Source organism: Chenopodium quinoa, unplaced genomic scaffold (assembly GCF_001683475.1).
Source record: "Chenopodium quinoa cultivar QQ74 unplaced genomic scaffold, ASM168347v1, whole genome shotgun sequence".
NCBI lineage: Eukaryota > Viridiplantae > Streptophyta > Magnoliopsida > Caryophyllales > Amaranthaceae > Chenopodium > Chenopodium quinoa.
The window spans coordinates 81,043-153,131 of NW_018745067.1; the positions used below are offsets into that span (position 1 = coordinate 81,043).

A 72,089-nucleotide genomic window follows, 5' to 3' on the forward strand; every position below is an offset into this window, starting at 1 on the left:
TATTTTTATGTATAGGCCTTTAAATAATCTTTCCAATCATATATCATAATCCCAATTCCGAGCTATAACGAAAAAGATATGAGCAAAACACTAAACTTGGCCTAAAACCGACACCCTTCCACTAAAACGGCCATATCTTAAAATCTGAAAATCATTTTGACCTTATTCTAATTGAATTGGAAATTATACTTGATAAGCTTTCCAATGATATATTATATGCCTTATTCCGAGTTACGGATCAAAAGTTCTGATTATTTTAAAAACGGGTAAAAAATTGAAATTACCGCGCAGCAGTTAAAATGCCGCGACGCGGCAAATGCTGACGTGTCACGGTGCCCTTTTTGTGTAATTCTGCACATTTAATCCACCGTGTCATGGGATTTTGCACCTTGTCACGGGATTTTGCACCGCGTCACGGTGCAATTTCTCGTGTCACGGTGCCCATTCCGTGACACGTGGATATTCCGTGTAATTTCCGCGTACTTTTTACACCGTGACACGGCATAATGTATTGTGACACGGTGGACAATGTCTTGTCACGACATTTCTTCCCGTGTCATGGTGCACATCCCGTGACACGGGATTGCTCCGTGTTTTCTCCGCGTAATCCCTAAACGCATTTTCACTTCCCGTAACCTAATTATTTCCCGCGTCACGGGATCTTCCCCCGTCTGACGGTGCCTAGAACCGTGTCATGTTGCTCTTTGCCGTGACACTGATGTGTCTATTTTATATAGTAATTTACCCCCGTCCCTTGGTCGTAATTAGTAGTGTTTTTGGCTCTTTAGAGTCACTTTTATTACTAATTGGTGTTTTCTAGTGTTTTCGTAGATTTGGTTGACTTTTGCAGGGATTTGCACTTTTGGAGCATTTTCCCGAGATATTATGGAGCAATCACGAGCATTGGAGAAGCACGACCAGATTCTATAGCCCAGGGCCGGTTAGAGCCATCGAACCGGTGATTAAGGGCTCGGTATAGGTGATACCGGGGCATTTGGACCGAGTATTCAAGACCCGAAGAGGAAACCCAGATTGGCCCGAAGAATTGGAGCCCAATTGTAGTCCAATTAGTGGCCCAAGATAGCCGCCCGCCCAAAAAGGCTGGCGCCCGGAGGCGCGCCCGGCCAGGCGAGAGAAGTAAAGGTCGGCGCCTGGTGACGCGCCCGTCCGGGTGCGAGATTCATACCTTATGAGAAAAAAGGCGCGCCCGATCGGGCGGTGCCTCGCCTGATCGGGCACGTGTTATTATTAGGAGTTAATTTTGTCGTTTAAGTTTGTTTTAGTTTAGGATTTGTACGGAGTATAAATACTTCTCCGTAAAACGATTTTAGGCTCTCTTTCTTCTTTTACTCTCTCTTAGTTATTTCTTAGATTTTCTCTCTCTACTTAGCTTTTAGATTAGTTTTCTCTCCCTTATACTTTGTTCTCTACTGTATTCTTAATTCCAGATTTATTTTGGTAACTGTTTCTCTTCTCTTAATCTTAGTTGTTTATTTTATTCCTTTGATTATGTCTTGCTTTATTGCTTTGATTAGTTTAGTTTTTATTATGTGTGAGTAGCTCTATTTCTAGGGTTTATGGGGATCCATAGATTATATGAAGGGGTAATTTATTGTTGTTGATTGTCAATGCTAGATTAATTTCCTATTGATTGATTTAATGCTCTGTGACTAGATTAGGCCTGATCTTTTATGCATGAGTTTGACAATATTGATTCGAGATTCGACAGATGAGAATTGATGTTTAGGTCTAGTTTCAATAGGTAGGTTAATTTATAAATGGTTAAGTCGAGATTCGAAAGATGAGATTTAATGCCGGTAAATTAATTATGTGATTATAATACGTAGCGAAAGCCCTTTATAATCTGATTAATGTATGCATTGATGAATGATTATTATATTCTACCCTGGAATATTATTTATTGGTGAACCTATACCCTAGATCCTTTTATTCATTGTTTTCTCCCTACCCTTAATCTTCGTAGTTTAGTTTCATATTCAAATTCATATATTGGTTACTTTATAATTTAGATTACATTAGTTAATTAGGAATAGAAAGACTCGTTTCTTTGTGGATACGACCCTACTTCCCTATCTACATTAGTTAGAGGATTTAGGAAATTACTTTTGATTTGGGGATACGACTCTACCCTGTCAGACACGGTGTTATTTTTTAAGGTTTTTATCTTTTTAGGGTTCCACGTGTTCCCTCTGCTCATATCCCTTATAAATAAGACCCCCCCCCTTTCTGCAGTTCGGGGCACCAATAATCATTCTCTCTCACCTTACACCAAAAATCATTCTCTTCTCCCTCTTTAACCTAATTTCTAGCCTCCTTATTCTTCCATAATAATTCCCCTAAGCGCTCCAAGGAGTCCATACTTAACCCGAGGTTCCGTCCTTAAACCAAGGCGTGAAAGGTACAAATAACTGAGGGTTTGGACCAAATCAACTCTACTTTTTATTTAATTTAATTTAATTTTCATTTACTTTATATATTTTTATTGAAGTTACTAACAGTTTATTCATGATGTAGCAATTTAAAGGAACGTGCGGAATGTGAGTAATTAATTAATTTAATTACTCTTATTTTATTTTAATATTGCTAGTATCATGATTAGGGTTATTTTATATTTGATTTGACTAACGCTATTATTGTTAAATTGCTTCCAATATTAATGTTTATTCTATTGTTATTATGATCACTATATTGCATGTTTAAAGGGAATATGTAATTGAAAATCACGCCTAATAAGATAATTTGGACGACCGGTTTAGGTTCCTTTTTCATCTTGTTATTAATTAAAGTGATCACTAATATTTTAGAATTATATGTTGCATTAATATTCAACCAATTTAGCCTAATAATAGTTTGGAGCAAATTGAATATTTTATTTGCATGCCTTTGAGATCGCAGGAATCAATTTTCACTATAAGAATCGAGTAGAGCCCAATACGGGCGAATGTGACTCCATGACTCACTTCGTACCATCATCCCTGATCCTCCTTTCGTGGTTCCGAACCATATGGAGTTAGTAATCTCATGGATTATGAATGGGGTGTAACCTTCACGGGTCAATCATTGTTGCCTTCGTTGTCCCTTATTCGTGGTTGCCTTAAATGATCCGTGAACGGTTTACAAGTTCCTTAAAAAACTTGTTGGCGGCTCCCTACTTTCCTTGTCCCTAATCGTATTATGTCACTTCCCACTTCCTATGAGTGCCAAGCATATTCACACATGCTTTAACGTAGGCGCACTTCGAACGACGCCTACAGGTAATGTTTGGCATTTGGTTGCTTTTTGTTTGTCTTGACTAGTTTGACTAGCTATGGATTGTTGGTTGTTTGTCTTGACTAGTTTGACTAGCTGTTTATATTGGTTTTTTAGGTTGGTTGTTTGACTGTGAGCTTTTAAAATATGTTTGGTCAAATTAGATGTTGGTTGCTAAATGCTTTATATAATGACCTTTAAGGGCATTAGTATATTTTATTATCTTTGTAACAAACATAATTTTTATAATTCATAATACTAAGGAAATTTTGCATTTAACCACCTTTTAAATCCTTTTTTTTTTTTTTTTGCAAATAACCACCTTATAAAAAAAATGTTGCAAAAGACCACCATTTTTGAAAAATATCTTGCCACTTACCACCTATTGTCGAAAAGTGGATAGTTGACTAACGTCTCTGGCGTTGACCCAGTCATGTGCGTGGCACATGATCCCCCCTTTTTTTCCTTTCCTTTTCTCCTTTGATTTCTCCTTGCTCCTTCCGTGGTTCCTCTTTCTTTCTCTTCTATGTTCCTCTTGTTTCCTTGCCTCTTTATTCCTCTCCATGATAGGTTGCTAGTTGCTACTTCTTAACAATTCAAGTAAGTTTATTTTCCTCTCTTTTTCTTCTTTGTTCATCGATCTTCTTCTCCGTCTCTTATCTGGTAATTGAATTCATTTACTTGAATTCAATTTTCCCCTTAATGAACCCTAATCCTCCCCCAATGACAATTTATCTTTTGTTAAGTCTTAATGAACTCTAATCCTTCAATTCTTCTTCGTCTCTTCCTTTGTTTCCCTTCCCTCCTTTGTTAAGTCATCACCCCTATTCTCCCTTATCGATTCACCACTTAGATCTGGGGTTTTTGAAGGGAATTGGGTTATAATGGGTGAGTTGTTCTTGGATGGTTTTTGCGGTTGGGTTGGTTTTATGTTTGGGTGGGTTTTGCTATGTAGGCAGGGTAAGTGGGTGGTAGGCGACCTGTGAGAGGAGATTGTGGGTAGTGGGTGCTCGTGGATGGTGGAAGAATTGAAGTAGCAATAATTAACAATAATTAGGGTTCCTAGCATTAAGAATTGAAGTTGCAGCAACAACAACAACAATCAACAATGAAGGAATAGAAAGAATAAGAAAGAAAGAGAAATAGAGGATAAGAGGAATCAAAAGAATAGAGGGAAAGAAAGAAAAAAGGGAAATTAAAGTTAATTAATAGTCATGTGCCACACACGTGACAAGGTCAATGCCGGAAAAAGTGGTCAACAACCACTTTCCGGTAGTTGGTGGTAAGTGGCAACAAATTTTTAAAAAATGGTGGTCTTTTGCAACATTTTTTTTATAAGGTTGTTATTTGCAAAAAAATAGGATTTAACAGGTGGCTGAATGCAAAATTTCCTAATACTAATTATTAATTTATAAGGTAAAATCCAAAAGTCAATAACAAATATTGTAGCTAGTAAGAGTAGCTTTTTATTTTTGGCGAAAAAGCCAACTCGTAAAAAAAGTTATTTACCATTTTTTTTTTGTTATTTGACCAAGTAATAAGGCTAAAAGCTATACTAATGAAAAAGCCATCAAATAGTCATTTACCAAACATCCCCTTTATGCGATTTAGGTTGTGAGAATGGTTATTACTCATAAGTTGACCGTCGAACTCAAGCGTTGACCATCGCGTGTTTGGGTTGTGAGAAGGAATTGTGCTCAATTTTAAAGATTGACCACTAGATTCTACCGTTGACCATCACATGTTAGGAACATGATGTTAAATGAAAAATTAAAAATAAAAAACTTCCTATAATTTATAGATTTTTTTAACCAAAAAAGTGCTCTATAATGACTTTATGGTCGTTTTGGCCCATAAGAATCCAGTTTAAGGATGATGGCAAAACCTTAGTAGTTGTTTGGTGGGAAGTTGGAGAGATGGTGGATTGGTGGTGATGGTGGCTATGAAGTGTTTCTGAAAGGAACATGGAGGATGCAATAATGTTGTGATTGGTTTATGGTAGTTTTTACATTTTTTCAGAAGAAAAAACAAAAATATTGCAATTGATTACATATTTGCCCACTTGATAGGGTTATTGTTGGGGGCTTCATCATTAATGACCAATCTTAGAGCACTCTTAATGGTGAAGGAAAAAAACCACCAACAAAGTAAATTAAAAGTTCTCTTACCAATAATTCTCTTACTATTTCCTCATACCTATATTTTCACGAGAAAGTCTGGTTTCTCAATTGAGAAATGGTGGTTGTTTCTCAAATGGCAGTTTCGTAAATATTTGGACATTGTAATGAACCCCTTTGCCGACTGTGTGTGAGAAGGTAGCATGTGACTCATGTGCAATTAATTAACGTTGTGAGTCTGTTGTCTCCTTCCCCTTCCTCCCTTCCTTCCTCAACAAACAACAATGGCGGATTTCGCTTAACACAACGACAAGAAGCATCCTCAATACTACGAACACCACAGCAAACCCCTAATCCCAACACCACCATTTTTAGTGGCAATCCCAAAGGGTAAGTGTTTTGTCGTTTGCTTGTGAATTTTTACTTCTCCATTGAATTCCTTGATGTCCATTGTTGCAGAACTTTTCAAGTTCATTGTTTGTATAGAGGGAGTGGTGAGTTTATTCTAGTAGTTTTATTAATGGCATATAACAGTTGCAATCCATCGTTTTCATCCAAATTTGTTGATGGACAAATACAACTTTTTTTTATGCAAAAGGACAAGCGTGACATTTTGAGAAACGTACAAGTTTTTCATGTTGAGAAACTTGTATTTTCTCATATTTCACTCTCTTATATAATTATAAAAATTACCTCGTAGGTTTAGGATGTTTTAAAAAATTATACCTTTTAAAAAACTTATTTACGATTTTGCATTGGATTAAAACTTATTTACGAAAATATAGTCCACATAGTTTGGGAATACATTTGTAGTAATTTTTAATTTAGAGACAAACCACTTACCTTACGCAGCGGTTTAGACTAAAACCACTACTTAAGGTAGCAGCTTGTGTTTAGTACTACAAGTAAAGATATGGAGTTGCAATTTACTCTGAAAAATAAAAGACACTTAATATTTTGTAAGTGTTTTCAATACTTGTGTAGTATAACATAAATTTGTGTGCAAGATTGTAACATAAATGGTCATTACTTAGATGGTTAAACAATTTTTTTTAAAAGTTAAGTGTATCCACTTTTTTTAAAAAATTTAATTGTTGGTTGCATGGGTGACATGAGGGATTGAAAAAATGTTGGAGTGATAAATGTACCGATATGGGTAAGTACTAGTAGGTAACTAGTTAAACTTGTGAAAAATCCCAATCTAAATTTGGTTTCACCAAAATTAATGAAATAATCAATTTGACAGTTAAGTGGACCTTGGCTCCACGACGAGAAGAGCTTGTGACTTCTCTGTATCAACAAGAGAACACAACACCAAAATCTGGTCTTCTCTGAAACCAAAGACAAGATTCAGAAAAAAATGGATCTAAATTCACTTCTTCACTCTCTCATTCCTTCTTTCACCTCTGTAAGTTCATTCTTAATTATTGATTTGAACCTTCAATTCACTCGATTTTGCGGCTGTATAAATTAATTTTGATCTTTTTCGATAATTTCATGGAAATTATAGGTGGGTTTATTGTTGTCGTATTTTGGGTACTTAGCTATATTCGGGTCTGTTCTACCCGGCAAGATTGTTCCTGGCGCTACTTTAAGCGACGGCACTCGTCTCCATTATCGTTGCAATGGTTTTTCCCTCTTTTTATTTCATAATTTTAATCACATTTTTCTATATTTTTGTTTTTTTAATGAAATTAAATTGGGGTTTTCTGCGTTGATTAAATTGATTTTTTGGTTGGGTTTTAGGTTTGTTGTCATTGACTTTGTTGGTGTTGCTTCTTGGAGGTGGGGTTGCTGTTGGATTCGTATCACCTACAGTATGTAATCTCTGTTGCTGTGGCATTATGCATTTTCTAGTATGTTACTCGGATTTTGGTACTCATGTCTGACATTGGTGCATACATGTTCAAGTGTTTCATTTGGTTGTGTTAATTAATTTATTAATTTTCGTTATTTGGCATCAAACGAAGTGTTGAAGTGTTCATGCCGATGTGAAGGGTCAAGGTTATGACATCACATAGGTACTTGAGGTGAAATGATTAAAGCGAATAATATGGATAATTTGTGTTTTTGTAAATTTGTTATTGCACTTGTAAGAGTAATTTTCTGCCGGAGAGCTTCATGCATTGCTGAACTAAAAATTTATGAGCTCTGGTTGGTGTTTGGAAGTATAACCTGCTGCTCTTGTCATAGCTGGCACCATCATGAGACGAGGAATTATAGTCATTGTATTGGACAGAATTATACTTCGTATTTGTTTAGTCATGATTATTTAAGTGTAGATGATTACCCATGTAACAAGGAAAAGTAACACAGAAAATTAAAAATGAACACACTTGTACTCTGTAGGTATTTGATTTTGTCTGCATTTATTGTTGCTTCTTTGGTTTCGTGGTTCTGTTTTAGCTTGCAGTAACTGGACCAATTTGTTCATACGCAGGTCATTGTGGATAGGGGACTTGAGCTTTTATCTGCGACCTTTATATTCTGCTTTGTTGTAAGTGCTGCCTTTCTCTTGACAAATTAAATAAAATTGTATTGAGGGCCTCTGTATATGTGTACGTGTACTTATACACCTTTCCTTGTGCTGATTCTCAAACATATCGACCGAGTAATCGTTTGTTACCCCTTCTATCTTGCTATATAATATGTATGCTCTTTCATCAACTAAAATTTCTTTCTCTGTGGCTCTAGTCTCTGCATTTGTTCGTTGCATTTTATTTCATGTTTCATGGAGTTAAGAGCTGTCTTATGCTAGAAGACATTTGGCTATTATGCAATCTTTGATATAATGTAGTGTATAGGTGGTCCTAAGAGTCCTAACTCAACTTCTTACCTACTAAGGGCCTGTTCTCTTACGTTGAAATTCAATTCAGCTCGGCTCAGCTCCTAATTTCCTTCTCTTATAAAATATTCATTTCAGTTCAGTCAGTTCAGCTGAGTTCAGTCAATGAGAACAAGCCCTAAATAATGAAAATTAGATAGTTTTAAGTGTTTCTTTAAGGATTGCTGAAAGCGTTATAATGGGCTATGTTAGGCCAAATAAGGTGATATGGGCTTCTTACTAAGGAGACAAGCTAAGGACGCATGAGGCATGTAGGAGAAATTGCAGGTCCTTATGGGGTGCCCTTAGTAAATAACCTTCTAGAATAGAGAATTCTAGAAAAGCATGGTATCTTATCTAATTAAATATCTAGAAAATTTTAGATAGCTAGCTAAATGGCATAATCCCAACCACATACATAAGGAGGTTAGAAAACTCCATAATTAAGGGGCTTACCTATATATAGGCGTGGTGTATAGCATTAATTTGAATGTAGCTCATCACGTTATAACACATTATTCTCATAAAAAATAAGCTCTCATTTTCCACGTCTCTCTAGATACACTTGTTAGAATACTTGCGTTCTCACTTAGACTTCCACAATTTTTTAATAAGACTAAATTAAGTGGTTATATCTTAGTTTTAAAAGACGCGAGGACTAAATTAAGTGGTTGTATCTTAGCCTAGCCTTATCGTATATGAGGCACACATTATATAACTTTTTTTATTATATATATTTATATGTGGCACTTGATAATTTCAAATAAATAGTCTAAATAAATTAAAGTGATGTCAACAATTTATTAGTTTAAATTAGTAGATTAAAAAGAATGAATCAAAAAATTTGTTAAAAAAATGAATTGAATAGTATTATATAATTTCATTAGCGAACTACCTTTATTAACCCTATAAACAGTATCACATGCCGCTTGAACCATAAATTGTTGTGGAAAATTAAGCATAACCCAAGCTTCTCTCCAAATGCGTATTGGCATAATTCATGATAACAATCGAAACGCTTTTCACACACTGCCGCAATTCGATCATTTGCCATAAGGTATATAATGTTATAACCCATGATACTAACAATAACGTCATATTCGGACGCGTGAAATATTCAATGATTTATAATTAAAATAAATCAAATGACTTGTATATGTGGATTAAGAAGAATGAATCAAAAAATTTGTAAAAAAATGAATAGATTATTGTAAAAACATGAAAAAAAGAAAAGAGAGAAATTGGAAGAGTCAAAGTCACAAGAGAGATTCATATGCTAAATCTATTGAAATTTTTTTGCTATTAATGGTTGATAAAATAAAGCATCTAACCTTTTGCTACAATTTTATAAATTTACAATTGCTAATCTTGCTTTCCGAATTAATCCACAACACACTAATCCAATCTATAAACTAATACTAAAACAGAACATGTTTATATCATTTTTGACACATGTCAAACTATCTAATTTTCATTTTTGACACATGTCAAACTATCATTAAACTATCATTTTTGACATATGATGTCATTGTTTTTTTTTATTTATTTATTTATTTTTTATTTTTGTTACTCCGTATTATAATGTATAATACTTTTAAATATTTTCAACACAACTGATCAACAAATTTTTTTTTTCTCAATTTAATTTTAATAATTTGGCCTTATTATTTCAATTTTCTTATACACATTGCATTTGTATATTTCATATGAATTGCCTCATTTTTTTTAAATATTATATCACAATTTAATTATGGAAAAAATTGTTACTATCGTGCGAAGCACATGCATTAATCTAGTTAGAAATAAATTTGGACAATATAAATCATATATTTCCTCCGTTCTTTTATTATTGCACCACTTGCCTTTTTAGGAAGTTCCACAAATATTGCATCATTTCCTCTTTAGGAAAAAAATTATTTGTGTTCACACTAAAAATACCCAAAATACCCTTGTTTTTTCACACTTACCTTTTCATTTATCAATATGTTACATGGACAATTTTGTATTTTTACCTTTCTCTCTCTTATTTTTTCCCACTACTAAAATATTTTTACTTAACCCCGTGCAATAATAAAAAAACGGAGGAAGTATGTGATTTCCAAAAAAAAAAAAAAAAAAATAAAATAAAATTGTCATCAGACTAAAATCTTACATTATTGTTTTGAAATCAATGGAATATCCTATAGATTTAAATAATTTATCATCTCCACTAGTTGGCTTGAACATCATTATCAACACTCTCAACTTAAGATTTCTTATACTTAGTAATTCTATTGCTGAACTTTATAGAATTTCATTATTTATTTATAATGATAACATGTCTTACAAGTGTTTGTAATATACTCACAAGTCACAGTAAGCTTAATTACTATGTATGGTTATTTACTCCGATATAAAATCCAAAAGACTGAAATTGATAACCTGTAAGTGTGAGACCAATTAGGTGTGTATGAAAATTTTAACATGGAACAGAAAATTTTATGCTAGCAATCTTATTTGTAGATGTGAAGATTTGAGTGTAGTAAATGTAGTGTTAATTACTGAAGTATAAGGAATCACAACGAAAATTAACTTTTAGTAATACACCTTCGTGATGAAGCGAAAGAACAAATCGTATTGGTTGTGAAACTCCTATTTGTAGTTCATTCAATAAATAGGAGAAATGATGTAATGTAACTTTAGTTTTAGGAAAAAATGTATATAACCACTCCTCAAATAACCTAAAGTTGATTTACCACCCATTTTTTGTTTATTTTAAATAACCATCCCTTAAAGTTAAAAAAAACTAGAAATCACCACCTCTTAACTAAAAGTTATCAATTTTCATACCCAAATTTGGTCTATTAAGGTTTTCAGGGCCGCTTTGGTCCTATGGATCTGGTTTGAGGTCCAAACACCCAAAAAAAAGTATCAGATTTGCTTCTTTTTAAGAGTTTCACACAAATCGAGGTAATTTTTTATATGCAAAATGAGGCATTTCCAATATTTTTTTTTTCAATTCTGAGTTTAAATTGAACTCAAAGGGCCAAAGTGTCCCCAAAACATTAATAGACCAAGTAGTGGCACGAAATCATTGTATTTATTTTTAAAAATTGAACTTTTAGTTCAGAGGTGGTGATTTCTAATTTTTTTTTTTAACTTTAAGGGGTGGTTATTTAAAATAAACAAAAAAAAGGGTAATAAAACCAATTTTAGGTGATTTGAGAGGAAGTTATTTGCAATTTATCCTTAGTTTTATTAAGATTTTGTATTACATTTGAATTGAATTTTGTCATTTCATTGTATTATTAATAAATATAAAAAATTCGAATTTATATTTTGAAATGAATATTTGTTTTTTTGGTTTACTTGCATTTTCATGAAATCTAGTATACATTTTTTACTTAATATCTTTGATTGCATGATAATAGAACTTTTAAAAAGTTAAAATTATGAAAGTGCACATTGAAATGAATCTAAGAGAACCTTACATGATTTTTTTTTTTTAATTCTATTTTTTTAATACAAATCACATGTTGAGGTAATATTTATCTAAGTTTGACCAAATGAATAGTACATGATGGTGAACATAATCGATAACTTTCCAAATTAGGTCAGAATCAGAATGGATTAAATCGTTCCCTTAAATTTTGGGTACCAATTCCTATTGTCAAAAAATACATTTTTAATTTTTGAGTAACTTTTTTGGTCTTTAATTTTTTAAGTTTGTAATAATTGTTTCAATTTTAAAATTTTTTAGGCTTTAAAAAAGCTTTGTTTTTATACATTGAACTTTAAAATTTTTTATACATTGAACTTTAAAAAAATGCCTGAACTTTCAGGTTTCGAAAAATTAGGAATTGGTAGATGCAAATCCAATTTTTGACGCCAAATATTCAGTTTATACTCGTTAATGTCATTCGGTATAATATTAAAAAATAATATTCAATTTAAGGCTTTATGCATGAGAAAATAATGATATAAAATCGAACATAGAAATTTTCCTATTAAATTAGATATATTTATTTTTTCATCTGTTATGTGCTAATTGTTATTCCCTCTCTATTTTCATTTCAATGCTCTGGTTTTGATTGTGCACACATTTTCAAATGCAAATCGTTAGTGCTACAAAAAATCCGAGTCGAGCCGAGTTTTAGTCTCTTGAACGAGCTTTTAAAAATCCTGTTTGAGTTTGGCTTGTTAAGGATTTAGCTTGTTTGAACTTTGTTCATGAACGTGCTCGTTTTTTATTTCGAATTTAAGCTCGTGCTTGAACAAACTTAATACTAGCTTAATTAATAAACAAGCCCTAATTTATAATTAAAAATGATTTCTTTTGACTTTTAATGCATCCATTTAATTTTTTATAAAAAGTTTCCATTCAATCTATAGAAATAAATAAAGTAAGGGTTTTCCCGCCTATATAGGGTGAAATAATTTATAATTCTTTCATATATGTCTTCAGTAAAAGATATATAAATTTACTAAAGTAGATTTAATATTTTTCGAGCTTGAACATGAACCGAGCTATAATCGGTCGTGAACAAATTTATAAATGAACTTAAACGAGTTGTTCGCGAATATTATTGAGTCGAACATGAAATTGTTCGAGCTTTGTTCATTTATTTGACAAGCTTAAGATAATTTTTCAAGCTTGTTTATTACTTAATAAATGAGTTTGTAAAATTGATAATTTTGAAGCACTATTTGAGAATAATCAAATAAGACCCTACATAACTTTGTTTCTTCTTTTATACTTCCTCCGTTCTATTAATATTGCAACAAGGAGGAAATTACACATCCCAAAGCACATTTTATATGCTAAATATCTATAATTATGTAAGAGTAAAAATTATAAAAAGTTAATATTGTGAAAGTATTTTATGAGACAAATCCAACGAGATCCCACATGCCTATATTTTACTTAATGTATAAATCATACTATATGGTCAAACAAGAGTGATGAATAGTGCAAAAAGTCCATTGTTGAAATATTAATAGAACAAAGGAAGTATATTTTGGGAATGATTTAGAAAATTTTCTAAAATTGTTAAAGAACGACAAGGAGTATTATTTTCTAACATTTAACTTTTGTTTTTGTTTTTGTTTTTTAGAATGAAGATTGTTAAAATTGTGAATGTATCTTTGTAAAGAGTTATCTTATGTTCATTTATGCTTTAATAATTAATTTATTTTATTGATTTTCGTAAATGAATTAATTGTGGAATAAAAAAAAAACCCTTAATAATGTGCAAGTATATATATATAAACAAAGATACTAATGATATTAAATATTATTTAAATTGTTGATTATTAGGTTTGTTCTACATTTGATATCACACATCTTGATTTTCCAAAGTTGCAATGTCTATTTGATTCTTCGATGGTTATTGATTTGTATTTTGTGGTTGACATTTAACTTGTACACGTTATAGCTTGAAAACATTCTGAACTAATATTTTGTAATTTTTAATGTCAGGTAACCTTGTTACTTTGTGTTGCCGGTAGCATTTCACATGACAAAGGTTCATCGCTGAAGCCTCATGTATCTGGAAATTGGATTCATGACTGGTAATGTTTTCCCATTAGCCTGAATGAACAAAATTAAGTAAATTTTTAAAATTTGATGTACTGCACAGTGCATACCATAGTAGATTATGGTCTTGAAAAATAGTTATAAGATATGGTAGGATATAAATTTATAATCTTGAGCAAACAATGGTTTGTTTTGTTTACGAGTTGCCTATGAATTACTAAATAAATAAACTTTTTACATGCTAATTAACCTCCAATTTGCCATGATTTTTACTTTTGTTGTGGCAATGCACCTTGAAGATCTTTGAGAAAAAAACTGCACTCCAATCACATATGCAAGGAAGAATTATCAAGGGTGATAAAACCTCAAGGATTAATCATTTGTGCTTTGTCAACAGCTTTTATAAGAGTTTGTTAGAATTGAAGGGAAACATTGAGAATAATTGTAGAGAAATATTGTAGAGACTCTAGAGAGAAGTTGCTTTGGAGAGATTCCACCTCCTGAAAGTAGACAAAGATTTTATCTACCTAATTTTATGTGATTAACTTATTCAATCTATGAGTTTGCATAATTCTTTGCAAGTTTAGATAAGTTTTAGATTAGTTAAGTAACTTAAGTTCAAGGAAATAAGTTCAAATTTGGAAAAATAAATTCTAATAAGGGTTACTCAAGTTCAAATTACAACTAAAATAAGTTTTAATAGGTTCAGATAAGTTAAGTTAAATTTAGATTCAATTAAGTTTGGATAGGTTCAGATAAGTAAGTAAAAATCAAGTGAATTGAACACATCCAATTATATAACCCCGAATTATGTTGCTTACCTGCTATAACTAGTGGGTTGAAACGCTTGAAGAATAGGTTTCCGGCTTGAAGGAACAGGTGGCATCACTATATACTACCTTTGCCGAACAAGTGACAATGACCATTCACATTACAACGAATTTACGATTTTATCCTTACATATAGACCCAAGAGCTACTCATAATTTCATTTGGAGAGAAATTATATCTAGCTTGGTGGGGAGTAATGCATGAATCATCCAACCCCCCCCCCCCCCCCTCCCCCCACTCCTCCAATCAAGATATTTGAGCTTTATAAACAATTGTCATAAGAGTTTGTTAGAATTGTAGGGAAATATTGTGTATAATGAGTAGTATATATTGTGAGAGAGTTCACCTCTTACAAGGGAAATATTGTATCTTGCTTAGTTCCTTGATTAACATTAACATTAACTAATATGATCTATTTGATTGCCTATTTCCCTTTGCTTAACTTATTCTAAAAACCATAATACTATGTTGCATACATGTTTACAAGATAGTCATAGCAAAACCATATGCTTTCAACTTGAGCTTTTTGTCGGTAGCATAAACTTATACTCCCTCCCTCCCATAATATAGTTCATGTTTTCCTATTTTGGAGATCCAAAATGTTGTTCCTGTTTGTATTTTTGAATAGTATGTAAATACTATTATATCGTCACTTTTTTTTAACTTTATTCATTGTATTTCCTAATTTACCTTTGAATTTTGCACATGCCTTGTACTTTTTTCCACTCTCTCTCTAACTTTTGTCTATGATTGTACTTTTCACTTTTATTAATGTACTCCATCCATTTTCTCCTCTTATTTCTTAAATACTGTGAAAAACACAAACAATTACTATATTATGAGACACAGGGAATACAATATTGTACTTACTATGGAGAAGAGTTAAAAAAAAAAAACGAAAAATAAGGTGCCTTGTTACCAAAAATATTAATGGCCTTTTCAACCTAAACCAAGGGTTTTCCCCTATATTTATACATATAGCATTAATTGATGTAGACGGTCGTTCTACCATTGCTACATAAATTATTACCTACTACGTTGAGCATTAGAAAGTCATTACTTCCTCCATTTATTTAGTCATACCTTAATGACTTTCACATTTGCAAATGCACAACTTTAACCATTAAATTTCAAAGTATCTATTAGTAGATACTATAGGATGTAAATTGTTATGTATCGTACAAGATCTCACATGACTATGTTTTTTCAAAAAATAAAGTAAAACTTGGGAATTTTTTGTTGTCAAAGCCATCTTTTGTGTGTGTGTGTTTCCAAAGATGTGGTGTGAAGTCATATACGTGTTAAGAATGTTGCCCAGTACCTTTTAATAGTTCTTGCCTTGGATGATGTGGGTAAAAGGGTTAGCATATCCAACTTTGGACTTGCAACAATAAGAAAACATTTAAGTAGACCTGTATCATAGTGATAATTGTATGCTAATCTTACAACAAACGAAAATGGTGCACATATTAATGAAACATTTTAATTTAGCTCACTGTAACTGAAAGCCAGTGAATAGTGAGCCTTTTCTCCATTTGAAATGGACAGAGATTTGTGGCCAACAAGTCAATGTATGCATCTTTGTCTCACACATTTGCGTCTTGAATTTGAGTACCCTTTGTAGCGCCTTGCATGCTTATGATCAAGACTGACATTCAGAATGGACTATGGATTTTCAATTTGCAATACCGAAGAAGACAAAAGCAGCAGCAAGGACAGGGCACCCTCCCACTCTCAACACAAGCAACGTCTCCTTAATGGCATAGTAGGGTTGTTGGCCTATTTTTACTATGGTAACTTAGCTAGAGACTAGTAGTAGTAAAATAGCAATTAAAGCTTTTGTCCACTTATGAACAATTGTAGTAGTATAAATAGTAGAAGTCACAAGTAGAGAATTCATCCTGAAATTGTATGAAGAACCTTTGAGAGTTATGGCCTAAAGCCATTAAACGTTGTACGAAGCTTTAAGCTAATCCATCCTGATTCAGCCTTCTGTTTTATTAATCTTCTGTTTAGTAACCCACGTTCGTTGCACTTGGTATCAGAGCCAACATGCCTCCGACACCATTGACGGTGATGCCAGAGCGAGTGAGGAGTGGGTAGAGGAAATTTGTGAGAAGTTGGGTGACGGGGAGAACTCTCTACAGCATACCTTGCCGAAGGACCAACGAACAGCCATAGACGACGTCCGACAGATGCTTGAGGGAAGAATCGACTGTTTTCGCACGCCTAAAATCAACAAAACACTCTAATGGTGAGCAAGCAAGATAAGTTAATGGAAGAGATTTGGGGGCCATCAAAGCCCTAGGCAAACAACCGGCCCATAACGGTGGACGATGAGGTGGAGCAACCGCTCAACACGGGTGCGTTCAATGAACCACCGATGAATGGTGGTGGCTTCAACGGCATCCGTTTCGGGAACTGGGAGCCTGGAATGGGAGGAGGTTTCCTCAGCCACAATGATCCGTTCCACGACCCTTACAACGACCACCATGACTATCGTGGTAACTGGCAGTTCCGCAAACTGGATATGTCGGTCTTTGACGGCTCGGATCCAGATGGATGGGTGTTAAGGGGCGAGCAGCACTTCCAATTTTATCGGCTCACTGAGGTCGAAAAATTGCAGGCCGCGGTCGTGGCCATGGATGGCGACGCGCTGCGGTGCGGTCGTGGCCATGGACGGCCGGTCCTCAATTGGGACAACATAAAGCTTCGGGTTCTCACACAATATCGGCCGGTAAATGCAAGAACCCTCCACGAGCAGTGGCTCGCTGGGGAGCAAACCACCAACATTCATAGAGAAGGCGTCGCCTTTGACCGCTGTGGCGGAGAGTATAATGAAGGGACAATTCGTCAACAAGCTCAAGGATGATATAAAGGCGGAAATCCATTAAACCTAGCGGATGCGATGGATTTGGCCGTACGGGTTGAAGAACGTAACCGGGTTAACGGGTTGAAGAAGACAAGTGGAGCGTATGCCAAACCAGGGCCGTATTCGTATTTTAACCGTAGTCCAGCTACAACCCTTTTGGGAGTTGGCAGCCCAAACACATATATCCAACCAGTCCAGCCAACCTAAACACAACCCCCCAGTCCACTAACCCTTATTGATCCAACCCCTAAACCAACACTAACCCAACCTATTCCCACCCAAACCACTCACAAACTTCCAGTGTGTCCGTTAATCGACCATTCACCACCTATCAAAATCGGAGCAACCCAAGTTCATCTCGATTCATGGAGAAGTCAGAAGGTTGACGGAGAGGGAAATACGAGAGAAGAAGAGGCTTTGCTTTAGGTGTGACGGTCAGTGGACCGGACCTACACACGTTTGCTCGACTAAAGGGCTTAGTGTGTTACTTGTGGAGGACAAGGAGTGTGAGGAGAATGGGGAGCTTTAAGCTCTTGAGACTCCGTCAGCCGAGGAGGAAGGAACACCCGCCACCATCTCCATGAATTCCCTAAGGGGAATTACCAACTGTGAAACTCACTGGCACCATTCAAGGGCAGCCCGTGGTGGTGATGATCGACCCCGACGCCACCGACAATTTCTTATCTCTTCACACCATAGATCACCTTGGATTGGCAGTCACCGGGAACCTTTGGGGTTTCACTTGGCAATGGCGAAGCTATCAAGGGGCAAGGACAATGCATCGGTGTCCGCTTGAAATTGAATGAGGAGGTGGAGTTGAATGAGGATTTTTTGCCACTACAATTGGAGAATTCGGATGTGATTTTAGGGGTGCAATGGTTGGAGAAATTAGGGGCTGTTTTGACTAATTGGAAGCTTTAAGAGATGAGTTTCCAATGGAGGGGGAAACAAGTCACCATTAAAGGTGATCCTAGCTTGGCACGCACCGGTATCACACTCAAGGCGATGATACGGACCCTCGGGGAGGAAAAAAGGGGTTTTTTTTGTTGGAGATGAATAGTTTGGAAGGAAGGCAGGAGAAGGAGAGTAATGTTATACCTGAATTTTTACAGGAGGTAGTGGCTACTTTTGAGGAAGTGTGTAATGAACTAAAAGGGTTTCCTCCAATGAGGGGACATGAGCACGCCATAGTGCTTAAGGAAGGGAGCAACCCCGTAAGCGTAAGGCTGTATCGTTATCCGCAATTCCAAAAAGATGAAATCGAAAAGCTAATCGGAGAAATGCTCACCGCCGGGATTATACGGCCATCTTTTTCAAGCCCTTTTTCAAGCCCGATACTTTTGGTAAAAAAGAAGGATGGCTCGTGGCGTTTTTGTGTACATTATCGGGCCCTTAACAAGGAAACCGTGCCCGATAAATACTCGATACCAGTAATTGATGAATTGATGGATGAGCTAAATGGCGCACAAATATTTTCGAAGCTCGACTTGAAAGCCGGTTATCACCAAATTCTAGTGAGGCTGGAGGACACTCATAAAACGACTTTTCGTACACACTAAGGTCACTATGAGTTTCTAGTCATGCCTTTCGGGCTAACCAATGCACCGACTACCTTTTTACGCAAATTTGTACTCGTCTTTTTTACGACATTCTCGTGTATAGCACGAGCAAGGAGGAACATGTTAGTCACTTGAAGGAGGTATTAGCCACGCTCAAGGCCCACTCTCCATTTGCTGATAAAAAAAATGTGAATTTGGGAAAGAAGTTGTAGCTTATTTGGGGCATATTATCTCCAATGAAAGAGTGGCGGTTGATCAAGATAAAATTGAGTCCATCAAGAGTTGGCCCACACCAAAGTCTTTAAGAGACTTAAGAGGCTTTTTGGGCCTAACAGGATATTATAGAAAATTTATTCAACATTATGCTCACATAGCCCAGCTACTGACTGACCAACTCAAGAAGGATAATTTTGGTTGGTCGGCAAAGGCTTCCTTCAATAAATTGAAAACCGCCATGACTGTTGCTCCAGTGCTCCTGATGCCTGATTTTCAGAAGGTGTTCGTGGTGGAATCCGATGCCTCCGGATTCGGGTTAGGGGCGGTGCTAATGCAAGAGGGTTGTCCGGTGGCGTTTTTCAGCAAGTTGTTAGGGCCCGGTGGCCGAAGTAAGTCGATTTCTGAGAAAGAACTGAAGGCGTTGTGCTTAGCGGTGCAAAAGTGGAAACACTACTTATTGGGGCGGCTATTCATTGTACGGAGCGATCAACGAAGTCTGAAATATATCGCCCAACAACGAGAGGTGGGGATGGAATATCAACAGTGGGTGCGTAAGTTGATCGGTTTCGATTTTGATCTTCAATACAAGCCCGGCATCTCGAATCGTGTGGCCGACGCCTTGTCTAGGAGGGGTGGCGGTGAAGAGAATCCGAAATGTGGGGCCTTGATCACTTTACAAGCGGTGGATTGGGAAGTGTTAGAGAAGGAAATTCAGGAGGATGGGGAGATTAAGAAATTGAGAGCTGCGGTGGAGAGAGGAGAGAGCACCCCTGGGTACTCGGTGGAACAGGGGAAGCTGTTGTATAAAGGTTGAAGGGTAATCCCGCGAAAGTCTTTGTTTCGGGCTTACCACGATTCACCGAAAGGGGGCCACGAAGGGGAAACAAAAACATACTTGAGGTTGGTTTGAGAGTGGAGCTGCCGGAATGCGGCGAGATGTGGTCGATTACATCATAGGGTGTGCGGTCTGCCAACGCAACAAGCTCTCTCAATAATCTCTGGCGGGTCTATTGCAACCACTACCCATTCCGGAGAAGGTTTGGGAGGATATAATGATGGATTTCATTGACGGACTTCCGCGTTCCAAAGGGGTGGATACGGTGTTTGTAGTGGTGGATCGATTTTCGAAGTACACCCATTTCATAGGGCTTAAACACCCCTTTATTGCTCATACCGTGGCTGAGATTTTTGTGAGAGAGGTGGTGCAATTGCATGGGATTCCGCAACATAGTAACTGACAGAGATAGAATTTTTGTGAGCATTTTTTGGAAGGAGTTGTTTCGGCTTCAGGGGACAAACCTCAAGAGGAGTACTTCGTACCATCCGTAAACGGATGGACAGTCGGAGGTCGTGAACAAGAGACTAGAGACCAACCTTCGTTATTTGCCGGATAGCAACCCAGGACTTGGTCTCAATGGTTACCTTGGGCGGACTATTCGTACAACACCTCTACTCACTCAACAACCCACATGACTCCATTAAGGTGCTATATGGAAGGGACCCACCGAAATTGATGAAGGTAGGAATGGGTCAGACCTCGGTTGACAAAGTGGAGGAGGTCTTGCAAGAAAGGGGCATGATGCTAGAAGAATTGAAGATGAACCTTGTGCGTGCACAGCAAGTGATGAAGGGGAATGCTGATTCAAAGAGAAGAGAGGTGGAATTTAAGGTGGGGGATCACGTTTTTCTGAAGCTGCAACCTTATAGGCAGCGCTCTTTAGCTAGACGACCCTTTGAGAAGCTCGCTGCACGCTTCTATGGGCCGTTCGAGATCATTCAACGTGTGGGCAAGGTGGCCTACAAGCTGTTACTTCCGGAATCTTGCCGCCTCCACCCTGTGCTCCATGTATCACAGCTCAAACAAGTTGTGGGTAGTGTTCCTAGTTCGCCTACAATTCCCATTCAAATCACCCCGGAGTTGGAGTTAGTGGTGGAACCCGAGCAAGTGTTGGATAGTAGGCCTAAGTTGAGACGGAGCGAAGGACTAGAGGTACTAATCAAATGGCATGGAGTGCCAGAATTCGAGTCCACCTGGGAAGATGCCAAAGCAATCAAGGCCAAGTTCCCGGACTTCCACCTTGAGGACAAGGTGGCGCTTTTGGGGGGGGGGGGAGTATTGCAATGCACCAGCCACCTCTAATCACTGTCGTGTACCGAAGAAGACAAAAGCTGCAGCAAGGACATGGCACCCTCCCATTCACCCTCCCACTCTCAACACAAACAATGGCTCCTTAGTGGCAAAGCAGGGCTGTTGGCCTATTTTTACTATGGTAACTTAGCTAAAGACAAGTAGTAGTAAAATAGCAATTAAAGCTTTTGTCCACTTATTAACAATTGTAGTAGTATAAATAGTAGAAATCACAAGTGAGAAATCATCCAGAAATTGTATGAAGAACCTTTGAGAGTTATGGCCTAAAGCCATTAAACGTTGTACGCAAGCTTTAAGCTAATCTATCCTCGATCAGCCTTCCGTTTCATTAATCTTCTGCTTAGCAACCCACGCTCGTTGCAAATTTCAATTTTGAAGTGCTTAATAATTTCATTCTATATTCTATATGGTCATAGGATTTGGTCCCCTTATTCTTGCTGTTTAATGATTTCATTTCTAATAGGTGGTTTGGAATACAGCTGAATCCTCAATTTATGGGCATTGATCTCAAGTATGTCTTACAACTTTCACTCTCTTGAAATACTCATCGTAGATTAAGTTGTAGGATATGCTACTAATGCATCAACATTTGTATTCACTTCTGTATGAACTTTTTGACATTGGTTTCAATTATAGTTTTTGATGACAAAGCTTATACACTTGAATCTTCTCTTGGATTCTGCCCTCTACTTCATAATCTTTAATGCTTCTTCAGTTCTTGTGAATTTGTGACTTATATACTGCATACGAATAACTTGCAGAAGTGCCTGGTACATGGTTCACTTTGATCTTTTTCTTGCTAATTTGATTTCTTTTGTGTACACGTTAACCCCCCCCCCCCCCCCTTTTTTTTTTCCTTTACATGGCTTGTCAAATAGAAGTTGACTAGAGACTTGCCATGCTTAATCTGAACATGTAGAGATTGTTTTGTTTGCTACAGTTGAGGCCTGATATTGTATACTGACTAGTTATTATGCATTGAGCAACATTGTGTGGTAAACATATTTCATGCCTTAGCATTCTGTTTGCAGATTTTTCTTTGTGAGAGCTGGGATGCTGGGATGGTTACTTATTAATCTTTCAATTTTGGCTAAAAGTTTACAAGATAGCAACTTAAATCGGTCTATGGTTTTATACCAGCTATATTGCACTGTAATGCCTCTTTCTGATCCTCTTGCTGAGACCGTCACTTTCTATATTTATGGGATGAAAATTTATTGTCTCATATGTTGTTTCAGTTTTACATCCTGGACTACTTCTTCTATGAGGAATACATGACTTCCACGTAAGTGCATCACCTTCTCTTTATGCTCTTAAGTTCCAATGAAAGTTTAGGCCTTAGATATTGGATGCCTTATGATCTATTTTTTGTACTTTCTTGCTTATGTGGTGAGGAATGGCTTTGTTTTGATTGTCTTCACATCTTAGTAGACTCAGTCCACCTAGAAAAAAGATTTGGGAGTTATTTATTTATTTATAAATATTATATTTATTATTTTGGGAGGCAATGAGAATCCTTATTCCTCCCTTCTTCCTTCTTTGGGGTTTGAGAGTGTTGTGTCTCTAGCCAAACTTATTTTAATACTAAATTGATTTCTAAAACGCTCGTAGTTATATTTCATTTCATCAATCCGAATGGAAAAGAGTGATCTTTTAACTAATAGAAGCTTACGTCAGTGTTTAATGTGTAATACAACTCAAAATCAAGCGGTGTCTTAAGAGCTCTTAGACTACAATGCTTGGTACAGCCAAATTATCTATGATTAAAAAAAAAATGTCTTCTTCATGTATGTGACATATAGTACCTGCACATTATCATTGTGGGATGCATTGAAGTGAAAATGAATCTTGAAAACTGGGATTGTTGCTGCTCATTTTATCACAATCAAGGTGTGACTTGGAAATATTTTGAGTACAATTGTTTCTAAATTATGTATCTTCTCAATTTTGTAGTTGGGACATTATTGCAGAGAGATTGGGCTTTATGCTGGTGTTTGGGGATCTTTTGTGGATTCCTTTCACATTTAGTATCCAGGTATATTTTGATTATTTGAAAATCCTCCCCGGAACCATTCATTGCTTTTGCTATGCTAGCAATTTGTGGCGCTATTCTTCACCTTCATTTGTTTCTTTGTTTTGTTTCCTGATTTTGGAATGAGTTTACCAAGAGAGGAAATCCAAAAACAGAAGTACACTAATTTTTTAGTTTAATATGCATATGTTCAATTTAAACTTAAAGTTAGTTTTGTGGGAAACTTATGTAGAAATATGCACGTTATATTCAAATATAATGCACATGATGAAAAAGTTGCACACTCAGTTTAAAAAATATGCACATTCAGCTATTAAAGTATGCACAAAAGTAAATGGCTTGTATTACATCGTGACCTTTGATTCCTTCTCATTATAAGCATCTTTCTCATTTAAAGAATGCTTAAATTTCAGTCTTAAGCCAATGTTTTATTACCTACACTCGCCAACTATGATTCTCTCCTTCCACTGAATGTTACTCCCTCCATTTTCAAATACTTGCTCCATTTCTCCATGCGCGGAGTTTTAGGTGAAATTGGAGAAAGTAATAAAATATGGAGGTAGTGGGGTTAGTGGAAGGTAAATTGGAGGAGAGAATCTAAAGGTAACAAAATATAATTCTATTCGGTCCTACTAGTCGAGAGAAATGAATTAAATATTGTAAAACATTTTCAAACAAAGAAATGGAACAAGTATTTAAAAACGGTCGGAAATGGAAAGTGGAGCAAGTATTTAAAAACTTTTTCTTTTTCTTCTTAACCTAATATCATTTAAGTCATCTTTTAGTCTTCCCCTATCTCTTCAAAGAACCCCTATCCTAACCCTCTACTTTCCTTACTAGTGCATCTTTTGATCCCCGTTAAACATGCCCAAACTAACGCAATCGGTTCTCTCTTATTTTATCCTCAATGTCTGCAATTCCAACTTTCCTCCTACTATCTTCATTTGTAATTCTATCCTTTAAGGTGTTCCCAATCTTCCCATACATCCATGTCTTTATCCTCAATGTCTGCAGCTCCAACTTTCCTCCTAATATCTTCATGTCTAATTTTATTCTTTAAGGTGTTCCCACACATCTATGTCAATATACTTATTTCTGCTACTCTCACCTTAATATGATCATTCGTGTCGAGCATCATGGCCCATGTAAAATTTACATTTAGATAAATCCGACTTCATCTCACTAGCTAATTTACATTGTGTGCGTGGCGTGCATGTGCGTGCCTGCTTGCGTGTGTATGTGTGCCTGCTTGCGTGTGTGTGTGTGTTCTACATGTGTTGTGTGCGTGTGTGTGTTTGTGCGCGTGTGCATGCGTGTGTGTTCTCCATAAGTCTAGTGTGCATGCGTGCGCGCTCGCACAGTGTCTGTGTGTTCTCCACATGTCTATATCTAGTGATGTTGTCAACGGATTTAAAATCCTCCCTCCATTGTCCATGTTCACTCTCCAATTAAATTCGCTATCTAATCAATCTTTGTCTATTTGATATTTTCTTCAGTTTTTGTCTCAAAGTCTCATCTCATAGCTTTTGCTTCTACTTCTCTTGTACTAGTCATTATTATCGTTAAGGATTTTCAGAAGCTTGTTCAAACTAATCTGAACCTAACTTTTTATGTTGAGACAATACTAACCTAGACAAACAAACAAAATTTGACAGCTAAAGGATACAGGATATGGATATAATTTACTTGTCAATGGTGTCGAGGGAGTTATAAAAGTGTAACTAGTTTGGTCCGTGCAATGCCTTAGGTAATTACATGTACATTTTCCATCCTCTTTTGTCATTAATTAGGTTTTGTTGTGGAATAAAATCATCTAGTACAACATATATTAGGGGATAAGTCTTTGGTTATCAAATTTAAGGTTGCCAGTACAAACCTTGTATCAACTGCATTTATATTTTTAATCGACATAAAATGTTAACACATGGATGAGATGAGAGAGAGTGCCATGTGGCGCGGTAGGCTTTATTAGGAATTTTTTTAATGTATACTATAGATATAGATTTTTATCTCTCTTGAAGACTAGGTGATCCAACGTTTTTTCTTTTTAATATTTTTATTTTTACAGGGGTGGTGGCTTTTGAGGAATAAGGTGGATTTAACCACTGCTGCAGTAGTGGCAAATTGCATCGTCTTTTTGATGGGGTAATTACCATTCAATATTTTTGGTGCGCTGTGTGTTGGTTTTTGTTTGTGCTCTTCCCCTTTCTATTTCTTGTCTCCTTTTCTTTGAGCTACCCCTGACTGGAGATTTCTATAACTCTTAATTACACGTTCTAATTTGGACAGGTACCGCATCTTTAGGGGAGCTAACAGGCAGAAGCACGTGTTTAAGAAGAATCCTAAAGCACCGATATGGGGCAAACCTCCTAAGGTCATTGGGGGCAAATTGCTTGCTTCTGGCTATTGGTAAGTTTCCATGAATTGATTTTTTTATTTTCTAAAGTTTCGCTTTATAACAAAATAAGAAATGATGAATAAAATTGTGTTTGGAAAATCTTTAATTGTTATTATTTTATGGTGCAAATGTTTGAGAAATCGATGGTAGATTAATGTTGAATATTTGAACTTGTTATTGCAAATTGCTAGAGAACACTTGATTGCTGAATGTACAAGTAAAATTTGGTTGTGCGAAGTCTCCTCTTGTATTATTTCTTGCTCAGAGCTCTCCACATCCTTGCTTTGCTCGCAAGATAGGGATTAAAATCAGTGGCTGAGAACAAGCTAGAACACTTTCCCTGTTTAGCTAATGCGCATCAGCATAGATTTGTGACATTGTGTGCTTTGTATTGATAAAAAAAAAGGCTTAATTTGGTAGGTTTTTATATTTTGTTTTGCTGTATATTGCTATAATACTTGTATGTTGTCAATAATAGAAGTTAACAAGAATTTAATACTGACATATATCAATTGTTGTATAAAATTGCGGAAACTTTAGAAATGGATGCATGGAAGAGTTCCTGTTGCCAATGCATAGACATTTTGCATGACTATAGCAAAATAATATACACTTCTTGTAATGATGCATTGATCTTGATAACTTACCTTTGCTGTTTCAGGGGAATCGCTAGGCACTGTAATTATCTAGGAGATTTGTTGTTGGCACTATCCTTCAGTTTACCATGTGGAATTAGGTGACGTTCATGCTCTCAATCTAATAATGCTTGCAATTGTGTATGGGCCTGATAGCTTTATTGACTTGTTGTCTCGTGTTTGCAGCTCCCCAATTCCTTACTTTTATCCTACATATCTTCTTATTTTGCTGATCTGGAGAGAGAGAAGAGACGAAGCTCGATGTGCAGAGAAATACAAAGATATTTGGGCTGAGTACTGTAAAATTGTGCCCTGGAGAATATTACCATATGTTTATTAGGGTTTTACACCATCAACATTCTCTTCCGTACGGTCAGTGAGAGGTACCTCTTCTTAATACCACCATGCCAAATCAGGTTTCTTGTCCGTACATGAGCCTCATATTATCATTCCTACTACCCTAGTAGTGTGGTTTCCAATTTTTTAGTAACTATTGGCATATCATCTCTTAAGCATTGAAGTTTTAGGTTGATTTGTTGCTCTTAGCAGAAATCTGTAATTAATTTTGAAAGGTCTTGTAGTTTTATTGCTTTACTCTTTTCTTTTTTTTGGTTAATCAGTTTGGATTGTTGCGTGCTGTATACATTGTTTGTTCAATTGTACAATTTGTATCCCTGTTTGTGCTATCTAATTGTATATCTTTTGTTCCATGCCGTAAGCTAAACATCAAACCATAGAGGAGGGTAACGGATGTGGCATGCTCAACTAGAATTACCAAACTGTCATTCATTAAATAGCATTACTCCCAGTAAATCTGTAAACTGGTCTTTTGTTGCTTATTTCTCTTGGTTAATCAGTTTGGATCTCGACGTGTTGTGTACGTTGTTTGTACAATCTCGTTCATGAAACATTGGCGTATCTGTGATTTGTTTGTTTAGATGATAATCAGCGGAAAATCTAGTCACAATTGTATGTGTCACTGTTTGTAGTATCTATTTCTTTTGTTCCCTGTCATAGCTAAACTTCGAACCAGAGAGGAGTTAGCGAGTGTAGCCTGCTCAACTGGAATTACCAAATTGTCGTTCCTTGTATAGCATCACTTAAAATTTTTTTCGTTACTCAAATTTGTTAGTTTATCAATTCACTTTGTTATATTTCATTTGATCTATGATTTTAAACACTAGCACAGTTTTGGTTTAATAATGTAGGATATTTTCATACGAAATACGAAGTCATATACCTGGGCTACAGGCGATCAAAGCCAGAGTTGCAAATGGACAATGAGGTGTATGTCAAATATTGAAGAATGTTGTATAACAAGATATAGAAAGCTACAATAGTGTCGATCATTTTCACGAGTCAAGTGGTTCGAGAGATGTTTGGGATTTTCGTATTATTCATTGCTACAAAGAAGGTAATAAAGTGGCTGTTATGACATTACTTTTAGTTGTTAAATTTTCATCAAATTTGTAGGGTTTTCCTCCTCTATAGCACCATAAAAAAGAAGGTTATTCCATGTTGGTAAAATGGATGTTTTGTTGAATTTATAACTTTAGCAACCTATGTAAATGCAAAGGATAAAAAATCAAATCAGATGAACCAACTCTTAAAATTTGTGAACTTGTTGAGAGTGAGGGATAGCCTAAGTGCTTAAAGCTTCTTTTTCGGTTTCAGAAGATCTTAGGATTGATTCTTATCATCTGTCCTTGTGCTCTAAACACCAAAAAAAAAACAAAAGTGAACTTCTTAAATGAGACAAGCTTGGTGGAACAAATGGAACAACATTGAAGTACGTCATCAAATAGTCAATATAGGAAGGTTACCTTGAAGAAGAGGTAGAGCATTGAATTGTTTTATTAGATATTGGACATTTGTATTTGGTGTACTAGTATAAGTTAAATGAAATGTCATTTCATCAAAGTAAACATTGTCTTAGTAATCTATTGCAGTCAAAGTAAAGGAAATTTCTCATCTCTTGAAATACCTAGCAGTTGTGGGTCGTAAGATGTCTTTACGTCATTTCAAATAACCTCTACAATATACTTTCTTGATTTTATTTACTAATAATACTTCACATTCCTTGCTTGTCAACATGTTATTTTAATTACTAATATTGTTAATACTAATATATAAAAATAAACATTTACCATTAATAAAGTATAAGCCGAGGTGAATCTCATAAGATTACACATGACTTTTTTTCGTTAACTATAATTCATCAGAGCTAGTCAAAGTGGAGTATATGAATGATGTAAAAGTCAAATTGTTATTCCTTAATGTGTGGAGTCATGTATGAGAAGATGACTCATATAATTACAAGGGTAAAGGGCACCTTTCTTCACCCCCCCCCCCCCCCCCACCAATTTTAAATTCTTTGCTTTTATGTGAGGGAAGTTGAAGATAGTTTCTAAGAAAGTAATGGGCAAGTGAAATGTATGAGTCCAATTTTGTGATTGCACCCTAAAAATAGGCTTAAATGTCGTCAATTATAATTTTTATTACTAAAATTGACATCACCGTTTTTCCAATAGGTATTAACGAAATAAAGATATAGAAAATAAAAGATACGTGTACTTCATTTTTGTTATTTTGATGAAGGAAAGTGAAGTACAGAGAAAATATTTTTGATTTACAACTTTATAAGTTCATAAGGTGTTTCCGCATCACTTTATTCTTTTATTATCAAATCTCATATCCTTTTTCAAACTAAATATAAAAGCGCAATGTAAGAGTCTGTTCACATTTACTGAACTGAACTGAACTAATTGGAGTTGTACTGAATATATTTGAAATGAATATTTTATGAGAGAAGGAAATTAGGAGCTGAACTGATATTAAGTTGAAGTGAACAGACCCTAAGTCATTGTTTTTTCTATTCTAGTGAAATTCCCTTTATCTAAAAGGACCTTAGGATTTTCAAATATGTTTATATTTAAGGTTATTTTAGATTTTAACACCACACAAAAACCCGAAAATGGTTTTTAACACCTCCAAAAAAAAAAATTGATTTTAACACCACACAAACTAACAAAAAATGGGTATTACCACCACTTTACGGATTCCTAAACGGAATCAGTTAAGTGCCACGTGTCGCTTTCTTATTGGCCAAAAAAATTAAAAAAAAATTAAAAAAAAATCAAAAGACCTAAAACTACCCAGCCACCCCAGCCCCGCCGCCGCGCAACCACCACCTAACCACCCACCCACCCCTGCCCTCCCAAAAACCACCACCAGCGACGCCTTCGCTCACCCAACCTAGCTAAAACCTCCCCCTCCCTTTCCCGCAACCGCTTCGCCCCCAAAAACCACCTGACCCAAAACCCTCCTACCCTAATACGGTCACGATTCCGGCCAAAAATGGTCGAAATCGGCCAATTAAGGCAACTCAACCCCAAAACCGGCCGATTTCGTCCAATTATGGCCGAAATCGCGACGGTATTGGGGAAGGAGATTTTGGATTTGGTCGTTTTTGGGGGCGAAGCGGTTGCGGGAAGGGAGGGGGAAGGTTCATCTGGGTTGGGGGTGTGAAGGCGTCGCGGCCTGTGATGGTTTGGGGGAGGGAAGGAGTAGGTTTGTGGTTGGCGGTGGTTGCGCGGTGGTGGGGCTGGGGTGGCTGGGGTAGTTTTAGGGTTTTTTATTTTTATTTTTTTTATTTTTTTAAATTTTTTTAAACAACTAAAATGGTGACACGTGTCACTGAGGACCCCACTTAATGGAAATTTTGGACGGAATCCGTTAAGTGGTGGTAATGCCAATTTTTGTTAGTTTGTGTTGTGTTAAAATCAATTTTTTTTTTGGAGGTGTTAAAAACCATTTTCGGGTTTTTGTGTGGTGTTAAAATCTAAAATTTCCTATATTTAATCCATGTTGGACATTTGACTCTTGAGATTATATCGCCAAGATAACCCCGTACGAGATTGTATCGTCAAATTAGTTGGGACATTTACGACAACATACATCCTATGTTGGTATATTATTCCCAAACGTGCTATAAAAGTCACTCCTTTATTATTTGTGCAAGCTACCAAGCAAGCAAGCAATTAAACTTGTGCAAGGAATCAATTGAAAGAGACTTATTATACCACAATGGACATCGAGGTCTTGTGGGAATATGGCTTCGAACATATTTCATGCAATTAAGGTATGGAGCTATTCAACATTCTTCTTAAACAAATGGTAACACCATTATTGATTGGCAAGACCTTGATCAAACTTGCTATTAAAGCAATTCCAAGGACCTTAATCTGCATAATTTGCTTCAATTTCTAGGGTCATAACCACAACAAAAAACGCTTTTTCTATTAATAATCACTTAAAGGGGTAGAACTCTATACTTTAGAGGTGATTATGCTTTTTTCAAACTATCTAGTTGAAGAGTGTCTTTCATAATTAAAATTTTAATGAAGATTAGGAGATGACTTCGAATTGTCATCATCACATATACGTAAATTAATTTATAGCTCTCCACATTGATTTGCATGATTATTCTGTACACGAAGTACTCCATATTTTTCTTTTCATATTATTTGACAACTTAACTAATTTTATTCATTTCACATTATTTGTTTTTAAAACGGGGATGCATTGTTTTTGTTGGTTGAAATATCAATATCAACATACTACAGAGCATTAATTATCCTCCTAATGCACATACTATTAGCATTTCCTAAAAACTTGTAAATTAAAAAAAGATGATATGTGTAGTGTTATATATAAGCGTTAAATATACTTATTCAAATAGAATTAAGTTGAGAATTCATGACAAAATCACACGTAAATCGGTATATTTAATGTTAATTTATTAATGTATGGTTGGTGCACCCGGGTGCACCATGCGCATGGTGCACCCGAAAAGAACATAAGGTATATTTAAAAGAACATGGACAAAAAAAGAACATTATATATATTTATAAAGAACATGAGCATAATATGTTCTTTAAGTTTGATGATTATGTTCTTTGAGTTTGAACTATATGTTCTTTATATTATACAATATGTTCTTTATATTATACAATATATTTTTTAATGTATGTACATTAAAAAAAAAAAAATCAATCACTCGAGTAACCAGAAAAAAGAACATGTTCTTTAATGTATTATCATGTTCTTTTTGTAAAGACTTTATGTTCTTTGGCTAGAGGTGATCAAAGTTAGAACGACCCGACCCGATTTTGGACGGGTTTTGGGCAGAATTTTTTCGCCCCCAAAATCGGGTCGGACCCGCCCTTAAATTTAATTTATTGGGCGGGTTTGGGAATGCGTTTTATGCATTTTAGTTGATTTTTTTACTCGACCCGAAAAGCCCGCATGGCCGAACAATTTTGGGCACAAAAAATTCGGCCCAAAATTTGGCCCGACCCGAGAAGTGAGCTGATTTTTTAACCTTGGCCCGACCCACCCAATGATCACCTACATCTTTGTCAAACACGAACATGTTCTTTTTTGTCAAATATAATGTTCTTTTTTAAGCACGTTCAACACCTAAATAACCATGAAAAATAACATGTCCTTTTTGTAAAGACTTTATGTTCTTTGGAATGTCATGTTCTTGTCAAACACAAACATGTTCTTTTGTCAAACATAGGTATGTTCTTTTTCTAACACTAGCATGTTTTTTTTTTTTGCCCATGTTCTTTAAAATATGTCTAATGTTCTTTCCGGGTGCACCATGCACATGGTGCACCCGGGTGCACTATACTATTTTCATTAATTTATTCTCAATATTTCCTTTTTTAGCTTCTTATTCCTTAAAAAAAATATTGTTTATGATTTATAATAATGAAACCATTAGTCGTTTATCATAATGCAAGAAATGCCATGATATTTGCTTTAAATTATTATTATTAGTTAGAATCACTTAAATTTAATTCCCCAACTTCTTTTCTGAAAAAATATTTCCACATCTTCTTTTGGGGTTCTATTGTTGGCTATTTATTGATATTTATACTATACTCCTAACAACCAGCAATTTTGTTGACATGATTACTCATGGAGCCATGGTCTCATGTCAAGAAGTTTTTACCTTTGTTACAGAAATGAAAACAAAAGCAAAGCTCTACAAAGATAGTCAGTAAAAAAAAAAAAATAAAAAAAAATAAAAAATATATATATATATATAATAATAATAATAATAATAATAATAATAATAATAATAAAAAGAGTAAATTTTACTGTTGAAGATTCTAGCAAACCTAAGTGAAAAAGGTAAAAACTTGAGCATAAAACCAAGTGAAAAAAGCAAAAGCCAAAGCCAAATGCTAACTTTTGCAGTTTAGCATCTTTTCAATGCATGCAACTGATAAATAAATACAAGTTAAATAAGGTCATTGTATGTTGGTATTAATTAAAAAAGACTTTAAGCCTCACACTTTTTTAACGTCTCATATAAACTGAATGATGTGTGATGCACAACACAAGGCATTGATTAGTGCCGTAGAGGTGTGGCCGTGTGGTGCCCCATCTAGGTGGTGGTCCTTCTCTCCTTTTTTGCCTTCTTCTTTGTCTCTTTTAAGTTTTGACACTAAAACTTCACCTAACATGAACATATAATTTGTAACGCATGCTCCTACTTGAAGACTTGGATAATGCCAGGATGAACGACTTGTGGGAGGTGGTACGATTAAGCCGGTATGGTGCATGGAGCCATGGACGACTACTATTAGACTCTTCCTTATAGTGAAATTTTTTCCGTATTTTGAATATTTGTCCTCTTAAGTTTGGACACGGATGATAAGTCAGTTGCGGATCCAGGATTTTCGAACTTATGAGTCACCGTCAATAATTGATCACTTGTTTCAATCCAAAAGTTATATAAAAAAAATTATATTTCACCAAAATGATTTCAATCCAAAAATAGGATATAAAAATACATACTATAAAACTATTACATTAAACTAACTTTATGATTTTTTTACTTAAAAACAAGAATTTTTTTTTAAAAAAAAAGATAACTTAAGAGATCGGTTATTAAATATAACAGGTCTCTTTAATGAAATATGAAAGCAAAAGGCTGACAAAAAGAGACTTGTTATCTAGATAACAGGTCTCCAATGACGTGGTGGCAATAGCAGCAACAAAGAGACCACCTATCGGATATTTTAATAGGCGGTCTCTTTGATATTTAAAAAACTGATAGTGGGCTAATCTCAAATAGAAGCAACAAAGAGACCGCCTATCTGTAATAGGGGGTCTCTTAGGTTTTTTTTTTTTTTTTTTTTTTTTTTGGTGCTGGTGAGTCACGTGACTCACTGTGCACCTTAATAGATCCGCCCCTGGATAAGGTGGTATAGTTTTTTTGGTAACTAGTTGAAAACACGAAGTAAGAGAGTTACTGATATGTCCTCACATTTTAAGAATGAGAAACATGGATTCCTCTCAAATTCTCTACTTCATTTCCAATTTGTGTTGTAACATAGGGAGGGGGTGAAGCCTATTAATAGAGCCCTAACTGTGGTTTCATCTTAAAATCAATACATAATCAACACAGATGGTGTCTGATATCAGTTTATACAAACAACTGGAGGAGATCGACACAAAGGAGAGAAATAAACCTACTAACCAACATAGTCCAAAGTGATCAGGTTAAGTAGGGCTGAGCAAAACTACTCGAAAATTCAAAAACTCGATTCGTAACCGTCCCGAAAATTAGAGTACCCGATAACGATTCGGGTATCCGTTCCGATAATTTGTTATCGAGTATGGTTATTGGGCATTTGGGTATCATTTCAAAATTAACGGTTATCTGATCTAATCCGATAAGCATTTTTTTTGTTTTTTTTTTCTACCTAAATCTAATTTTTTTTTTAAATATAAACTCTTACTTTACTTCATAATCACTTTATACTATCAATGATTAGTTATATTATTAATAATTTGGTCAAGATCATATGCTAGTTTTGTTAATTAGTGTTAAATGATATCATAATAACTACATTATTAAGTTTAATTATCATTATTTGATATCTTATTGGGTACCCGATATGATAACCGATTCAAAAATTTGGGTACCCGGAGTCTAGGTACCCAAACTTATTGGTTTGGTTTATTGGTATCACTTTTAGTGATTTTGGTTATCGGGTACCCAAATTTTTAGTATTAATGGTATGGGTATCCGTCCAATGCTCACCCCTACTGGTTAACAAGGTACAATAAATAGAAAATGCCATCACTTAATTGAGTTATAATGTGAAAGATTTTTATATCTTTCGTGGTGAGATACATAATATTCACACACTTTGACGTTGGTTTAAATTATACACTAGTACGTGCTCCGGAGTTTGGGCAAAAAATATCCATTTTAAAGAGTGTACTTATTTGTAGGCATGTTTTATATTATTATTATAACAATAATTATAGTAATATATAATAAATATTATTAGTATTAGTATATATATATATATATATATATATATATATATATATATATATATATATATATAATTAATTAAGATGTTGTTTATCAAAGTTTTATGTTGAAATATGTGCTAAATTTCAATATGATACTAAAATAATAAAACAAATACAAAGTTAAAAGTAATTAAAAATCAACCAAATTTATTATTGGTCTATTTGGACCATTTGTAATATAAGGCTGGTAAATGGGCTACATAGGATTTGTAAAACCTATAAAGTCCTAAGACCTTGCTAATATTGATCTGAATTCACTTCAAAATTCCCTTGTATTATACCACTAGATGTGCTAAAATTTGTTATATATTTAGATAAAATTCTTGATATCAAAAGATAATATTTTATATTTAATTAATTTAAACTAGAAAATCTCATTCGTCAATTTTGCTTACGTGTCATTTAAATTATTTTATTCTAAAAGAAATTAACAATCTCGTATTTAATTGGCTACCACTAAATTTTATTATCCTACGTGGTGCGCTGAAAAAAATTAAATCTTATGTGACTCTCTAAAAACTCGGGAAAAAACTCCCCTTTATATATAGTTTTTTTAGTATGTAGTGTTTTACTTCTTTAATTTCATTAACAAAATCACAAACATATACAAAAAAAAAATTACAACCGAATATGAAAAATAACTGATTCAAAAGCGTTGATGGTAAATTAATGGTAGTCTAAAAATAATTAATGATACATGGCCATATTTTATAATTATAATTATGTTGTTATTTGTATATATAGGAATAAAATTCTATTGTTAATTGGATATTAACAATAGAATTATTCTTTCAAAAGATAGTTTTTTGTATAGGAATAAAATGCTATTGTTAATTGGATATTAGCAATAGAATGTAATTGGATAAAAAGTGTTGTGTTACTATAAATAAAAATTCTATTGTCAATAAAAATATAGTTTTTTTTCAAAAGAATTATAAATTATTATAGGAAAATTTTTGAGAAAGGACCTTATATATATATAATAAAATAAAAATAAAAAAAAAGTGGCAGATTAGGACCTTATTTCAAAAAAAATTGTGAGATAGGACCTTTTGATAAAATCTGGCCATTGACCCTTTAAAACCACCTCCACTTCGCCTAAATCCCACACCGACCCTTGAAAACCACCTCCACCTCACTCAAATCCCACACCAAACCCCCTGAAAACCAACCAGGCTGACAAAATTAAATCTCACCCTGACCCTAAAAAACTACCTCCATCTCGCCAAAATCCTACACAAACCCCCCGAATACCACCTTCACCTACCTCGTTGAAATCCCACACTGGCCCCCGAAAACCACGCCAAAATCCATTAAAAGGTCTCATCTTACAATGTTTCTTTAAAATAAAGTCACATCTCACACCTTTTTTTTTTTAATTAAGATCCCAATCTATCACTTTTTTTTTTATTTATTTAAGATCCTTTCTCACAAACAAGTCATTTTAAAAGATCATTTCTCGTAAATTTTCCAGTATTTTATGTGATTTTTTTTTCTCCGAAACAAAATCTATCCAATTTAATATAATGTGGAATGTAATCTAATCACAATAAAATCTATTTTTCGCCTATGTGGCGTGACACTTGGCGAAAAAACTGGAATGCAAAATGTCACTGTTCAATGGCGGCCTGACTTCCAGACTAGCTTTATTTATTATGATACTAGATTAGCTCCCGTGAGATGCACGGATATAGTGAAAAAAGAGCTATATAAAACAATATACCATTAAAAAAATCATAAATTAATATTTCATTGGATAAATGGTTGTCAAAAGATTTATTAAAAAAAATTATGAAACCATTCAAAAACAAATTGTGAAGAGTTATTTGTATAGTATTTAGTATTAAATTATTTTGTAGTCAATATTTAGTTTTTTCCATAAAAAAATATAAAAGAGAAAAAAAAAGTTTTGGTGGGAAAAAATTAAAGGAGAAGCTAACACGTATACAATATGGATAAATGAATGATGTCAGCGGTTGCTACTTTAGTATTAGTTATAGATAAATGATATGATATGAATAATCTTACGGAGTAATAAAAATTTACCATCAAGGCCGTGTTTAAAGGAGTAGTATAACATAGCAATATAAACCATACAAGAGATAAAGGTGAAGTTAAGGCTAGGGTTTCCTTGCGTTTCCAAGGTTAATTAGGATCCGTGAGGGGTTCTTATTGCGTTGCCCTTGACAATTGTTCTTAGTGGTAAGGTTCGTTTCAGCCGGTGAATTTTATTCGGGTTCTCTGCCTTCCTGTTACCTCTCGTAGGTTTGGGTACTTGTTTTCTTCTTGTTGTTTTTAATTTGCCTTAGTTTAGTTATGTTGTTCTAGTTTAATTGTTTGCTTTGTTGTTTTGGTTGTTGTTTTTAAATAATTCTCTACCTTTGCTTAGTTATGAATTAGAGTTACATGGTTTAGTTTTCGTTTTGGAAGTTAGCAAAGTGTTCCCGTTGTCTTTGGAGCCTTGTTGGTCGGCTTTAAGGGTTGTTAGTTTAAGCAAACCCTTGTTAGTTGGGTTGGTGGTCCGTCTAGTAGCCTTGTCAGGATGTGAATATGTTCCCTTGGTAGTTAACACAGTTTTTCAGGGGTTGGAGTTGGTTACGCAGGTGGATGGTTTTCCCTGCATAAGGAGTTTGCAGGAGGAGAGTGGTCTTGAGGGAAGAGTTTTGTTTTGTTGCTCTTGTTGCTTGGTTACGGGATGATATAGACCTTTATGCAATTGCAGTCATCCTTTTGTTAGTTTTGGTGATGGCAAAGTCAGTCATCGCTGTTAATCGATATCTTATAGGAGGCTACCAATCTTTAATGTTTAGGTTAAGCAAAGTCTTCTAATTTCTTGCATTATCTCTTGGTAGAGGTGTAAGAAGAGAACCTGCATTTGGGTGCATGGCTTCTCAGGGTAGAGTCATTAAAGCATATGACTCTATTGATTTTATTCCCAGACTCCTAGGATGCAGCTATGGTTTTCAACCCCTAGGAGTGGAATTGTGTCAAAGGTTCATTCGTCAACAACAAGGTACATTCAGATTTCGGTTCTTCTGTCTCTCAACAACTTCCATCTTGAATTTGCTTAGGTGTCAGTGCCAATTTCGGTTTTCTTCGATGCTTATGTCATGCGATGTTGGTCCATCTCGACTGACTATCACGGTTAATTTGGCTTCTATTGGCCCACAGTTTGGATGTGGTTCGATCTTCTTGGTTGTTTAAGCTTCGCAGCTATTGGTATGCTGGTCGACTATTTCAATATTGTGTAATCTTCATTCTTCCTCTAAAGGTAGGTAGCAAGCCCCATATGCGGGTTTGTTTAGGTGTGTTGCTTAGTTCTTTTAGGTTGTAATCCTGTGTTTCTTTAATAGTATCTTTTGTCAAAAAAATATACTACCCACGGATCATATTATATGCAACTTTGAAATTTTTTATATCTCACAAATAATACCCCAAAATTGCATATAATATGATCCGGAGGTAGTATATATATTGAGGATGTACACTTGTTAATTAGAATTAGGGCCGGTTCACATTTATTGAATTGAACTGAACTGAATATTTTATGAGAGAGGGAAATCAGGAGCTGAACTGAACTGAACTGAACTGAACTGATTGGAGCTGAACTGAACTGAAATTAAGTAAATGTGAACAGACCCTTAGACATTAAGGGCCTGTTCTCATACGTTCAGTTCAGTTCAACTCCTAATTTCCTTTTCTTATAAAATATTCAGTTCAGTTTAGTTAAGTTCACCTCAGTTCAGTTAATGAGAACAGACTCTAAGATAAAAAAAAAAAAAAAAATCATCTCTAGGCCATCATTGTTGCTACAATGGACAATTGAAGATTTACTCTACACTAAACTAATCTAGGCTGCTAAGCCGCGACTCGCGAGACAAAAGACTATGCTAGAAGTTAAGAAAAAAAAACTAGCAGTTTTGTATTTTTTTGTGTGTGGCAGTGTGGATGATGTCCTTTTGCTTGATGTTGGTTCTTCTATTTGTGTACAAGGGTCTTTGAAAGTTACACCTTTTTTTTTTTTTTGGCATGGTAAAGATCATAATAGCTGAGTTCATTTTCTTTTTATCCTTATATGTAGTCATAAGGGTTGTAGCTTGTATGTATCGATTTATTACGAGTAATACTTCATTTGTCTGAATTTAATTGCCATGTTGATAGATGGCCTAAATTAACTATTAATGTGAATAATTAATAAATCCGGCTTGTCAACTAATGCAAGAGATTAGTAAGCAACTAAGCAATTAGGCAAGTCCCAAGGATGAAGAACCGTAAGAAATGGTGGGCATAAAAAAGCTTTGGTGGAGGAGTTGGCATCACCACTTTCTCGTGATCCACAAAAATCGTATGAAATTGACAAAAGAGTACGTACCTAACTTTTTACCAAGCTTATCTCTTCTATTCTTGCAAAAATTCTCATAAAATAGGTGTCGCCTAAAGTTTACACACACAAAAAATTTATAAAAGTAAATAAAAATGATGCCGATAAAAATTGCCTATAGCTAGTCTCAATGGAATGCGTGAAATGCGAATCTCAACATATTCTTCGCCTTCATCAATTCTTTAATTATTCAATTCTAACTTATGATTATGATGTTTGACATGCGCACTACCTATACAACATGCTAATTTCTTACTTTTTTATATTTTATTATTTATATAAAATATAACAATAATTAGAGTTTTAGATTTGATCATGCACAACATATACCATAAATCGTATTTAATATTTTAAAAAACAACTAATACGTGAAAGAGAAAATCTTAAGGTAAAGGCGGTTATTCCATGCTTTGTACAAACAAAAAGGCGGAAAAAACATATAATTATTTTGTGAAGAACATCCTTTTTTTTAGTATCTAAATAATATTTGTAACATTAATAAAGAACATGATAATATTATGTAACGAACATTATTTATAAATACCCACCATTAAAGACAAAATTCAAAAAACATTTCACAATAAAGAATGAACATTATATCACAAATAAAAATACATTATTACACTCACAATTAAAGACCATGAACATATGTTTTTTTTAAGCATTTTTTGGTGCAAATATGTTCTTTTTACTTTAGGTATATGTTCATTACATTTTAATAATATGTTATTTTCACTACAAGTGTATGTTCTTTACATTTGTATAATATACTCTTTCCACAAAACACTTGTACGATTTGCATCGTACAGGCGCCTGCACGAACCACACACTCTTATGTTGAATCATATATAATTAGGGTGGAAATTCGGGTCGACAGGTCGGTTTCAGGTCGGATTTTGGGTTATGAACTATCAAAAATAGTGAAAACCCTAATATTATTACGAAATATGAAATTTGGGTCAAATCGGTCGAATTCGGGTTGTTCGGGATAGGGTTGGATCGGGTTTGGGTTTCTCTCAGTAATTTCAAGTCGGATCAAGGATTGTTAGCCCTATATATAATCCTTCCAAACAACGCACATGAATGTTTACATTATTAAAGGACAAGAGAGTTATTAAAATACTTTATTACGATAAAAGGGTTAAATTTGATTGTTATATAAAGCTTATGTGGATGAGCGGGAAAGTATGAGGGAGAAACATGGATAAATTTTGTACCCTAGCTAAGGATTCTCACAGAGTATATAAACTGATCTTGGGCAGCAAATTCTGTTGAGTTGGTCCTCTAACATGGTATATGAACCAGCGTGACACAATGGTAAGGGTTTGAATCTCATCCAACCCCCACTTTCAAGTGGAATAAATATTTTGCAGAGAGCACATGTTGCATCCAATTTCAAGCCCAAAGGCCTTTCATGAAAGAGGGCGTACCGTGATAAAGTATAAAATATATTTTTGGACTTTAACCATTAGCTTAAGCTTTTAGTTGAGTTGGTCTATTAACATTATGGTATCAAAACCATTGTGATTCAAAGATCACGGGTTTAAATCTCATTAACCCCTCACTTCAAGTGTAATCTTAAGTGTTGGGTATGAGGAGGGTTCATGCCACATCCACACTTCAAATCCAACGGTTTCTCGTGTAAGGGGGCGTCATAGAGTATATAAACCGATATTAAGCTGCAATCATTAGCTTATCATTTGATTGAGTTGGTCCTCTAACGAAATCTAATGGGTTGGGATTTTTTTGTTCAACCAATTAATATTTTGGTGAACACAATAATAAACAACAGCTTTTTTGGAGTTACATGTACAAAAATTTAGTACGTGTCTTGGCCAATAATGGTTTAGTATTCTATTTAGAAGGATGACAAAGATTATCTATACCATGAGTGGGGTACATGGCGATAAAAGAAAATTTGGTACTCATACTATATAACTTATGTAGATGAGCAAGACGGTAAGGGAGAGAGAGTCATTGTCATGGTAGGGAATAAGGATGCTCTTATGGGCTAGGATCAACTCCAAGTCAACCCATTGATAGTTTGTTGGTAAATTCTCTAAAAAGCATATATGATGACAACTTCTTGGGTATTTATTTGCCCATAGAATTTCCAATTGATGTGAAATATATTTAAGTGTTTTTGAACTGGGAATCCCATTTATGTTCGGGAGTAAGGTAACAACTTCCTCCACATCGTGGGAAGTAGAACTGATTTTCTACGAAGCTAACTTTCTACATATTTTAACCAAACAAATTCTCGTCAAGTATTTCACTTCCTATGAGTTTCTACTTTCTACTTCCCATGTATTATTGCAATGTCAACTGAAAAACACTTTTTCTTAAAAAAAAAGAAAAAAAACAAACAAACAAACAAAAAAAAAAATTTGGTACATTTAAATGAATTTATCCAACATTTAAGAAACAAGTAGTATGATTGGATATGGATCCCCCCTACTGCCCAGGGTAAAAGAATAGGTAGGGATGCCAAGATTGGAACCCGTGACACTTTGTTTAATTGAACCCCCTAGGAGGGGAACTAAGTTTGAAATTTATACCGAAACTCAAAGGAATTGACGGGGGCTTGCACAAGCGGAGCATGTGGTTTAATTCGATACAACACGCAAAACCTTACCAATAAGAAAACCTAGAGTTCATTTACTTAAAGAACCGCATATTGTGACCAGATTGTACACCTTTGTGTCTCGCTATGTATATGAATGTGGTTTACATGCAAAGATGGATCTAGGATTATTTCATTAGGCAAGCCGTCCCTATAAGTTTTTTTAAAAAATAATAACAAAAAAAAATGTTGTCAACAAGAATAAATCATTAGTTTCATTTGAGTATTTGGGCAATCTAGTGAAAACCGACTTAACGAACACAGTTTTCGAAAATTCTACTATGGTCCACTTTATTTGGACCATCACTATATTGAATTATCATTGGCCGATTTTTTATTTATTATTTTACCTTGGTCAAACCTTATTTTTAGTTATTTCCTTTTTTAATTCTTTTTTTATTTTCCAAAATTTAATTACTGAATTTACGAAAATCATTTTAATTACATTTTCAAAATTTAATTATTAAAATCAGATTTTAATAAAATAAAATAAACGATTAAATTTAAAAGAATCAAAATTAAAAAATTGTTCATCAATGTTCTTCATAGTTCATCAATGTTCTTCAAGTTTTTTCATTCATGGATGAGATTAAACACAAACACATGATCTATGTCCATTAAATTCACTCGCGCATCGAAAGCGAATAACAATATGGACCGATTTAAAAAGCAAATGCGAAATTTTAAGATATCAAAAAGTTGTAGTCGTTGCGAATTTGGGCAGCGATTTAAATCCCTAAATAATAGGTTTGGATTGTACTAAATCAGTCAACGTTTGCAAAAGCGGTGATTTTATGTAACTGAAATAACAATTACAATCGGGGTTTGTCATGAATTTCCGAAAAAGAAATCGCATCATTATTTTTTCGAAACCTTGTTTGATCCAAAATAAGGGAAATCGAAATTGAAATCTTGTTTGTGCAAAATGTTTTACCCAAATAAAGGATAGGACATTACCTATTATGAAAATTGTAATTATTAAAAACATATGACATTAAGTTGTTTTGGACATTACCAATTACTGATTTATAATTCATTAATATCTTGTTATCTTCTTAATTCGGTAATCTACGTTCTTCAAGATAATCTAATAAGAAAACGTATGATTTTTCTTCGAAACGCTGTTTGATCCAAAAAAAAAGGAGACCGAATAACAAATCGTATTTGTGTTTAAGGAATTTACCCACATACAGATTGGACATTACCTATGATATACATTTTAAATATTAAACGACTATGACCATACGTTATGTTAGAAATAACCAATTATTCTAAAGTACTTTACGACCTTTGCAAGATATTTGTAGCTAAACATGTAAAAAAATTAAAATGAATCTATTTTAATGATTATATGAAAAAAATATATAATGGAATCAATATCTTCTAGGATATATATCTTTTAACATTAGAAATATTATTTAAAAAACATTTCAATCACCAATTATAATAAGGATAGTTTCCTAATTTCTTATCTTATTATTATTGTATAGAAGATTTTAAAATCTGTATAGTTTTCAAATTTCAAAAGATTATATTCTAATATAATCTAAATATTAGAATATATATCTTACTGATTTTGTCGATATATCCTTTGATTTTGTAAAATTATTGATTTTTATCACGCCTAGAATTATGGTAATGTATAATTTTAATAATGCAATAAATATGGAATATTTGATTAAACAATCTTTAAAAAGAGGATAAAATTTAGTAAATGGAATATTAATAAATCTTAGGATAATAACTGATTTACTTTCCCTCAAATTTTAGATTTTCTTGAGATTTTGTTATTTCTTCACGCAATTTGGTTAATAAAATATTAACAAAATTTTAGGATAAAAACTTACGTACTTTCCCTAAAAAAAAGATAAAATTAGGACAATACCATAATTTAATTAAGATTTATGATTTTAAATCTATCTTATTTTTTTTAAGGAAACACTTTAAGTCTTTCTTTTCTAAAATAAGATCAGATTTTCTGATTTTTTTGACATACTTATCATAAAATAAAATCAAAATGTTGGTTTCCCTCAGCTCCATGTCAAAAAAATTATAAAGTTGGAATTTTCACAATATCCAAAATACATATGGTCATTCGTCAAACTCAATAACCTTTCTTTTTTAGGTAATAACCAAAGTACATATAAGTCAAAACCTGAACTATAAAAAGATCACAAAACTCACACTTGTGTTCTACGTATCAAACAAGGTTTATGAGAAGAATATTAAAAAAATAATTGCGTCTTCTTCCTCTAATCGATTTGCTCATTATATATCTTTGTATCCTAAACTTGCGTCTTCTTCCTTTGATCAATTTGCTCATTATATAGGTTTGGACATTAATTTTTGTTTTTTGGTTTGTGTAATAATTTGAAATTTAAACCATCTTTCTATAAGGTAAAAAAAATCATATATTTAAAGCAATTAATCAAAATTGAAAAAATTTTGATTAACAATGGAATGTGTTAGATTTAAGATCGATTTGAAGAATATTGTCTATATGATGGCTGTTGATTGCTTATTTTTAGGAAATATAAGTTATCCCATATAAATTGTTGTCCAAATATTTTTCAAATATTCTATTATAATATCTAACGTACTATTTAGGAAATAAATCAATGATATATAATAGTGTTATTAACAATTAATTTTTATGACACATATAATATAGACTATAAATTAAAAATGAAACTAAACTAATCAAAAAAAGATACTCGTAGAGTCGTAGTACTAATCATTGGGTAAAAAACAAGATACAAAAAATCACATTTAACATGTAACGCTATTTTGACAAATAGGAAATGTTTTGGGTAAAGTTACCCTGCCACGTGGCGGACTGGGAATAAGACACGTGTCCACCCAGCATTAGGACACTTTTCCGCCTAGCATTGGTCTAAACAAGACCAACCGAATACTAACACGTGGACCCCACTGGCATGTCATGGAATGGCGACTTTCAGGCCCAATTCCCCATAACTTGTCATAACCAAATCTAGGTCACATGACCTAGAATAAGGGCACATTTTCCCATGACCCTATAAATAGGGAGAGATTCCCCATTAGGAGGGGAGGATTGAATCATTTATTACATCACCTGCATTTCTCTCACATCAGAGAAAGCACCTGATCTCGGGATCTATAAAGATCTCGTCTTTATCTTTTTCCGCACTTTTTACTCACTCCTACACGTTATAACTTGATCGTCGGAGGCGGAACTCCAACCAACAGGAGTCTCCGTTGTTTTGCAGGTACGGGCCGCACCGGACCAATCTTCGAGCTGTAACTCTCCCGAGGGACTAAAAACACCCAAAACATTTGGCACCGTATGTGGGGAGAGTACCTCAAGATGGTTCAAGAGTCTGTACTACAACCTGATCCCATCAATTTACCACCGGTTATCCAGCCGGTAACTCAGGAAAACCCTCAACCGGTTACTGAACTGGGAAGCTCTGGTATTCCTCAGCCAATCAGCCGGCCTCAGCCAGAGGTCGTCACTGAGGATGAAACTGATGATGATGATGATGATAATGATGTGGAGACGTATGTAGCCAAGGACGGCTCCTTCATCTCCAAGTACAGACGTTCTAGAGACCAGCTGGAACAGAACACCGACCAGGCGGGTCTAAGCAAAAGGCCCCCTGGAAGGTCAGGAGGGAAAGCCCCTAAAAGCAGGGGAGACACCCCGGTCACTCGGGAGGAGCTCATGAAGTTCATGAACTCCTTCAAGGGTGAAATCAAAGAAATGATCAGCAAGAACAAGGTTGGTTTTGGCAAGAGCCAACCGGCTAGAAAGGCTTCTCCCCCTGCGAAGAAGAAGTCAATCAAGGATAGGCAGCCAACTCCCCATCCAAGGGAGAAGGCAGCCGCACGACTTGAATGGACTAAGATCCTCCTGCCCACTGGGCCTCAGAGGAACGTCCGGCATGATCAGCCGGAAACTAGTAAAAAATCAACACACGACGCTCGGCACATCATTGAGCGAAAAAGAAATCAGCAGCTGTCTGAGTCAGCCTCAACCTCGAGCTTTCCAGACAGCTTCAAAGAAACATCTGTAAGGAACTCTCTGTCCTTACATGAGAGTGGAACCGGTGGCAAGTCCGCTCAGCTTGGTCCCCAACTGATCGGACGCGCCCCGCATGCATCTCAGGCGCAGTATGGTCAGTATGACCTTCAGTTTATGCAGCCGGTCTCCTTTGGAGGTCAGGCGGCATACGTCCAGCCTCTGGACTGGCAGCTCCGTCTGCTTAGACTTGGTGAACAACCTTCTGCGTTCACAAGGGAGATAACCGAGGCGGTTCCACCTGCTAAGGTTAAGAATGTGTTGGTGGGTACTTATGATGGTACTGCCAACCTAGAAGGCCACCTCATGGCGTACACCAACCTCATGTATTTGCAGGGGTTGGACGATGCCACCCGACCACATTGAAGGGCATTGCCCAGCAATGGTTTGGCAATCTGCCAGCCGGATCCATTGATAGCTTCAGGAAGCTAGCCTTCTTATTCGCTTCCAACTTCTCAATGAACATCCCTGCAAAGAAAACAAGTCTTGACTTGAGAACCATTAAGCAGGGTGAGAAGGAGGGCCTTCGCTCGTACATCAGGCGGTTTAACCTGACCCGGATTCAAATCCAGGGGTTGTCTGACGATGTAGCTTTCACAGACTTTTTCAAAGGTCTGAAAGACGGGTCAACGTTCAAGTTCGACCTGGTCAGGAAAGGGGCATTCACCCTACAGGCAGCATTGAGGGAGGCCGAAAGCTTTATACAGGCGACCGACCTCTGCTCGTCTGGCAATCAGTCGGACTCTAAGAAGTCCGACAAACCAAAAGACAGCCGGCCTAACCAGCTGACGAAAAAGAAGGAAGAGAACAAGAAGAGAAAGGAAGTCTGGGCGGTAGATGACTCTGATCAACCGTCCCGGAAGAAAAAGAAGGAGTTTAAGCCGTACGTCCCCAAGTACGAGTTTAACAAAGATTGCAACTCAATTTTTATGGAGATTAAGGATCGACTAACCCTTGAGAAGACGAATCCTATGAAGAGTTCCCTCCAGAAGCGGAACAAGAACAAATTTTGCCAATTTCACGAAGAAGTTGGGCACGATACCAACGACTGCTTTTGTCTTCAAAGGGCGTTTGATTGTCTAGCAGACAAGGGGATGTTGAAGTCTTACATCTCCAAGTCCAAGGGGAAGAATCCAGGACAGTCGTCAAAGACCGTCCAGCCTACTAGTAGCACGGACACTGATAAAGATCCGGTCTACACCATAGCAGGTGGATTCTCCTGTGGAGGCCCTACTATTCGGGGCACCAAGAGCCATCTGAGGCAGATGGACTCGGCTGTTGATGAGGAGCAGGCTTATGCTAGCAGCACCTTCCCTGATGTCTTGATTACAGAGAAGGACAGGGGCAGGGTCCGCCGCCCGCACGACGATCCGGTCGTCATTGAGTGTAAAGTCGCCCACCAGCTGGTTGAACGAATACTTATAGACACCGGCAGCTCCTCAGATATCATCAGTTACAAGTGCTTGCAAAAGCTGAAGTACAAGCTCAGCAGCATGCACCCGGTATCCCACCCCCTGGTTGGTTTTGGGGGTGGAATGGAGTACCCAGTCGGTGGAATGGAGAAAAAGGAGAAGGACGACATCTGGTCGTCAAGTTCTTGGTTGTTGAAGAGTTGACCGCCTATAAAATTATTTTAGGTCGGCCCACCCTCAACGAAGCCAAGGCAGTAATCATCCCTTCACTCATGCTGATCAAGTATGAAAAGGATGATGGCTCTGTTGGTTCTTTGAACGGAGATCAGAAGACGACCCGGAAGTGCTATCTCTCGGCTGTCAAGGATACAGTGGCCTCAGATGGTCAGGGGCAAGAACCAATAGACCTTGACGATGTCAAGGATACCAGCCAAGCCCCACCAGCAGCCGGAAAGAAAAGAAAAGTTGCTCAACTGGTGGAGGTGAAGAAAGAAAAGAAATAGCAATCACTGACCGGAGAGCGGTCAGATGAGCTCCGTCCGCAGCCGGCTGGTGAGCATATTGATCTCGCTCTGGACGACAGTCGTCTGGATCGAACTGTAAAGGTTGGGACGGCTGCTTATGCTAAGTTAGGTGTAGACTTACACCTTCTGTTGAAAGAATTCAAAGACATCTTTGCCTTTGAAGTGGAAGAGATGCCAAGCGTCAGCCGGATCTCGCTGTCCACAAGCTTGTCGTGGATCCAAAGAGAAAGCCCATCCGGAAGAAGAAAAGAAACCACGGCGAAGAAAGAAGTCAGGCGGCAGGCGCCGAAGTAAAAAAATTGTTAGACGCTGGGTTCATTCGGCCATGTAACTTCCCTGATTGGGTTGCGAATGTTGTGCTTGTGAAGAAGTCGAATGGTACCTGGCGCATGTGTGTTAACTGTACGGATCTCAACAAGGCATGTCCAAAGGATAGCTACCCTCTTCCAAAGATCGACAGCCTTGTTGACTCTACAGCCGGCCATGCCTTGATGAGTTTCATGGATGCATACTCGGGTTTCCATCAGATCCCCCTGTGGAAGAAAGATCAAGAGAAGACGACCTTCGTCACTGATCAGGGGTTGGTCTGAAAAATGCGCCTGCTACTTTCCAACGAATGATTAACACGGTTTTCATAAATCAAATTGGAAGGAATGTAGAGGCGTACACCTTGCTGATCACCTTGATGATATGATAGTCAAATCAAAGCTCCAGGCGGATCACCTTGCTGATCTCCGAGAAACCTTCACCACACTCAGGCGGCATAGGGCTATGTTAAATCCCAAGAAATGTGTTTTTGGTGTTGAGTCTGGGAAGTTTCTCGGATTTTTAATTGATCAAAGGGGAATAGAAGCTAACCCCCAGAAGATACAGGCGGTAGTCGACATGAAGTCACCCCGCACTGTTAAAGAGGTTCAAAATATAACTGGTTGCCTGGCGGCCTCAGCATCATCATCACCCGGTTTTGGGTACCTATGTCTATGGTGTTTGATAACGGCCCTCAGTTTGAAACACCTCAACTCACAACTTGGTTGGGAGATCAGGGAATCTCCAGCTACTTTGCTTCAGTCGGCCGACCCCAAGCAAATGGCCAAGTTGAAGCCTTTAACAAGCTCATCTCAGACGGCATAAAGAAGAAAATTGAAAGAGCCGGTGGTCTATGGGCAGAAGAATTAATCCATGTCCTATGGGCCATCCGGACTACGGCAAAGGGGGCAACCGGCGAAACCCCATTCCTCATGGTTTATGGAGTTGAGGTCGTCTTTCCCATTGAGCGCTATGAGCCTACTCTAAGAGTCATGCTATATGATGAAGAGGCAAATTGGGAGGTCATGCGGCTTGCATTGGACTCCCTCCCGGAACGCAGGGGCAATGCTGCCCTGCGCCATGAGATATACCGTCTGAGAATGACCAGAGCCTACAACAAGAAAGTGCACAAGCGTCCCTTGAAAGTGGACGATCTTGTGTTGCGAAAAATGGAGGCAACCGGTAGGGCGAATGAACTTGGAAAGTTAACTCCCAATTGGGAGGGTCCCTACCGAATCTATGAAGAAGTAAGAGACGACACCTACTGCCTGGAGACACCAGACGGTAGGCGGCTGCCCAGAACTTGGAATCTAGACAATCTTAAAAAGTACTACTTCTAAGCATTGTAAATTTTTTGTAAATAGTAAGCCTATGAATGAAAAATTTGTCCCTATGTTAACTACTTCCTGTTTTCAAATTAAGTTTTTAAGTTATTTATCGTGTTGCTTACTTAACATACATGCGCCCTACTATGTTAGCTATCTGCTTGAGAAGCAGATAGAACCGTTTGATCAGTACAAATCTGAATAAGAGGCCAATGGCCAGAGATCAAACTAAGCACAAAAAGGCTTAGTGGCTATACAACCGCCCCTCAAACGGAGCATGAGGCTCTAAGCCGGATGGTTGGACATTTTATAAATTCGCCTGCTCCAATGCGAAACATGGCGTCCGGTGACGCCCCTCCGGGTGTTATCGTCGCAGAGAGCATTCTATTGTTTGCTCTACCAACACATACATACGACAAAGATTGAACGGTCTAATCGACCAACTCATAGCCGCCTGCCCTTAGTAACTTGATGAACGAATCGGTCTTATGAAACCGGATGGTCATTATCTCACCCGACTATTGACCTAAGTTTTAACTCAGGTTAATCCCAGAAATTATACAGTCTCCCTAAATGGGGCAAACAGGCTAAGTATAGACGGACCGATTCTAAAATTGGCCCCAGTAGGATAGCTTAAACTTGTTGAAGGCACCTGAGGCTGCCTGGAAAATACAAGTCCGTCTACTATCGTAATAAAAGAATAGTAGGCGGGGTAAGCAAATTTTATAGTCTAATTCATGCACCTGTAATATTTGTAGCATGACTAGTCATCCAAACATGACATCAAGGTCAAAAGACCGCTTGCATTCAGCACCGTCTGATCAGATGGCCGGCTGTGTGCTTGGCTTGGGTCAATCACCTTGGTGATTGATTGACCTAGAAATCAGTCATACCCTTCTTTGGTATCACCAACTTCTAGTCAATCAACCAACTTGTAAACCCAAGCGCACAGCCGTCCAGGGGCAAAGCATCCGGTACATCATTAGCATCCGGTTCGCCATACCCATTAAACCTAAATTCAAATGCAAAATTTAAACGCAAAGTATAAAAAGCAACCGACCTAACGGCCGGATGATTCATCATTAATTAAAAAGCTGACCCCATGGTCAGCCAAAATATTGTTAAACGGCTAAACAGCCGGAGACATAAAAAAAATGTTAAGTGACCCGACCCCACGGTCGGTAAAGAAACAAGGAGATACTCGGCACGCAGGCTGGAAATGCATTCATTATGGCCATACGGCCGCAGAAAAACTCAGAAATAGCTTAATTAGCCCCGGGAACCGACTGCTCTTCATTATCATCCGCCCCTTCCTGCTCATTGGCGGGATGATCGACAGTTTGATCCTCAGCTTGATCCCGGTGCTCCCCATCCAAGGCTCCATCCTCCGCCTGCTCCTCCGCCAGATCCTCCGCCTGCTCTTGCTGCTCTTGATCCAAGGCATCAGTCGCCTACTCATAACGATACTGCCAGATGGAGTAATCGTCATTAGGAAAGAGAGCCTTCCATGCCATCTCCATTCGAGTGGCACAGTCGGCCTCATCCCCCTCTATGAGCTTGCACTTCTCCTCTTCAGCGCGCTTCTCAAACTTGGATCTGAGCTGCTCCTCCTGGTTGGCAAGTCTTTTCTTTAAGTTCTCGACCTGACGATGGAGACTGGTTGTGTCTCCGTCGATGTCCTGTAACTTGTCAAGCTCCACCTTGGTTGTCTTCAGCTCCCCCTTGAGCTCCACCACCTTTTGCTGAGTCGCCTCCAAATCCTTCTTAACCTACAAGTTCGCAGCCGCCTGAGAATACAGGATATCCCGAGTTAGCAACTCATTCTTGTTTACATCATATTGTGCTCTGTTAAGATTGGAGGCGGCCCTAAGGTTGGCAGCTCTTACCTCCTTGGTCTTCTCGTTGAATGGCGTTTTGAGCCCATTCACTCGCAGCATAGCCTGCATCCAGAAAAGAGAAAAGGGTTGTTAGCAAAACAAGCGGTCCGAATGAGATTTTAAGTTGAAATATACTAAGTTCTCACCTCAGCGAGAAGAGCAAGGATAACCTCCAGGTTCATACTGCCAACTCCCCGAATGGAGTCTTGCTGCTCAGTAGTGACTCCTTTTCGGAGCATTTCCTTAGTAATTTCTCTAAGGTCTGGAGCTTGGGAGGGGGCTTCTTCATAACAAGAATCAATTTGGGTGTTAAGAGCATATACATCCGGCATGAAAAGAGAAAACAAGACTGGGTGGTTGTATGCATGCATCCGACAAAAGATAGAACAAATTTGGGTGTTACTACACATACATCCGGCATAGGCAAAAGGCCGCATGATAAGGCCGCATGATAAGCTAAAAAAAAAAAAGTGAAAACTCAAGTACCTGAAATGACAACCAGGTCCTGGACCTGTTTGCTGCGGCGCTTGCCAGGAGAGCCTGCTTCAGCAGACGGCGAATCCTTGGAAGCTTTGGATTCGGACGCCTGCTTTAGAGCAGAGAGAGCAGCCGACGATTTACCGCCGGTGGGAGGGTGAGACTCGGAGTTGTTGGCGGATGGCTTGTGAGCCACAGTCTTCCGGGAGCGCTTGGGGGGAGTCGGAGCCGCCTCTTTCGCAGTCCGCTTGGGGGGCTTAAGGTTCACCCCAGGGACAACTGGAGGCTTCACTGAGCCCTCCTGTACAACGATTCACAAGTTAGTAAAATTAAGGCAAAGGTAATGAGATAAGGCCGGATGAAAGAAGGACTTACATGTTCAAGCTGCTCCCGCTTGAAGATCTGATTTTTCTTGTTCATCATCTGGCGGTAGGCGGAGGCGGTGCCGCTTGGCTTCTTGTTTGGGGTGAGCTGAGACATTGCTTCTTCTGCAAAAAGGTCGGATGGGTGGTTAGAAAACAACAATAAAATTCTTTTGCTATAAGTAAAGCATGCATGATATAACCCCCATCCGTCTACCCACCTCTTCCTTTTTCTAAGCTTAGGCCACATGAAGCCAAATAGGTCGGGTCCTTGAGCCATTCATATAGGGGGATGTAGCTGTTGAACCTGATTTCCTTCTCAGAACCCCCCTCTACCGCCTGTACTTCCACCTTAAACAACCTAGGGTCAAGAATTTGATCCCAAACTTCTTCAGAAACAGGGGGTAGAAGGGCTTTTTTGGCCTAAGAGATAAGGGTTCTGGTTCCAAGAATTGAACTTGGCATTCCGGCTGGTGTCTAGGGAAGTGATTATATAAAATTTGTTCCTCCAGTCCTTCCACTTGGACTCCTTTCCCAAGTGTCATCATGTACCCCTTATTACTAGTAAGGGTGTACCAGCCGGGGCCAACTCACTGAGGGGCTTTGCTCAAGTAGTGCATCGAAGAAAACGCCTCAAAGTCAGGTTCAATGTTCTGCATCCTACAGGCGGCTACATACCCCAGGATGTTCACCCATGAATTTGGGGTGAGTTGCCACACCCCCAGGCGGTACCCGTCTAGGATCGCCTCAATGGCCGGAACCAAGGGAAACCTCAGGCCCGCCTGTATCACTGCGGCATAGCAGCCGAATGCAGTGTTCCTATAGCTTTGGTTAAGGGGCCAGACTACAGCATCCGTCAAAGCCGGCACTTCGACTTCATATCCGGCCCCCATGACATAAGAGTCCCTAAAGTCATTCAACCCCTTCAGCATTAATTTCTGGGTGGAAAGGGAAAAATGTGTGTGAAGTAAGGGGTGTATTCGTCTTGAAGGGAAGAGGACGCCTCACCTTGACCCCTTGCAGGGGAAGCGGGCTCCTCATCAGGTTTTTCAACAGCTCCTTTTCAGTTTTGGAGCCGCCTGAATAGAGGTTGAGGTTGTGAGGGAGAAAGAGTGGGAAGATCCCTGGTCAGATTCAGTTTCTTGCTGACCAACCGGCATGTCCAGAATTGAGTCTTCCGGAGTGCTTGGGGTGCCTGGTTGGTCATAATACACCTCGCTTCGAGGCACCCTAATGGAGCCATCCCCCTCTTCAGATCTAACTGTTCGTTTGGTTCTAGCCATGGTGTCCTGCACAGACACAGAGACGGTTGGATTGGGGGACGGATGAAGAGTGGGGAAAACGACACCCGTATTCCTAGATTCAGCCGTCCCAGGTGACCGGCTGACAGCTATCCTAGGCCGTGCCGAATGTGTTTGTGAAACCATTTTATGAAAGCAAAGGAAAAACAAACACAGGCGAAAATTTTAAAAGTTTAAACAGAAGAGAGTCAGGCGGTTACCTTGAGAAAGGTACGGTTGACTTGAAATGAGCCGGTTGGTGCAGACGAACAGTAACAAGCGGCAGAGTACACAATTTTTTGTGAAAATTCTCTAGAAACTCTCAAATTTCATGAAAAGATGTGTGAAATGAGGGTCAAAAAATTACTTTTATAGAGGGGTAATTCCGGGGCACCTCGGTAATCCCCCAGAGGGAGAACAGTAAAAATTTACTTCACCAAATGAGACGCTGACAACTGTCACAGACGCCCCGTGGCGCGCCACGTCACCTCTATGACAGGGGCAAATGTTTTGGGTAAAATTACCCTGCCACGTGGCGGCCTGGGAATAAGACACGTGTCCGCCCAGCATTAGGACACTTGTCCGCCCATCATTGGTCTAAACAAGACCAACCGAATACTGACACGTGGACCCCACTGTCATGTCATGGAATGGCGGCTTTCAGGCCCAATTCCCCATAACTTGTCATAGCCCACCAAACCTAGGTCACATGACCTAGAATAAGGGCACATTTTCCCATGACCCTATAAATAGGGAGAGATTCCCCATTAGGAGGGGAGGATTGAATCATTTATTACATCACCTGCATTTCTCTCACATCAGAGAAAGCACCTGATCTCGGGATCTATAAAGATCTCGTCTTTATCTTTTTCCGCACTTTTTACTCACTCCTACACGTTCTAACTTGATCATCGGAGGCGGAACTCCAACCAACAGGAGTCTCCGTTGTTTTGCAGGTACAGGCCGCACCGGACCAATCTTCGAGCTGTAACTCTCCCGAGGGACTAAAAACACCCAAAACAGGAAAAAGAATATTTTCGATTATAATTAATATAACTAGAATACGTGTATATACAAAACAAAAGCATGATATGTCCTAATTATAAGGAATACTACTAGCAATAGTAGCATGTATTTAGCCTAAATATAAGGGGTTGAATATTGGCTTTCCTAATTTATAAATACAAAAATATATTTACCATATTTAACAATTTGTCATTGTATTCTTTCCAAAAAAAAAAAAAAGTTTGCCATGTAATTGCTCACCTCCACGTTTTTCTTTCATTTGGTTATTATATGGGATTCGTCCAATATTAGGATATGACATTACTTATATATTTAGAATTGGTCTCAATCTCCTTAATTATTGTAAAATTATAGTAATAACCGAAGACGGTTCATTATTTTAATTAATAACAAACTAGTATCCAAGTAATCCAACCATTGGGTCACACGATAGATAAGAAGATAATCATCTAATTTGACAATTAGGTTGCCATTAGAATAGCTATAAAGGTGGTTTGATTGAGAGTTAATTTAATTTTGAGGAATATGCATACAAAAATCAAACCACAATAGATGATATATAAGTGATCATTGATACCAAACTTGGTATATGTAAATTGTGACTTGGCTAGTGAATGAGGATTGAGGACCACGATCCTATTTGCTATCAATTAAGAAAAATATTAGGATATTAATGCATGCACAGTATGAACTAATTATTAGCAATGTCCAAAATAACGTATGGTCGTAGACCAAATAAACAATAATATTATGTTTTATAGGTAATGTCCTATTAGCATTTGGGTTAATGCCGAATATGCAAACAGAATCGAAAACTATATCTTTTTTTTCGGATCAGACAAGTATTCCAAAACAAAAATCGTTGTCATCTCCAATTTGCTCACAAACCCAGATTTCGAAAAATTGTTAATTAATTTATTTATTTTCGCATACATATAATGACCGATTTTTTATCCCTTGTTTGCGATTATCCAATAAACATTTATTATTTAAGGATTAAAAACAATCCCAGATTCATACATGAATCCAAATTTCAAATGAACTCTTCACATATAATATGTAAATTGATGCATATTTTCAATTTTCATTGATGTGCGAGTGTATTTACGGGACAAAGATTACCATAATGGTGGTTAATCTCATCCATGGATAAACAAACTTGAAGAACAATGACGAATAATGAAGAACATTGATGAACAATTTTTTTATTTTGATTTTTTTAATTTAATGTTATTTTTTTATTTAATTAAAAACTGATTTTAATAAATAAATTTCGAAAATCATAAAATAATTTTCAGAAATTCAATAATTATATTTTGGAAAATAAAAATTGAATTAAAAATGGAAAATACTAAAAATAGTGTTTGACCAAGGTTAAAAAAAATTAAAAATTCGACCAATGATAATTAAGTATAGTGATGGTCCAAATAAAGTGGACCACAGTAGAAACATCCATACAGTTTTATGGTATTTAATGCAGCAATATAGTATTTATATGTAATAGATTCTATTCATGGGGCGGGTTGTGGCTAGGGTAGGCTCACCCCTTCTATGTTTACATGTATGCATCTCCCTAGAATTTAAGTAGAAAGCTCGCTTATCAACCCTAATATGAAAGGATTTTTCTTACACCTCTCTCTCTTTAGGTAGATGTAGCTGTATGGAAACTGGATAGTAAATGTTAGTTGTGAGAGTAATAATAACGTTGTCTAAGTTTGATCTTACCATCAAGCAAAAATGGATTATATTAATAATAAGAATTCTAACCATTTTAGCTATCTATTGGTTAAAATTTCTTACTGTTAGATAATACAAAACACCTTAATCAGAGTGATTTCCATTGATCGATATTTATAGGGCTACATTGTGAATTCTAATCATATTAGGTAACTACAGGGCCGTCTCCGACAATTTGGTGGCCCTGTTCAAATTATAAAAATTGGACCCTTAAATTTTTAAAGGACTATTTATAAAAGGTTTTAAATATTATTATTATAAAATGATTTTTTTTTTTTTTGTTTTTCACAACAAGAACCATATTTCTAGATTGAGTCAATTCTTCAATTTTTTTTGACTTTTTCACAACCAGAATCATATTTCCTAATTTTAGGAGCCATAATTAAAAAAAAACAGCAATTTATATTTCAAAAATAAAAAAATTATGCATAAATTAAGATAACAAATATATATAGATAGATACAACCTGCTCTTTAATCAAGTAATCAACCTCTGCCCACTCCAGATCCACCGAACAAGAACAGTTCGCTAGAATATTGAGTGCTTCCATTAACGTTTTTTCCACATTTTGAATTGAGTTAAAATTGAAAGAAAACTGAATTGTAATATTTTGTGGGTATTGCTTGATCCAGAAATTAGTATAAATTAATAAAATTTTGATCGTTAATATCTATTGAATCGTCATTGATTTTGATAAGAGTATAAATTGTTCTTCAATTTTGCCAAACAAATAAAGAAAAAATTAAGTGAATTGGAGATAATTAGGCAAATTAGGCGTTTATGAGTAATAATTATTGAGTGAATTTAATTTTGTTTTGGAAATCAAAAGACAAAAGAGATTGAATTTTGGAGAGGAAGATTTTTTGGGTTTTGGTTTCAAAATGGAGGTTTTTACGAGGAAGAAGATGAATAGGTAAAGTAGATTTTTTTTTTTAAATTGTGGACCCCTGATTTTTGGGGGCCCTGTTACGTGTGTGAGGAAAAACCTCCAAGCTGGGCCTGGGTAACTAACAAGATATGTTAATATATCATATAGATAATCTTATACAAAATATATCACAAACCTACAAGGAGAATATTATATAGATATTGTCTATTACACCTCCGCAGTCAGAGCGGGAGAAAATCAGATGCTTAAACTGGATCTAAATTCTGCAACGAATGGAGAAGGATATTATGGTAACCCATGATTAAAAAATAAATAAATAAATAAAGTTGCAATAATGTATCGGTGATGATGAGAAGCAGCAACAACCACAATCTATGTAGAGGAGAGAAGAGCGTTACTAAGCTTGAGGAGAAGAGTCGCACGCAGGTTGTTGCAGTTGGAGAAAAAGAAGGTATCAACCATCATTGAGGAGAAGACATTGCTGCAGGAAATCACCATTGAAGAAAAGAAAACAAGGGTTGATCAAAGCCTACTACACACGGTTAGAATGAATAAGGTCCATCTCTTGAAATTAATTTTAGTGTTGTGTGGCCAAATCAGAGGACACCACTAAATCTAAGAAACAACTAATAGACAAGACGGAAGTCCCTAAGGCCACGTTGGGACATTGTGGAAATTATAGTTCAACACTGAGTGATAGTATGATCCACATACAAATTCTTAAAAAAAAATTTACAAAAAAAAAAATAACAAAAAATAAATAACAAAAAACAAAAAAACTTATATTTGCATGTTTGGGGAAGCATGAAAATATTGTGATATCCAGCTAGTGGGTTCAATTATCTAACCTACTGGTAGGGTGGAAATTTTTGTATATGATCCCAAGATCTCACCTACTCTAATACCATGTCAGATAATATACAACTCTTCAGCTCGAGTGATTTCCATTGATCAATATTTATAAGATTACACTACAAGAAAAAGCCAATTTAGCAAATAAAATTTGCAACTACCATAATATTTAGTCGCAAAAATGTATTTTGCGACTGAAAAAAACAGGTTGTGGCAAATTTTGCAACTGATTTTCAATAGTTGCTATGCCGTCTCTAATTTGTGACTGATAATTACAACTACTCTAATATTTAGTTGCAAACAATAATTTTGCGACTGAAAAACACTGGCAGTTGCAAATTTTGCGACGAATTATTTAGTAGTTGCTATTCTGTTGCTAATTTGCAACTGAGATTTGCGACTACCCTAATATTTAGTCACAAAAAAAAATTTTGCGACCGAAAGAGATTGGATATTTTGTTGCAAATCTTTAGTATCAGTTTGATGTTCATTCTTTTCAAAAATTTTATTGTTGTTTTTTTAAATTTTTTTTTTTAAATTTAGGAGGGATCTTTAGGTTTACCCAAATTAATCAAAGATGGTTAAGAATATTGAAACGCGCGCCCACCTTCACTTGTACTGGTGTACCTTTGTTTATTATTCTTAAAAAAAGATCCGGAGTTCTGTTTACTGCCTCAAGAAGTAAAACCTCCGTTTGCATGCTTAATCAATTCACCGCTTATTGCTTGGCCGCGCCACCGCTCCACTGACCATCGCTCCACTACCGCACGTAGTGCGGAACTTCTGCAGCATCACACTACTCCGCTGCGCCACCAGTGCACTATCCAGGTAGGTTCGAATTTTTCTTATCATGGAGTAATTAGATTAAGTTGTTAATATAAGGGCATGAATCTTATAAATGATGAAGTAAATTTGTAGTTTTCATCAATTTAAGTAATTTGCGATTTTGATTTTAGGTGATTGAAAAAAATCTCAAAGTTCTAGTATTAGGGATATAATTCAATCAATTCGTTTAAACGCAAATAATTTAGTCGAATTGTAGTAAGTACAATCAAATTACACTTAATTTTGTCGAATTTACATTTATTTTAGAATTAATCAAAATGGTTTTAGTCAAATTAATCTTACCTAAGTTCAATTTAGAACCCTAATCAGATAAAGAAGGAGAAATACTTTGCAAAATATTTTAGAAATATTGATTTGTTTTGCTTTTCTTTCATTAAAGGGTTTGTTATGAGATCTTGTGATTGAAATGATTTGATGATTAAATATTGATTATTGTGATCTAAAGACATGTATTAATCGTTATTTATGCATGGGTTTTGTGTTTCGTCTTGCAAAAACCTGACTATGATCTTCATTGAGGAGCTCTGTTCTGATGGAAACCTAATCCCATTGCATTTCCTTCACCAAAGATAGTTTGTCCGTTGTCAACTCCGCTGGGAGAGGAGGCGAGGGTGCTAGAGTTAGAGACATATCTGCGGAGAATGTACCTCTGTCTCTCTCTTTGAAATCTTATAATTTCCGTGTTTGTTTTAGGTCATTTGTAATTATTGTCATTTTCACTTTGGTTTTGGTTATGATTGATTGAGAAATCTTCTTCTTTATCGAGTTATTAGAATACTTAAAGCTAAATGAGATTAAACTCTCTGATAGTCTGATTTTGCTAAATTTGTAGAGCTAAAACAACTAAATCTGACTAAAACAACAAAATTAAACTCTCTAAAGTCCACTCATCACTTTGTATGATCATATCACTCGCTTTGATTAATCTTGTGTTTCTTATCGTTACTGAGCAATGGAGCCAACTACTTGAAGTAAGTTATCCTTTGAGATATCATTTCTAGCAAAGTACCTAATAAACCTAGATATTGTGAGAAACTAATTGATAGCGGACCACTCCCTAAGCAATGCATAGTTTTGCAACCTCCTCCCCAAATATACATGTTGGTGGTGCCAAACTAAGTTCTATTCTCACTATTTCAGGTTTTGTTGCTGGCTTGATGCTGCCACAATCACTGCTATTGTTGTTGCTACTTGCTGCTATTGTTGTTGCTACTTGCTGCTATTGTTGCTGCTACTTGCTACTATTGCTGCTCTGCTATTGTTGTTGCTGCTGCTGCCAAATTGCTGTTGTTGTATTAACATTGTTGTTGTCCTACTGTCGCTACACTGCTGTTGCTAATGCACTAGCCATTAAAGCATATTGGTGAAGATTATCTACTGCCTCGTTGTTTTGCAGTACATTATAAACTTGTTATTTTTTATACTTGTAAATTATAATATGGTGTATATTGTATTATAAACAACATATATACTTTCCAATATTGTAACATTCAAGTATATATAAAATATCATAATTAACTTTTAGTGATGTTATATTGCTATGCGTGGGTACCTTTTGTATTTGCAAGTGCTATTGTTCATCCCTAAATTAGTCACAAAATATTAATAGTTAGTCGCAAAACCTAGCAACTGAAAGTATGTTTTAGCGACTGATTGGTTAGTCGTAATAAATTGGTTTTAGTAGTCGCTAATCTATCGCGAAAAAATTGGTCTTCGTAGTCGCAAAAATATGGTCTTTGTAGTTGCTAATTAGTCGCAAAATATTGGTCTCTATAGACTTAAATATTTGGTCAAAGTATTAGCTAATCCGTCGCTAATATTTTGCGACAAACAAAATTTTGTTGTAAAAATAATCAAGTTAGTTACTAAATAGAAGTCGCAAAGGCGTTGCTAATCCGACGCTAAAATTGCGACTTTCTCAAAATTAGTTGCAAAAATGGATTTGCGACGAGGTGTTTAGCAACTAACCAAAGTAGCCGCAAATTCGTCGCAAATCCATTTTAGCGACGGATTAGCAACTACTTTGGTCGTCGCTAAATTGGCTTTTTCTTGTAGTGTTACATTGAGAGTCCTAATCATATTAGGTAACTAACGAGATATATAAAGATATTCCTATACATACAAAATATATCCTAAACCTAGGAGGAGAATATTCTACGTATATTCTCTATCAATTCACTAAAATATTAACATGGATTATTGTGCGAGTGATTTCCTTTAGTAATTATTAAATTTGATTTTTCCTATTTATTGATAATTATATTGTGAAACTATAGGTCATGATTGCATTGTAATAATTTTAACTTTTGATAAAATAACTTCAGGAAATTTAACTAATCATAAAAAAAAAAAGTTAAATTTGTTCATATGTTTCATAAAATCATATGCCATAAAGTACCATATTTTCCTATTCAATAATCAATAATTATTGAACATCTCTATGGATGAAATGATGATACCATAGAATGATATACTCATATAGATATTATTGTTCTCCAAATACAAAATAGGAAAAATGGAAACTAATAATCCCACCTTTGAGTTTTCTGCTCAAAACAATCCACCTTCTCGAAATTTGGAAACAATCCCACCTTTGACTCATATCTGCTCAAAACAAGCCTTTTTACCCATAACCTGTTTAACCGGTTTATTTTTTATTATTATTTTTTTTTTAATTTCTTAAGCTTTCCTCTATAACCTCTTTATCACCACCCCTTTCATAACTAACACCTCATCAACACCACCACATACACCACCACCTAACCCAAACTCACTAGAAGAACCCCCACCCAACCCCGCCTGGTCCAGCAGCCTCCCACCCAACCCCGAAACCTCATAACTCCCACCCAAAAATCCGACCACCCACCTCACTCGCCTAACCTCCACCATGTACTCTCAACCATACCCCAGGCCACCAAATCGACAAATCCCACCCAACCTACGCAAAACCCTAACCTCTTTCACCTAGCATCCTGTGAAACACCACGCAACTTGAACTCCCACCCTCACAATCTCACATCCCACCTCTAACCCAAAACGAACCTTATTAAGACATTTAAATGTGGAAGATTGAGAAAGCTTACTTGCCACTTTAATGGAGACTAACACATAGTACACTTAAGTGGGTTTAATTTGCTCCGGTAAGGGAATGATGGTTGGGCTCGGCGGTGGCTGGTTCGGCAAAGGGACGAGGGTTGTGGCAGGGGAGGGAAGGGGAAAGAGGGAATTTTTTAAATTTCTTTATTTGTTTTTTAAATTAATAAAAAAAAAGCAAACAGACGGTGACACGTGGCAAGTCACCTTCTGAAATAGGTTACCAATTTCACAAACCGGTAAAAGACTTGATTTGAGAAGATAGGGGTTAAAGGTGAGATTGTTTCCAGGTTTTGAAAAGGTGGGATTGTTTTGAGCAGAAATGACAAAGGTGGGATTATTAGTTTCCATTTTTCCTAGAAAATATCCCCAAAAGAATACTTTAAACATAAGTCAAAATAAAATACTTTGTACAATATAGGAAGTAAAAGCTTTCAAAATAATAATCCCTAACCTTTTCTTTTGACATGTTTATTCGATACTATGTGATATAAACGTAGATACTCATACATTGCCCGAACCACATATTAATTGACTCGTACTTTCTTTTTGACTTTTCATTTTGGAGGAGACCACTTAAAAGTTAACCAACAAACAATTTAATATCCTTGATCACTTATTTTTAACACCATTAGACATAAAATGTGTCCATGGTGCAAAAGATTAAAGAGAAAGGCATATGGAGAATTCACTCTATTCATCCTGTTAATAACAACCCTTCCATTCTTTTTTTCTTCTTTTGTTACGTTTGATAATGTACAAGTTCAGTGATTATTTTTCTCTACTTACTAGTAAAAATTATAAAAATTGAATGTTACAAAAATATAAGTATGCGTTATATACTTTACGATGATATGCTAAGATCTTACATGGCTATATTTTATAATAAATAAAAATCACAAAAGCTAATTAACGTAAATTTGTTAAAAGTATCGTAAAATTAAAAAAGTCAACTTTTAAAAACAAATGAAATACCTTATTATTTTAAAATTGTCAATTGTGACTTTGCTTTTGTTGTATAGTGGAAAAATAATGAAGAAAAAAGATTCTTTGTTAAAAGATCAAGAGGAGACTAGGTAAAGTGGGTTGACACATATGTACACAAGAGACAAATAAAAGTACGAAATATTTTAAAACAGAAGGAGTATAAATTAATCATTAAAAAAACTCATGACAATAATGAAACGAAAGGAGTATCAACTTTAAAAAATGTAATTTCTAAATTTAGCTGATTGTGACGGCTGCTAGTCAGCGTCATGATAATATTTTCATGTATCCTTCCAATTTTATCGAATGTCGGATGTATTACTGTCATATTGTGAACTTTTGAACAATTATGGACTTGTCGTCCACTTGGCCGCCATATTCAGACCCACCCGTCAATAAAAAAATAAAATAAAAAATGAAATAAAAACTGGAATCTTCTCAGTTCACATTACTATTTACTGAGTATTGAGTAATGAGGCGGCTGACACAAATGTCAAGTGCTCCAATCGCCAAATTTTTTCTAGAGTCTGAATTAGCCAAATGGCCCAAATGAATTGATGATGCCAAACTACGGAGTGATTAATAAGGAGAACCGCAATTTTTAAAAGGCAAAAGCTAATGAGCGCCCCCGGCGCGTTAGATAAGATAATTAAAGTGCAAATATTAGAGTAAAATTAACATTAATTACACCGAACGACGCGTGATTTTGTCATGAATTCCTAACTTAATACCATTTCAACCAATAAAATTTATCCTTATCTAACACCCCGGGGCGCTCGTTAGCAAGATCGTTTTTAAAAAATAGATATAAAATGAAAGAAAAATAGCCCAAGTCTCAAGTCATAATTTATGAATATTAATAAAGTGGGTCAACTAATTTATATTGCAAAAGGCAATTTATGTACTATTTGAATTCATGAATTTATGTACTACCTTAGTTGCAACTTTAGAATATTTTATACTCCCTTTATTTTTAAATAGTTGCTCAATTTCTCCATGTACGGAGTTTTAGGAAAAATTAGAGAAAGTATTAAAATAAGAAGGTATTAGAGTAGGTTGAAGAATAAAAAATTATAAAAACAAAAATAATAGAAAGAATTGGAGAAAAGAGAACGTGAAATTAATAAAATATAATTAATGGTGAGTCCACTAGGTGAGAGAAAAAAAATTATTCGGAGTATATTGTAAAAAAATTTCAAATAAGGAAAGGAAAATTTGCAAATTGCAGCCATTTAAAGTTCGTATTTTGCAAATTGCAGCCCAAAAGTTCGTATAAATTGTAAATTGCAGCCCGATTTAATTTTTTCATCGGTTTACATGTTGAACAATCTTCGGCTGAGGTTTTAGGGGTCATTTTAGCCCTTAGGGGCCCGAATTGAGCTCGGAATTAGCAAAAAAATGACGTAAGTATCTCGTTTTGCGTAACAAAAATGTATCGATTTGTGGGAAACTGTAAATATGAGACACTTACGTTGTTTTTTGCTGATTCCGAGCTCAATTTGTTACCCTAAGAAATAAAATGACCCCTAAAACCTTAACCGAAGATTTTTCAACATGTAAACCGATGGAAAAATTGAATCGGACTGCAATTTACAATTTATACGAACTTTTGGGTTGCAATTTGCAAAAAAAAAAATTAAATGGCTGCAATTTGCAAAATACAAACTTTAAATGGCTGTAATTTGCAAATTTTCCATAAGGAAATAAAGTAAGTATTTAAAAACGGCCGAAAAAGAAAAACGGATCAAGTATTTAAACATGAAGGGAGTATTTCACCAATAACACTCCAAAGTTACAACTAATAAAAATCAGAGGTAGTACTTTTTTTCATTTCTTTAGATGAATCAAATTTAAATTTAAATTTACATTATTCACACGCTATACAATCTCTACTTTGGGTGATTCTTCCAAAAATATAATCATATAAGGATTTATTTGATTAGTCTCAGCTGATATGGAGTACTTTTCAAGTATCAAAATTTTACAATTTTTACTTATCACCCTGTTCATTTCTTTTTGTTCTTCTCGTTTGATATATTGTCATTACCCATAAGATGATAACATCTTTAATATTACCCATAAGATGATAATCATGTTTTTTTTTTTTTTTTTTTTTTTTAGAAATAAATCAATTCATTAATAAAAAGTCATACGGCTTTACAAAAGAAATCTAAATCAAAAAGTACATAAAATTGAATCAAATAAGAGTTTCTTAGCCTTCATCAAAGCTATAATCGTTGAATAGATGTTGGGTCTTATTTTACTTGTTTTGATAGGTAGTTTATTATTTTTTAAGCGATTTATTTATTTATTTATTTATTTATTTTATAGTTTATAGTGATGGATGTTTAAAATTTTGTTATGGAAAGCGTAAACCAAAAGCGATGGTTAATCTTAATAAAAACATTGGACTTCTTCCTTTCTTTTTTTCGATTAAATTTGAATTTATTGTAAGATTTAAAAAAAAAATCAAACAAAGTAACTAAACATAAGAGGAGTAATGACTTCTTAAATCTATCTATAATTCTATATTCTATATTAAAATAGGGTACACTAGCTCCAAAGCTGACACGTGACCCTGTTTTAGATTTTCTTTCTTTTTTTGGGGGGGGGGGGGGTGAGGGGGGGTAGACTATACGATTGTAAAAAAAATCTTATTATCAAAGATACTCCAAGATAATATCCTTGACTTCTTAATATTGTTTCTCAGTCAATATTTTTCACGGATATTCAACATATATTTACTCCATATTAGTTGACTTTAGATTGCTTTATTCAAAGAGAGTATATACTCTTATTTTGTAAAGTATATTTTTGCTTTTCTTATTTTGTAGAGTTTATTTTTGCTATCCTTATTAGCACACGTACAATTATTGTGTGTGTGTGTGTATTGTAAATTGTATATTTGTCAATGATCTTATTATTAAAAATATTATTAAAGATATTTCAAGATAATATCCTTGACCCATTTTTGCCACCGGTTTGAACCGGTGACTTTTCTGAAAGGAATGGTGTCCTTCGAACAAGTGTACTATTCCGTTAGTAGGTTTAGAATTATTAGAAAGCTAATATATTCAGTAAGGTCAAGTGATCGGAATGCCTGGGTGGAGGCCGCTTCCGATCAGTAATATAAATGCATAATTCATATTACAGCTTAATCTTAACTGAACTCTTCGGGTCACACCCAAGCAACTAACGAACCGAAGCGACTAATTAATTATGAATTAATTAATAAGTCAACCGAGTAATTAATATTTAGACGTCGGGAATTCGAGCTTAGAGCGTCAAAACCAAACTTCGGAAGTCGAGTCGAAAAATAATAAAAGACGAGACATGAAAATAATAATAAATCAACAAAGACCAAAATACCCCTAGCATCGGAATGCCCCGAGCAAACCGAGTGCTAGGGGCATATAACCTAGCATGGTGGCTAGCATGCGCACCAAGCCGAGCCTTGGCTAGTTGGTGCTTGCTAGCACACCAAGGCTAACATCGCAAGACTAGGCATAAGCCTAGTGCGTGCTAGTGCTGCTAAGGGGGTTGCCTTGTGCGCGCATTGGCTAGCAGCCATGCCGCAACAAACCGTAGTAGCTAGCACGCAATGCGCGCCAGCCGCAACAGCTAGCAGCAGCATGGCTGGGCCATTGCGCGCATGCTAGCGCTGCTAGGCCTGCTGGGCAGCCACGACAAGTCAGCCCACCTTGGGTGCCTTGGTGCCCAAGTGTGGGTGCCACATGGCGCGACATGAGAGGAGTTTGAGGGGGTGTGTTGGCCGGTTTTGGGAGAGGGAGTGGGGAGCAAGTTTGGTCCCCCCTCCTCCAAATGGTCCTCACCTAATCTCTCTCATGAGCTTGCCACTTGTTGATTTATTACTAGTTTGATTATTGACAGAGTAAAGTCGTATCCCCTAATTAAAAATAAATACCTAAATCCTCTAGCTAAAGCAGATAGGGAAGTAGGGTCGATCTCCACAGGGAAACAAGTCTTTCTATTCCTAATTAACTAAAATAATCTAGATTATGAAGTAACCAATATTTATATTTGAATAAGAAACTAAACTACTAATATTGAGAATAGGGAGAAAACAATATATAAAAGGATCTAGGGCATAGGTTCACCAATAAATAATACTCCAGGGTAAAACATAGTAATCAATCATTGACATTGCATAAATAACATGATTAACAGGCTCTCGCAATTTATTAATCAACATAGATCTAACAAGCTCTCGCAATTTACTAGATCTAAGTTCCTATTGAAAATAGCCTTTAATATCAAATTAACATCTGCTCGATTCATCAATTCAATATTGCTATACTTTTACAAGCCATAATTGTAAAGCGTTAAAACAATTCAATAGGAAATTATCATGCAATATCAAAAATCAATAATAGTCAATCATCAATGCATCAATTAACCAGATCGTAAAGGGCTTTCGCTACGTATGACAATCACAGAATTAATCTACCGGTATTAAATCTCATCTCTCGAATCTTGACTTAACCATTTATAAATTAGTCTGCCTATTGAAACTAGACCTAAATATCAATTCTTATCTCTCGAATCTCGAATCAATATTGTCAAACTCATGCATAAAAGATCAAGCTTAATCTAGTCACAGAGCATTAAATCAATCAATAGGAAATTAATCTAGCATTGATAATTAACAACAATAAATTACCCCTTCATATTATTTATGGATCCCCATAAACCCTAGAAATAAAACTACTCACACATAATAGAAACTAAACTAATCAAAGCAATAAAGTAAGACATCATTAAAGGAATAGAATAAATAGCTAAGATTAAGAGAAGAGAAATAGTTACCAAACAAATCTGGAATTAAGAATGGATTAAGAACAAAGGTTTAAGAGAAAGAAATCTAAGAGAACAATTAAGAGAGTAAAGAAAGAGTAAAAAGTAAAGAGAGAGAGTGAGCTAAAATCGTATTACGGAGGAGTATTTATACTCCGTACAAATCCTAAACTAAAACAAACTAAAACGACGCTAATCGTTTCCTAAAAATACACGCGCCCGATCGGGCGAGGCACAGCCCGATCGGGCGCGCCTTTATGCTCATTAATACCAATCTCGCGCCCGGCCGGGCGCGTCACCGGGCGCCAACCTTAGCTTCTCCCGCCCGACCGGGCGCGCCTCCGGGCGCCAGCCTCTTTGGCCGGGCGGCTCACTTGGGCCACTATTTGGACTACGATTGGGCTCCAATTCTTCAGGCCAACCTGGGTTTCCTCTTCCGGTCTTGAATACTCGGCCCAAATGCCCCGGTATCACCTATACCGAGCCCTTAGTCACCGGTTCGATGGCTCTAACCGGCCCTGGGCTATAAAATCTGGTCGTGTTTCTCCAACGCTCGTGATTGCTCCAAAATAACTCGGGAAAATACTCCAAAAGCGTAATTCCCTGCAAAAGTCAACCAAATCTACGAAAACAATAGAAAACACCAATTAGTAATAAAAGTGGCTCTAAAGAGCCATAAACACTACTAGTTACGACCAAGGGACGGGGGTAAAATACTATATAAAATAGACACATCAATTATTAATTTTATTTTAGCTTTAAAATAAAATGGAAAAATCAAATTCTCCCACATTGATGGGAGAACTTTTCACTCTCTTATTTTCCCTATAAATACCCAAGTTGGGGTATTGGGAAAATCACCTGAGTGAGAGTTGAAAAAGGCATCACCATTGTGAAAACCTTTGAACTTATTAATCACTCGGGTTTTTGGTCGGGCCTTGCTAACTCCAAGGCATTGGACCATTTTCGGTGGTCGAATTGTGGGTGGACTATCGTAGGAGGCCGTCGTATTTTCAAGGCTTGCTTTCGAAGTAAGAGCTCGTTCCATTTGGGCGAAGCACGCTCCAAAGGTAATTATCTTGTCTTAATCTTGTGATTAACTTATTTATGCTTTATGGTTTTATTAATTGCGAGTGGTTCTTTAGGTCGGGGTTGTTTCCGTGGTAAGTTGGACTTACCAAACCCCAACATTTTCAAGCTAGTAATTGGCACCCCCCACATTGGCACCGGTTCAAACCGGTGGCATTGAGGGGTTTTGCTAATTTCGTTTTTTCACCTAGTGATATATACATACTACAAAATTAATTCAATATAGTAACAACTAAAATTTGTTGCTATTCACCAAATATCTGTTGCCAACTCTAATTATCAATGGGTTGGTTGACAATGAAAATATATTGTTGGCTTGTTGCTAAAAGGCTTGTTGCCATGGGATTTTAGTTACCAGTTGCAAAATAGTTTTTTTTTTACAGTATTTCATTCTTTTATACATAGTTAACATTAATTGTTTCTAAAAGTAGCAACAAATTATTAATGTTGGTTCCTAAAAATAGCAACAAATTAATAGTGTTGGTTCCTATAAATAGCAAAAAATCATTAATATTGATTGCTATCAACACTATGAGGCAGAATCCCGATCCCTTTACCAATCTGAAACCTCACTCGGGTCAACTCGGATCAGCTTTGCATCTAAGGCTCTTTGAATCCCAGTCTCAAGAATCTCAGTTGGTAGGAGCCGAACCTGAGACCTTAAAGTCACATGGTGAAACACTTTTCAACTATACCAAGTACTCTTTGTTTACTTCTATGCACATAATTGATAATAAGTTAACGAAATATTATAGACGGAATTGAAAAATCTGTCCTTAAATTAAGGACGAAATAAATAAAAATATGTCTCTAAATTAGAGGCAGAATTGAAATTTGTCTCTATTTGATGTCATTATAGCAACAAATAATAAGAAGAATGTCTCCAAATGATATTATACTTAGGGTTTATTCTCATAAGTTCAGCTCTAATAAGTTCAGCTTAGTTCAGTTCAGTTCAGCTCCTAATTTCCTTCTCTTATAAAATATTTATTTCAGTTCAGTTTAGCTGCAATAAGTTTAGTTCAGTTCAGCTGAGTTCAGTCAATGAGAATGACCTACATATAAATTAACAACAAACTATAACAAAACTTGTTTCCAATGGCAATAAACAAGAATTTGATGTCATTATAGTAACAAATAATAAAAAGAGTATCTTTAGTGAAAACAATTAAAAATTTCGTTGTCATTAACTAAAATTGGTAAATGGCAACAAATAATACGTTATCATCTAGCAACAATGTTTTAAAAATCTATTGCCAAACTTAGGGTGTGTTTTATTCACCTGAATTTTACTTATCTTAACTTATCTTAATTTATCTGAACTTATCAACCCTTATTATAGCTTATTTTAGTTATAAATTAAACTTGGCAGATTAACCCTTATCACAACTTATCTTATCTGAACTTATTAACCCTTATCTGAACTTATTAACCTTAAAATAAGTGGAAATAAGGTGAACTGAACAGGGCCTTAATTGAAAGATTTTATTTTTATATATGCTTCATTTGTTGGTTGATATGTTCTTTCTGTTGGCTAATAAGTACCTTTTGTTGGCTGATATATTCCTCTTGTTGGCTGATATATATGTATCTTTTGTGGGTTGATATAGATTCCTTTTGTTAGCTGTTACGTTATATTAATGTCTAATATGTCCCTAATGTTGACTAATATCAAACATCAATTGGCTGATATGTCACTTTTATTGGCTGGTATGCATAATTTGTTATCTAATATGATTAACAACCTATGTATTTTTATTTGATTCTCTCTCATCTTTTCCCCTTTCCCTCTCTTTCTTTCTCTCTCCTCCCCTCTTTTGCAGCTAACAATTCCTCACGCCACCACCATTCACAAATCAGCAGCACCAAATCCTTACGCTATCACGACAAATCGTAGTATCACATGCAAAATCGCAGCACCACACCACCTCCAAAATCGCAGTAGCGTCCACAAAATTACAATGTCCAACTACTGTCCACAAATTGCCACCACCATCGTCCACAATATCACAGCACCACCTCCAAGCGCCGTCACAACACGCCCAATTACAGCCTGTATTGAATTTTTGAGGGCTTTTGTGGGAAAAAGAGGAAGAAACCGGATTTTTTAATATGTGGGTTTCTCCTGAGGGTGGTCGGATCTATGGGTGTGGGTGTAATACCCTGTATTTTTATAAAGTATTTAAGTATTAATAAAATGTATTGTTAAGGGCTCAAGTATTTTAACTAAATATTTTAAAGAGTTAAAATATTTTAAATATAAGGTTTTATAAAAGTAAAATATTTTTTGGGCCAAACGTTTATTGATTATTGGGCAATGTAAATTATTCCTACATACTCTTATTGGAATAACCCATTCCAAAACCCATAACTTAAGCCCATATTTTTATAAGCCCAAATTTAACCCTACACTCTCTACTCTATAAATACCCCATGAATCCCCAAAATTTCCCACACAAAAAGGTTAGTCTTATTTTCTTTCTCCTTTGTTTTATTAATTTGTGTAATTATAATTATTGATTTATGGGTTTTGATTTGATTGTTTGAAATTAATTTAATTAGTATCAAATTGTATTTTTGATGATTAAACTTTATAATTTTCAGATTTTGTAAATTTTATAACCTAGGGTTTTTAATTATTGAAAATCATGATTTTAGGGTTTTATGAACAATTGATTTAGGATTTTTATAGTAATGATGTTTTGAAATTTTGGTGATTATAATTAATGATTAGTTTAATTTAATTCCAGATTATTTTGAACACGTAAATTCGTGTTTTAATTATTAGATTTTCGTTCGTTAATATTAATCCCGTTTTAATCCCGATCAAGTTCTGAACTCATCCGATTTTGATAAAAAAAAGTATTGTTTTTCATGTGGAAACAACATTCTAAGAAAGACTCACCACCCTCTCGTGGCCAAATTCAGCCTCTAAATATGATTTTCGGGCAGTTTTTGATATTTAACAAAAAAAAAAATTATGCTTTAAATTTTATCCTTGAGTTTAAAAAGTATTGTTTTTCATGTGGAAACAACATTCTAAGAAAGACTCACCACCCTCTCGTGGCCAAATTCAGCCTCTAAATATGATTTTCGGGCAGTTTTTGATATTTAACAAAAAAAAATTATGCTTTAAATTTTATCCTTGAGTTTAAAGGGTAACAGATAATTTAATGTTTCTATGGATAATTTAAGTATAAAGATGTATTTTGATGAAGTTTTAAAGGGTTTTTGATTACTTTAAAATGTTGGAATTTTATTTAAAGTAGTATAATTGTGATTTTAATAAAAGGGTGTGATTACCC

General features: G+C 35.8%; 1 protein-coding gene across 4 annotated transcripts; it reads left to right on the top strand.

The window, feature by feature from the left end:
• The first annotated feature begins 6,587 nt into the window (after positions 1-6,587).
• LOC110709402 (delta(14)-sterol reductase-like) lies at positions 6,588-28,404 on the top strand. 4 transcript variants are annotated; one of them, XM_021887622.1, is made up of 14 exons: positions 6,588-6,795; positions 6,898-7,015; positions 7,134-7,243; positions 7,828-7,884; positions 13,670-13,761; positions 21,816-21,863; positions 22,384-22,504; positions 22,591-22,637; positions 23,306-23,387; positions 25,453-25,529; positions 25,674-25,793; positions 26,444-26,518; positions 26,604-26,800; positions 27,607-28,404. In XM_021887622.1, exons 1-13 carry the CDS (start codon positions 6,748-6,750, stop codon positions 26,755-26,757), a joined length of 1,149 nt encoding a protein of 382 aa, XP_021743314.1. In that variant the 5' UTR covers positions 6,588-6,747; the 3' UTR covers positions 26,758-26,800; positions 27,607-28,404. The 4 variants fall into 4 exon arrangements, with proteins under 4 accessions (XP_021743314.1, XP_021743313.1, XP_021743312.1 ...); XM_021887621.1 differs by having other exon boundaries at positions 27,626-28,403; XM_021887620.1 differs by lacking the exon at positions 27,607-28,404 and having other exon boundaries at positions 6,589-6,795; positions 26,604-27,127.
• The last annotated feature ends 43,685 nt before the right edge of the window (positions 28,405-72,089 follow it).

What these genes read in the sequence shown, in the direction of transcription:
- LOC110709402 (XM_021887622.1), top strand. Translation starts at nt 6,748, where the DNA reads ATGGATCTAAATTCACTTCTTCACTCTCTCATTCCTTCTTTCACCTCT. An exon ending in TTTATGGGCATTGATCTCAA is followed by an intron (nt 21,864 to 22,383) that starts GTATGTCTTACA and finishes TTCTGTTTGCAG; the next exon opens with ATTTTTCTTTGTGAGAGCTG. An exon ending in GAGGAATACATGACTTCCAC is followed by an intron (nt 22,638 to 23,305) that starts GTAAGTGCATCA and finishes TCAATTTTGTAG; the next exon opens with TTGGGACATTATTGCAGAGA.